The following is a 69,653-nucleotide window of genomic DNA, read 5'->3' as shown; positions in this document are numbered from 1 at the left end:
TGAAAAACGGAAAAAAACAATAGAAAAAAATCGAAAATTGATTTATAAAAAAAGAAAGATGGTAAACAAAACAACGAAAAGCCGACCAATGTAGAAACCAAACCACAATTGAGCTTAAGATACATTTAAAAAAATAATATATTTATATATAGCTCTCAACTTAAGCTAGGATTTCCCACATCATATGTACATTTATTTCCAGATAATCTCGCTCAACAGATAATCCGATGGAAATTATCTTAATATTATCAAAATAACTAAAAGTGGCAGCAAAATTGTTATACAAACTACGAAAATAAATAAATTAATTAAGGATATTTAAAAAGATTTTATTAACGAATAAAAGGGAATTAGTTACCTAGATTGAATGAGAGACCTTATAGCAAAAAATTTACTTCCCATATATTATATATGATATGATTTTAAATTTTTTTTGATTAAATTTCAATTTTTAAATTTTCATTATTTTTTATTTTAAATATTTTTTTATTAAATTTCGATTTTTAATAATTTTTATTAAATTTAAATGTTTTTGATTAAATTTCGATTTTTAACAATTTTTTTATTAATTTACGATTTTTAATATTTTATTTAGTTTATGATTTTTAATAATTTTTTTAATTAATTCACGATTTTTAATAATTTTTATTAAATTTAATTTTAAAAAATATAAGGAGGAGTAAAGAGTAATTAGCCACTTTGAAATTGAATGAGAGAGGTTTAACTCAAAATTTTACTTTGCTTATAATATATATGACAATTTGAAGTTACCAAAAAAGAAACCAATATATATATATATATAGAAATTTATACAATTAAAAGGGAAACATGTTTTGTGTCCAAACAGGTTTTACTTAGTTTTCTACTATTCTGTTTTTGAATAACTCTTATTTATGTTACCAAATAAATATTTTGATTTGATTTATCTGCTTTATTTATTTTTAAAAACAGAATAAAATATTAAATAAGATATTAATTTATGTTATTTTGAAATATTAAAAGTTAAATGATATTATCATAATGATAAAAATGATAATTGATATATTATTATATATTTTTTATAATCAATAAGTTTAAAATTTTAAATATTTAAAATTAAAAAAAAATATAATATACGATATGAACGTACGAGATAATTATATATTTATATTCATAATCTTTTTCAGATTAATAAAATGGACAAGTTAAAATTATATTTTTATAATCGTAGTTAAATTATTAGAAAAAAACAATTTCTTAAAAAAATTATTTAAAAATAAAAATAAACGTGTGTCATTTATTAGAAAATATTATTTCTATAAAAATACAATTACATTATAAAATTAAATTAAATTAAAAAATAAAATATCTCGTGCGGACGCACAAAGTAAAATCTAGTTTACTATTTTATAAACCATAGAAAAACATAGAAAATAAAATAAGATCTATAAAAATATATAATATAAATTTAAAAATAAAATTATTAACAATCATAAAATTCTTTAAACACAATAGCGAAATTAAAAAAATTAAATTATTTATTCTACATGACTACACTAATATAACAATAATCACTCTATGCACTAACCTAATGTGAGTAATATGAAATGAAAAAAAAAATACTTGTAACCTATGAACTAAAAAAATAAGCAAAATATTGTTTGGCTGTGAATTTGTAATCTATTGTTTATTTTTTTATGATAAACAGAAATACATATTTTATAATAAACTGTGATTTTTATTCATTTTTTTATGTATAATTTTTTCTATAATCTAAATATAATTTTTTTTTCTTTACTTTTTAGGATTAGAAACTAAATATAGAATTATTTAAAAAAAATTATTAAAATATAATTAATATATAACTAAATATATATTGATCGTTTTATTTGACGTGTGCCACAATCAAATGAGTTACTAATTTCAAATTATTCACCTTTATATAATAAGATATAATAATAATATAGGGAGAGTTTCAGATTTAACCTCAAAATTAAAGTCAAACACCAAACTAACCTCTTTTTTTCTCTCTCCAACTTTTGTCATTTTGTCACAATTATATCCTTCTCACTCAAGATATTAACGAAAATGTCATTATAAACTCATTATTTTGATTTTTTTAAAATATTGGCTAAAGTCTCCTTGGACCTCATAAAACATTTTTTATTACAATAATGCCATCTTCTTCAATACCTTCAACCACCATGAACAACCCAAAAAATAGAATAATTGCTTCTCAACTAATTTTAAAGCTGTAATAAGTTAATACAAGAGCTCATACACTCATAACCTTCCATATTCTTTCATAATTTCTTCTATAAAACTTCTGGGCTGAGTTACAATGTAAAAAGTTATGCATTTTTGGTGATTTCAGCTTAATCAAGACATGGGTTGTTTTTTTGGGGTCAAATTCAGAGTTTTGGGTGCATGAGAGACCTAAAGACAAACTCAAAACCGATATAGGTAATGATACACTTCACTTTTGGTAATATCTATATCTGTATCGCGAAAGTAGACTTCATTTTGAAGTCTACTAGTCAACATAAGGTTATTTTTGCAATTGACTTTTTAAAAGTATACTTCATTAAACTTCACGAGAAGTCTACTCGATATCTTTTGAAAACAAAAAAAAAACCTAGTAGACTTCGTTTGAAGGCTTAAGAAGTCTACGAAACAAAAGATGTTATTTATGTAGTTGACCGTATTTTGACTTTTTAATATAGACTTCTTTCTAAAGTCTACAATTTACGTCTGCAAAAGAAGTCTACTTTTAAGTTACTTTTGTAGTTTGACCAAAAACGTTTAGGTCATTTTAGTGTTTGACTAAAGTTTTTAAAAAAATAAAAAATACAGAAAACTCCAAAAAACTGCATTAGACTTCAGAAATAAGTCTAAAAAGGGTAGACTTCTTGCGGAAGTCTACTTCTGTTTTTCAGTCAAACTTAGAAGGAATCTTTTTTTTAGTAGACTTCCCTGTGAAATCTACTAAAGACAGTCAATTGCAAAAATAACCTAAATTTTTCTGTAAACTTTTATTGAAAAAGTAGACTTCAAAAGTAGACTGTCAGAGAAATCTACTCTTACTTGAAGTCTACTATAGAAGTCTACTTTGTTAGTCAATGGCTCGGTCAAATGCTAAAGTAACATTTTTGGTCGGAAGTCTACTTTTGAAGTCTACTGAAGGAAAAGTCAACGGTTTGGTCAATTGCAAAAATAACCTGTTTTTAAGTAGACTTCTTTTGCAGACTTCGATAGGAAAAAGTAGACTTCTCCTCCAGTCTACGTTCGAAGTCAGCTGTCGAAGTCTACTTATTACATTTTTTTAAAACGCGTTTTAGGAAAATTTATAAAGTATTTTTTTAATTTTTTTTTATTAGAAATGCTTGTTAGTAAGTGATTAAACTATCCAGTGAATTTCATTTCATTTCATTCAATATTTATTGCGGAATCAGAATTTTTGATTTTTAAGCTACTTAGCTTATCAAAGTAGACTTCGTGGTTTAGTCTACGTTTGAAATCTGTATTAGAAGTCTACTATTTGTATTTATTTAAAAAATGCTTTTTTGCACATTTATAAAATATTTTTTTCAATTTTTTTTGGTTTTGAAAAACTTGCTAGCAGGTGATTGAACTATTCAATGATTTTCATTTCATTTAAGTCGATATTTATTGCGGAACTGGATTTTTTTATTTTTAAGCTAGTTAGCTTATCAAAGTAGACTTCATTTGCAGTCTGCTATTAAAGTCTAATTGGGAAGTCTACTTTTTGTATTTATTTTAAAAACGCTTTTCAAAAATATATATAATGTTTTTTTTTTAATTTTTAGTATTGGACATGCGTGTTAGCAAGTAGTTGAACTATTTAATAATTTTCATTTGATTTAAGTCCATATTTATTGTGAAATTGAATATTTTGATTTATAAGCTAGTTAGCTTGTAAAAGTAGAGTTCTCCAGCACTCTAAAGATGAAGTCTAAAAATTGTAGAGTTAGGCATTTGTAAATTTTCTTGTAGTAACACCAACCCATTCTTCTGTTTTTTTTCTTTGGATTTGGCATACTTTGTGATCCATTCTTCTGTTTTTTTATTCTTTGGATTTGGCATACTTTGTGATTACATTCAAAATTGGTGCAACATTCATTCAATCACTTCAAAAAATATGATTCTCTTTTGTTTGTCCTTCAGAGTTTGTAAAGTGTTGAAACGATAAGTGTTTTGTTAGTTTTCCTTGCACAAGAGACTAAGAAACACAATGGCTTGTTTACTTTTAAATTTGCATCTAACTCATTTTTCATGCTTCAAAAAATAAGACAACAAATGTATTTTTTTTTCTGTTTCTCATCCTGAAATGTTCAAAACTCAAGATGAACGAAAAAAGAGAAGAAGAAAAAAGCTACAATAAACAGGAAAAAAGAGCTGACAAAACTTCTCAGAACCTTCCATCTTCTTCAGAACCTCTTTAACCTATAGAATATCCGGAGAAGTGATGCCAGAGTCGATCGTATGACCTTTGAGGAGCTCATACTTCTCAGGAGTAAGCTTGTTTAGAAAAGCAGAGAGTTAATAGTTGTTAACGAAATCAGTCAAGAATATACAGCAAAACTTCTTGGCAAATTCACAAAACATATGCAAAACGATATAGGGAAGAAAAATATAGATAGGATTGACAATATAGACAAAACATATGCAAAACGAAGTGGACCCAGAACAAGAATATTCAAAAACGGAAAAAAAAAAATATTTACAAAGGAAGCAAAACAGAATTAACATACAGAGACACTCAATTTGCCAAGAATATTTGAAAAGGTTTAGATGAAAGAAACTCACACTCAATTGTCAACATTGACCTTGAAGACTATCAACGCCTATCAATTGGTCATTTTAATACTTCAACTGGTAAATGAAGACTAATACATCAGAGAAAAAAAATAAATGTAAGAGTCTAAGAATCTAATGGAAATTTATCATTTCATAACAATATTTAGATTTGATATAAGGCTAGTCCATAAGCAAAATGAAGATGAAGTCGCTACTTAGCAAGTAAGACTGTATATTCTTCCTAGAAAACAAGAGACTAAGCAACTGCAAAAAAAGATTAAGAAAAATTTCAACAAGTCAGACTTACATCCTTCGAATTTGTGACTCTTGGGGAAGACCTCCTTAAAGCCAAAGCAGCAGCATTGGCAGAGAAAATGGCCTGAAAGAGAAAAAAAACAATATTAGAGTTCTAGTGTTTACCAAATCAACGCCAAGCTGCATAAACATCAAGCTTATCAGTAAAGCAACTTTAAGGTATACATAAGACAACCAGAGTCAAATGAATTTCTTACAGCTATTCTATCAACCAAAAAAGAATCCAAACCTTTGACACCTCTTGTTGTTGTGATAGATCTTCTCCGGTTTCTTCTTCTTCTATGGTGGCGTCGAGCGGCGGAGAATTCTTCTATGGTGGCGTCGATGGTTGGTCGGGGAGAAGTCACCAGTTTTTGAAAGCCATAAGGATTAGGCCGTGCGACCGCCGTAGAAGCACTCAAATCGAGTCGCCGTAGGAGAAAAATGACAAAACGACCTCTGGCCATAAGCAGATCTAAAAAAAAAACAGATCTTGAGAGAGTTTTCGTCAACAGCAAAAAGAAGACGAGTGAGGAAGAGTTACCGTTTTCTGCCGTTGACCAACGAGAAATCCAGTAACAAGAGGAATTCGGCGAATGCGAGAATATCGCCTCTTACATGAGAGAAACACGAGAGAAACAGCTAGGATTTTCTATCAACAATGTTTGTTTCCAGCAAAATATCTTTTATATGTGGGATCACCTTTTTGGTTAGGTTTAAAAATTTTGGTTTACTTTCGGTTTAAATCTCAATTTAGATAATTTATTCGGTTTAGTAAACTTCTCATAAGAAGTCTACAATGATAAACCCTAAATCAAATATTTTCTTTTTATTAATTTGAAACCATAAATTTAAACATATGAATGTGAAACAATAATTTATATACATTGAAAATAATCATATCTAATTTATGAATGTAATTTTGATACCAAAATATTTTTTTATAAATTTTAAAATTAAATTTTCTGATTTAATTACATAGTAGACTTCTTCCAGAATTTAGTAGACTTCGTCAGGATTTAAACGGTAATTAAGACATCCGTTTTTTGTTAGGTCATACAGGATTAAATGGTCTTTTTACTACCCTTTTAGGTTATTTTTGCTAAATGTTATATCAGGAGTCTACTTTTGTATTCAAAATCAAGTTTTAGGTTATTTTTAGCTAAAACCCCAATAATATATAGAAAAACTTCATTTTCTTGTTGCAACATCTTTGTAAACAGATAGATTATCTCGTTTATGTAAGACTATCTCGCTGCACCTGCTTCTGATCTAAGAGTCATCTTTAGTACCGGTTCGAGATATAAACCAAGGAAGCAGCATGGGCTTCGGAGCTTAACAAAATTATTTAATTTTAGGGGTCAATTTGTTATGGTCCTTTTTTTTTTTAAATAAAATTTTATTAATCGACCCGAACTGAGAATTGGTAATGGTTTACAAAAATTGAAATCAAACAAAATTGAAAGAACCAGACAATGGTTTACGGTTCGCCAATAGTGGGAAGTCCCCGATCCCACCATATTCGCCGACACCGGAACTCCGGCCCATCGCCTGATCTCCAAACTCAACTCAAATCTTCGATCCGGTCATCAGAGGAACAAGAAACCGGCAGATAAAGGAGGATAGTTAAATCCAACCCCTTCACCGCTAGATCTGTCTTCTAACGCAGCAGCTGCATCACCGACCACCGCGACCCCTTAGACTCGCCGTGCAACCCTCCGAGCCGCCTCGTGATTTCCGCCGCAGAGCAGCTCGATGAGTGCTCTCCCTCCGTGATTTACATCGCCGTCCTCTAGCGGATCCAAATCCGGTGAGATCCAGCAACTCGCTGAACGAGTCTCGAAAGCCCACAACCACCACTCTGCCTCAACGAAACGGCTCATCCAGACCTCAGCACCGCCGGAGAAGAAGAAAGGAGCATTCAATTTCAGAAATCGCTTACCACCACTGCATTGAAGAGCTTCGACGAAACTTACACGGAGCTGACAGAGAACGATGGACCGGAGAAGCGACGGATTGGAGATATAAGAAGGAGGCGGCTAGGGTTTTTTTTTGGGAGAGAATATGCCGCTCAAAGGCCTTTTTTCTGTTTTCAAGCTGTTATAGTCCTTATTTACCTAGAAGATAGGGAGTGTGACAACTCAATCTCGTTGTTATGATTTGATATTTGTTTCTTCTCATAGTCGTAAGGTAGCGAACGTGTGTACCTTGTTGAAAAAGTTTTGCCTTAGGTCTTTAAATTAAACGATGTAAAATCTTGAAAACCCTATGAGTGGGTGAAGTTATCTCTATGTAATACTATCATGATTAGGCGTGCATTTAGTTTGGAATTGAGATACTGTTTCGGATTATTTTATCAAGAGCGGTTTATATATGTTTGGTCTTGAACCAGTTGGGTCAAATTGTTTTTATTTTGTCAAACCAGTTGGTTCAATTGTTTTCGTTTATTTGTACAAAGTTGTAAAAACGTTGATAAACCTAATAAAATGACACCTCAACAAATTTAATGTTAAAATTGAGGTAAAATACAAAACAATCATATCAATGTTTTTAATGTGATTACTAGGTGTTTAGCCCGCGATTTGCGCGAGCCGAAAAATTTCATTGAAACCTAAAATAAAATTTTATGTCATAAATCAAGAATTTGATACATACAAAATTAAAATAAAGCTAACCTATAAAAATAATCATTGTCTAACATTAAAAACTTTAAAATCAATACTAATAAGTGTGTGAAATCAATAAACACAAACTAAAATAAGATTAATATTACTTATTCATCTTTTTCTCTTTTTATCTTTTAATTTTTTTTTCTCCATCATTTTTTTTCTTCTTCACTTTCTATGTCTTTTTTTACTTTTTATTCTGCTGATTTTTTTTTTTCACGTTTTCTTTTTCTTCTCCACATTTTTTCATTTTTTCTCTCATACATCTTTTGATTTTCTTCTCTTCCACGTTTTATTTCCTTTCTTCTTCTTCTTCAATGTTTTATTATTCTCTTTCTTCTTCTTTTTTTTCTTTTTCTTTTTCATTGCCATCATCTTCTTCGTTATCATCGACTTTCTATTCTTCTGGTGTTTTTCGGCTTTTAACTCATCTTCATATTCTTCTACTTTCTCCAATTCCTCATCTTTTAAGGCTTTTATCCAATTTTTTCTCTTTCCTGTCTTCTTCTTCTTCTACTTTGTCTTCTATTTTATTTTATTTTTTCTCTTTCAACAGATTCTTATTCCTCTTTTTCCAATTATTCTTCCTCTCTCTAAATTCTTCATCATTTTTTAAAGATCTTTGTCTTATCTGTCTTTTACTCCTCTCATGGTTTATATTTTCTCTTTTTTAGTTTTTTCCTTATATTTTTAGGTCTTTTTTATCGTTATTTGTTTTCAAATTGTTCTTCTATATTTTCTTCATCTTTTTTTTTTTACTTCTTATTCATCTGATTGTCTTCGTTTTTTTCATCATATTTACCTTTTTCTACTTTGTCTTCTTCATCTTCTAGTTTTCTTCCATTTTATTATTTTTTTCTTTCACTTCCTCTACTATCTACTGGTTTTCTTTATTACTTATTCTTCTGATTATCTTTTTTCTTCTCCAATTGGTCATTTAATTTTTTTTGTTCATCGTCTTCGACCTATCCGAGTATTTTTTTTATCTTAATTGTTCACCGTATTATTTTTTGTTCACATTATCGTTGTTTTCTTATTCTTCTCCTTTTTCTTTATTTTTTAGCTTTTCTATCCTTTGTTTTTTCCTTCTTATCTTTCATTGTTTTTGACTATTTCTTCTTATGTATTGTATTAATCTTCTTTGACTTCTTGATTTTTTTTCATTCGGTTTTTTCTTCGTTCTTTTCTGTTGATTTTTTTTGTTTTATTTGTCTGCCCCTTCTTCTTTGTTTTATTTTATTATCTTTGTATTCTCTAACTTATTCTTCAACATTTTCTACTATTCTTCTTTTGGTTTTATTAGCCGTTTTTATCTTCTGCTTTTTACTTCTTCTTGGTCATTTTTGTCCTATCCAAACTTTTTTTTCTTTCTAATTTTTGTTTGTCCTTTTCGCATCTTTACTTTCTTCTTTTTTATTTTCTTTCATCTTCTTATACTTTATTTTCTTCATCTACCATTTTTGTTCTTCTTTTTCTTTCAGTTTTCTTCTTCAACTTTGAAATCTTCATCTCCTTATCATTTTTCTTTTTCACTATTTTGTGTTACCCATCTTGATCTTATCGTTCATGGTCAACTCTATGTTCTTCTATATGTTTCAGTTTATCTTTTTCTCTTCTTTTTCTACTTCGTTTTTCCCTTTTTCCCTTTTTCTGTTTTCTTTTTTGGTTTTTTCCTCTGCGTCCTACTAGAGTATTTGGCATCTCTTACATTATTCCAAAAATAAACAGAATTCAGAAAGCCATCTTTAAAACAAGCAAAAAAAAACAAAAGACTTAAAACCTGTTCATTAGACAATGAAGATGATTTATGAAATGTTGACATGGTTTTAATCACGTTAAGTAAGGAAGAATAACTGACAACACAAAACAACAACATGTAATCGAGGAACACTATTACTGGTACAGAAAAAATGGAAAAAACGGAAAAAACAATAGAAAAAACGAAAAAATTGATTTATAAAAAATAAAGACGGTAAAAAATACAATAAAAAGCCGACCAATGTAGAAACCAAACCACAATTGAGCTTAAGATACATTTAAAAAAGTAATATATTTATATAGAGCTCTCAACTTAAGCTAGGATTTTCCACATCACATGTACATTTTATTTTCAGATAATCTCGCTCAACAGGTAATCCGATTAACGAATAAAGAGGAATTAAAAATATTTTATTAACGAATAAAGGGAGATAGAATGAGAGACCTTATAGCGAAAAATTTACTTTGCATATATTATATATGATATGATTCTAAATATTTTTTTGATTAAATTCCAATTTTTAAATTTCGTTATTTTCTATTCTAAATATTTTTTGATTAAATTTCGATTTTTAATAATTTTTATTAAATTTAAATGTTTTTTGATTAAATTTCGATTTTTAACAGTTTTTTTAATTAATTTACGATTTTTAATATTTTTATTTAATTACGATTTTTTATATTTTTTAATTAATTTAAAATTTTTAATAATTTTGTTATTAAAATTAATTTAAAAAATATAAGAAAGGGTAAAGGGTAATTAGCCACCCTAAAATTGAATGAGAGAGCTTTAACTCAAAATTTTACTTTGCTTATAATATATATGATAATATTTTTATTTAATTACGATTTTAATATTTTTATTTAATTACGATTTTTAATATTTTTTAATTAATGTAAATTTTTTAATAATTTTATTATTAAAATTAATTTCAAAAATATAAGAAGTGGTAAAGGGTAATTAGCCACCCTAAAATTGAATGAGAGAGCTTTAACTCAAAATTTTACTTTGCTTATAATATATATGATTCCAAATTATGTTTCCATTTCACAACCTATGTATTCAAATTGCAGTATACAGAGTTTGGTATGTAAAGAAAATCATCTTGTAGTGTTAGCCAATGAAGAAGAAGCCTCAGAAGCAGACGAAACAAGGATAGATTCTTCACAAAACAAAGATCTAGTGATGTTATTTTTTTTTTTTTTCTCACACTCCCGAAAGGGATAGTGATGTTATTAAGTGTTAAGAAACTTACATTTGTAATTCTAAGTAGAAGCCAAAAAACTTGTGGTATAATCATTCGGAACTAAAAAGTTTTATTGGGTTCATTTTAGACGACACGTAAAAATAAAAACATTGAGGTCAAAATTAACCTGAAAACATCACAATCACAAACTAGAACATTTGAAAACCAAACGGATCTACAAGCAAGGCGGTGAGATATCACTGAGTTTTCCTTTGCGTAGATTGTATATATCATCAAATGTATAAAGAACGTCTATGCAACATGCGCTGTACTAAACGACTTGCATATGAACCGACGAGAAATATATAGGTGGACTTAAGAAAAATTATGAATCTTTGATGGCTTCTTCTTTGGTGAATCCATGTACGTTGATGTAATAGTTGAGTCCGTGTGCAGTGTGTACCCTTTACCCATATCCTCCTGATGATCATATACGAGTAGGTAACTAAAGAAATCACTGATTAAACCCATTAAGCCAAGCATTTCTAAATAAAAGTTGTACCTCAAAATTCATAATCTCATCTCATATATGTGTCTACATGGCTAGATCTCTAACGAACTTTGTTCTAGTCATTAGCATTTTAGCCATTCAAAATTTCTTTCTTGGTTTTACCAAAAAAAAAAAAAAACTTCTTTCTTGGCTCATCAAAATGTGTGCTCTGAGTCTGAGGCTCACCTTATTCTCTTCATTTGGTCCCTTGGGGTGGTATCACCACAAGAAAACAAGGGTATTTTTGTAGGTTTTATGATTTTTCAAACATATGTCGAAAACCATTTGCAAATTTTTGACGGATATCCAACAAGTATCTGTAAAAAATTTATCTTTCATTTTTTTTAGTTGTTTGACGGAAATTCATCAAAAAATTTTAATGGATCTGACACTCATTTCTCATTCTTTCAGACTCCATCGTAGATGCTCATGATTTGCCTCTTGGATTTGGCGTAAGCTATTGAAGGTTTGGGATGTAAACCTCTTGTATCCGTTACGCAATCGGTAATGAGGAAAAAAAGGCTCTACTTGGGCTTGATAACATGGGCTGCCTTTAGGCCGTTTTCGCGATATAGCCTGCTGAATCGGGAACGAGGATACAATGTGTGCCATATAATAAACTTAAAACTAATAATACGGTTACATTACACGAATGCACTGAAATTAAAATAGAATAAAAAGAGTGAAATTCGGCACATGAGACGGATCAGTGATCTAGTTTTCAGTATAAGACGAACAAATAAAGAGATCAGATTTGAAGTTAAAATAAAAAGAATTGATAGTTAAAAATTAAGTAATGTTTTTATTTTATAGAAACAAACAACAACAATAATGTTATAATAAACTTCAAAAGATCAGATCGAATCAAGTATTGCTTCATGTCCAAAACACAAAGTCATTAAACAATATAGTAACTTAACATTGAATGTACTCCTCTTTCCTTGTAACGGTTTTTTTTTTTTTATTACCAGACCTTATATATATATTCTCTAGTATATACAGTACTAATATCAAAGGAGTAGTATATTAAACTAAATTGAAAATACCTGGCAACACATAAAATGTAAAAGAAAATTAAAAAAAGATTGCTCGTTGACTTTATCAGAACGAGATTATATGAATATCAAAACGGCTCTTCTGTTCCTTGCATCAACTCCAAAACAAACAAAAATGACAGCCATTTTCAGTATCTTCAAGATCCTAAGTCGCATGGACTATGTTTTTATCATAATCACTGTATCATCTGTTATTTTCTGGTATCTCTTTCTTTACAAACGTCGGTCTCCACCATTACCCCCGGGACCTTGGGGTTTTCCCATAGTCGGAAACCTCCCATTTCTTCAACGTGAGCTTCACACCTACTTCCAAGGGCTGGCTAAAAAGCATGGTCCCATTTTCAAACTCCGGCTCGGCGCCAAGCTAGCAATCGTGGTCACCTCCCCTGAGGTGGCACAAGAGATTCTCAAAACCAATGACGTCATCTTCGCAAACCGCAATGTCCCTGCAGTGGCTCTGGTCAACTCCTACGGTGGCAACGATATCGCATGGTCACCTTATGGACCAAAGTGGCGGATGCTGAGGAAGCTATGCATTCATAAGATCTTTAGCAACGCCACGTTGGATTCATCCACTGACCTACGTCGCCGAGAAACCAGGCGAATAGTCGAGTATTTGGCTGGCCAGGCTCGGGCCGGGTCGTCGGTTAACTTGGGAGAACAGATATTCTTGATGATTTGGAATGTTGTGACGCAGATGCTGTGGGGCACGACGGTTAAAGGAGAAGATAGGGAGATTTTTGGAGCTGAGTTCTTGGAACCGTTTATGGAAATGAATGATCTCTTGCTGAAGCCCAATGTTTCCGACTTTTTTCCGGTGTTGAGCCGGTTCGATCTTCAAGGTTTGGTTAAGCGTATGGGAGTACCGGCTCAGAAGATGGATCAGATGTTTGACCGGATTATTAATCAACGGTTGGGGATGGATAGGAAGAGTGATGGGAACGGTGAGGATTTTTTGGATGTCTTGTTGAAAGTCAAAGATGAAGAAGATGAAAGTATGCCTTTGACCATGAATGATGTCAAGGCGTTGCTCACGGTACGTAAACAAATATCATAAGTGGAAAGTGTTAATCATGTACAAACTAGTTTTAACTCGGCAATAGCTAGTTTTAGTTTTAGCTTGGCTATCACCCGAACTATTTGATTCTTGTGCCATACTTAGTTTTCTTGATAATTAATCTTACTAAGTTATACAATTTCCACCTAAATTTTATTTTCCTTGTTAAATTTTAGTAAGTTCTCATTGCAAAGACGATTTGTTAATTTTTTTTTTGGCTTGTTTATATATAGAACATGGTGTTGGGTGGTACAGACACATCGTTGCATGTTATAGAATTCGCGATGGCTGAGATATTGAACAAGCCGGATATCATGAAGAGAGCTCAACAAGAGCTTGACGAAGTTGTAGGCAAAGGCAAAGTAGTGGAAGAATCTCACATTCCAAAACTTGCGTACGTTCTCGCCATTATGAAAGAAACACTAAGGCTTCATCCTATTGGTCCACTCCTTGCTCCTCATCGCCCATCAAAAACAACCGTGGTGGGTGGCTTTACCGTCCCTAAAGATTCAACGATTTTCGTCAATGTGTGGGCGATCCATAGGAACCCAAATGTATGGAAGAATCCGTTGGAGTTTGATCCCAACAGGTTTCTTGATAAGTCTTATGACTTCAACGGAAACGACTTCAGTTACTTCCCATTTGGATCTGGCCGTAGAATATGTGTGGGGATGGCCATGGGTGAGAGGGTTGTTCTTTACATTCTTGCTACGCTTTTGCATTCTTTTGATTGGAAACTTCCTCAAGGAGAAAGAGTGGAGGTGGAGGAGAAGTTTGGGATCGTGTTGAAGCTGAAGAATCCACTTGTTGCTATCCCCGTGCTAAGGTTGTCTGATCCAAATCTTTATCTGTGAGGATATAACACAGCAATATGTTTTGTATTGGACAATCTTTAAGGTAACGAACCACTTGTAGTGCTTTTGTTAGTAAGTAACCCAATGAGCTACCCAAGGAAAATGTTAGTGAGTAACCAATCTTTTAAAATTTTGAATGAGCTTCTATGATCTCTAGAAGGTTCGTGAGTATCGTAATGATTTATAATTTATCGTATCATTTAAATCATATCTTGTATTGAAAAAAAAAAATATTGTATTGTTGTCCATTGTTTTGCTCATCGAAGACCAACGGAAATTGAAAGAACCCATGTGCATGTACATTGTCATCATGAGAAACCCATTTGTAAATGAACCGTACGTTCTAAGTAAAAGTCTCTAATAAGAGAAGCCTATAAATAATACAACTGTATCAAGATGTTAGATACAATTTATTTGTTTTAAAAAACAAGCTAAATCAACATATTTTTATTTAACTGCAGTTATTGTATCAAAATAAGATATTAAATATGCTTAATTTGAAACACCTGACCTAAAACATTTTCATTTGTAAATTGTTAAATTCATATATATCTTAATATTTTCTTATTTAATAAAATACTCCTTATGTATTACGTACAAAAAGTGTCATTCTACCATTTTTCACATGAAGATATGTACAACTCTATTATATATTTTTATTAATATACTAATTACGTTTCTTTCTCTAAACTGAAACAATAAGGATACAGTTGAGATATAAATGAAAAATTCCCATTAAAAAATATAAAACGACATCTTCTGTAAAACAAAAAAAAAAGTCTCAAAACATATCTTTTGTGAAATGGATTACGTAGTATTAGCTTTTTAGTATATATAGGAGTGTAAACCATGTTTTTAAGAACAAATAATAGTGTAACCCATGTTGTGGTGGAGATTTCATGCTTTGTCCTTAGATATTGAGGGTGGGATGTCTGTCTTCAGAAAACGATTATTTCTGATAAGTAAAATAATCTACCGTCCATCAGTCTAATTTCTTTCAGACAGCAAGACATTAGGATATTTCATTTTCTCATTTTTGTGTAAAATAATTAAAGACACGAATTTTAAAGGGGATAACAACCAATAAGTTGACCAAAAAAAGCTAGAAATATAATTAGAAATAAAACAGTTATAATTAAAGCAGGCTAATATAGCTTATTATATGTGATAAGAGGAGTATTTGCTGTTACTTACAGATCACCTTTGCAGGTCCCATTTTCTAAATTTCGCCAACTGTATTTGCAATATCAGTGCCAGCTGGTAAAACATCTTTTACAATTACGTATCTACCCTTCTCGTTCTTTCAAACTATGTCTTCTCTTTGACCCTAAACCGGTTTTGAAGAAAACCGGAATTTCAAAATGACATAATACGAAATTCTGGTTTATATTCCATAAAAAATCACTCGATTAAACCTTGGAAGATGATCTGAAATCTATATAAAAAACAAAAGAAAATTATGTGTCGATTTGGATTTTATGTGACTGATTCCGGTTTTCTATTGCAAACCGAATTTGACCGCCAGCCAACAGAAATGGGTTCTGGCGCCAACGAGGAAAAGGTAGACAACGACCGAAAAAGAAGAGGGCAGTTACGTAATTTAGGATAAAAGCAAAGGGTGATTAGAAGATAATCCTTCTATAATACGAAGGGAGCTTCTTAAAAATCAGAACACAAAAACGAATCAGTTGGAGAATTAAGAAAAACAACAAAGAAGAGCTTCAAGGAATCATCAACTCAAGTAAGTTTCATCATGAACAAAAACATATGCAAATCAATATTATATAAACATGTTCATAGACGTGAAAATATGCGTTTTTTCTTACCCGTTATTACGTTTGTTTGACATTTTCTTGAGAATCTGTAGAACTAGGGAGCTAAATATTATACATAAACTTATAAATGTGTGAAAACAAAGATTGGTATATATTGTTATAAGTTATAACCTATATTCTGTATAGGTAGATGTATTTATGCGCAAAAACGTAATAATTCAAAGGTTTATATGAATTAGATGATCTTGTCTCCTTTTTATCGTTTAGGTTAAAAGTTAAGATCTTTTCTTTTCAGTCATGTTCATGTAAATGATATAGAGAAAACTTTCTAATAATTTTTTTTTGGTTGCAGGACTATTAATAAATCAAATAAAGAAAGAAAGATATGGGTTACTGGAAATCGAAGGTTGTTCCAACAATGAAGAAATTGTTCGAGAGGAGCCCAACAAAGAAGGTTGTTGAAGAGAAGAAAGAAGAGGTTAAACCGGAACCGGTTCCAGCACCGGTGGAGGAGAAGTCACGAGAGGTGGAAATTGTGGAGGAAGTCGTGAAAACCGAAGAACCGGCCAAAGAAAAAGAAACCAAACCGGAGGAAATTACTAGCGGCGAGAAAGAGATTGAAATAGTTGAAGAGAAGAAAGAAGAGGTTAAACCGGCACCGGTTCCGGCCCCGGCGGCTGCGGAGGAGAAGAAGCCAGCGGCGGAAGAGGAGAAGAAGGCGGCGGTGGAAGAGAAGAAGCCAGCCGTGGAAGAGAAGAAACCTGTGGAGGAGGTGAAAAAAGACGTTGTTGCAGCAGCGCCGGTGATTGAAACTCCGTCGACTAAGGTCACAGAAACTCCGGTGGTTGAAACTCCGGCGGCTGAGCCACAAAAGGCTTGAGTTTTCTTCATGGTGCATTTTTACGATTAAAAAAAAACAATGTTTGTAATGGTGTGGATAATTTATTTTGTCTGTTTAATTTTTTTATAATCCATGTGAATTTTCTTGCTTGAATTATATGTTTTTATGGATCATCCAATTCTTACTTTTCTTCCAATAATTACTAAGTGCTATTTTTTAATCATAAACTAAAACTCAAACTCTATTTTCAATTCTTGTATTGTTCGATTTTATGTTTTTCCGTAAATTCCAATTCACATTATGTGGATTATTAACTCTGAATCTCGGTTACGAGTTTAGTCTAATGACTCAGACTAACCAAGATTTAATGTTTATATAATAAGATAGATCTATAGAATTTAAACCTACATATTGTAAATTTAATAAACAATTTTTTAATCAAAAAACTAACTAGATTGAATTGATTATTTAAAATCTAAGTTCTCTACTAATGGCATCTTCGGATTAATTCGTTAGGTCGAGACATAAGATATTAGTGTAACATATTTATGCTAAATCGTTAATAACTACAAGAATACTCATACGTGCAAGCAAGAAACAAAATGAAATTAAAAGATTACGATATGTACAGCCAATTTTATTTTTAATCAAATGACGTGGTACGCAACTCTTCTTTATATTTGTATTAAATAAACACATGGCAACACACACATAACAACTAGACATGCTCCAACTTGAGAAAGAGTGTTGCAGATATCTTTCGATATTAGTTTTATATTTATTTAGTTAATAGCATATAACATAATCAGGCAATTAGGTTCTCATCTCGTCATATATACTACTTCGTACCTTCTAATGAATATACATACCAACATTGACGTGGAATACATGCTTAGTTTGATGGACAATACCAACATTGACGTTCAGATAAAGATGAAAATCCCATGAATTGTATGGAATGTGTGGAAGAATAGAAACGCCATTATCTATACAGGGAAGCAGAAGTCAGTTGCGGTGCTAACTCAACAAATTTCAGAGAATACACTAATGTGGAACTCCGGAGGACGTGTCCAGTACACTCTCACGTTCCGTGTCTAAAAAGGCTTCATCACAGGACATCACCAAATCTAATGTCAACGCATTTTGGCAGAGTCAGACATTACTTGTGGGCGATGCTTGGATAGCATTTTACGGAAAATTTTGAAGAGCATTTTACGCAATGGCTTCAATTGTATTTATCCATTGGATGCTCTGCTTGGCTCCATGATTTGATTCGTAGAGATTCTGGTGATAGCATCTAATATTTTTATCATTAGATTTTGATGCTATGTTTTTCATTCCTTATATGTTAGCCATATGGCTTTGTACTTTTGTCACTCGTTTGCCGTATACCCTTATCTAATAAAACCCAAACGATTGAAAAAAAAATGAATATACATACTATTTTTCATAACTCTGCGCCTCCTCTCAAGGATTTATCAGAAAAAAGAGGATTATTGACAAACATACAAAGATTGGTTACCACACATTGTTGACATTTCTGATATTGGTTGCTATTGCTGAAAGAAGATTTTCAAAATTAAAGTTGATAAAGAATTACATATCACAAGAATGACTGAACTAGTTTTATCATCAACTATGATATATTGTTGAAAATTTTGACTACATGCCATATCTGAGCAATTTTTTTTCTTTTTTTTTATACAAACTGTTTATGAATTTGGATGGTTTAACAAAGTTTTAAGTTATTTTTTTATTTTTTATTTATAATTTTAGATTAAAAAATATGAAAATCATATACTTCTAAATTTGTGTAGAACATTCAAATATATTGGATCAGCTCATCAGCACTTCGTTTTTTTCCTCTCCATGCCCAAAACCAAGCCACCTAGCCTCATTCTTTTCTCTAGCCGTGTTCCAAGGAATGTGTTGACGAAAATATCCCTAAGATTTGTAAAGATTCCTTGGATTGGCTAGTGCGCACAAAGAAAATGATCTCTAACGTTATGGTTGGCAGGTAATTATTTTTAATATATTTTTATAAATTTTATAAAGAATAATTAGAATGATCATCCCGCCATCAGTATTTGCAAAAATGATCAAGAGTAAAAAACGACACTGTTCAATTTTTTTTTAATACCCTTTAGCCCCTATTCATGTTCAAAATATCGCTAGGCGTTAGTCAGGCGGTGGACGACCGCCTAGCGCTTAATAAATTAAACGGGAATTAAACGGTGATTAATCGGGGATTATTTTTTTTTGTTTTATATGAATATTAGGTTATATATATTATCTGCAAACATAAGACAATGTTATAATGCGGCCCAGCGGCTTTAGTGCATTCATTTGCTAAGCAAGTATCGGGTTCGAACACGAGAGGATGCGTTTTGTAACCTTTTTGCTCGATTTTTAATTATAAATGACAATTACCATTTTGCCCTCATATTCAACCTCATGACAATGTTTTACAGAAACCCTAATTCCGCGCCGCCACTGTATTTTCTTCGTCATTTACATCATTTTTCATACTTTTTTGATGTTATATAGCAAATTATGATAGATCTGTCTAATAACTATCGATTTCTTATTTATATCAAAGGATAAAAATGATTTTTTTTATGATTCTGACCGATTAATCGCCGATTTCAACCAATTAATCGCCATAAATCGGACAGCCGCCTAATCCTTTCGACTTGGACAAAATCACCGCGGCTCAGCTCCGCCCACCGCCTAGGCGGTCGGTTAATCTAAAATTATGTCAGATATTGTGTCAGATATTCTCATAAAATATCGATAAGGTATTGCATTAATGGAAACACTGTTCAAATTCAATATTTTGTCGGGGTAAAATTCCAATCGGTGTTTTATCTTTCGGTCAACCGATACGGCGTTTCGGTTGCAAATTGTATTCGTCCTACCCCATTTTTTTCAGTTCCGGGGTTTGTACAAAAACGCAAAAGCAGGGCACTGATTCAGTAAAGAAGATGGAGCTATCATTACCGGACAGAATATTCGCCGCCGGCAAAGAACCTGTCGGTGAAAGGGTTAATTGCTACCACAAATCAAAGGCGATTAACAACATCCTTAGCGCATTGGACGAAGAGGAGAAGGATTATATGCGAAAATCTCCGTTTGGCAAACTAATCGCGACTGCGGAAAAACCTTCCCTTTCCGAGAGTTTCGGCCACGTCATCATCACGAGGTTGCTCAAGGTTAGTAAAAAGTACGAAATATGGATTCTTTTCGCCGGGCGCCCGATTAGAGTGTCTCTCCGAGAATTTGCGATTGTCACCGGATTGCCGTGCGGCAAGTACCCAAAAAAGCAGAAGAAGAAGAAGAGAAACCCCATTCGGGAGAAGCCATACTGGCCGGACTTATTTGGAAATCTGAAGACATGCAGCATCAAATTGGTCGTGAAGATGTTGAAGAAGAAGACAGTTGTTGACCGCGAGACGCGACTGAAGTATGCCTGTCTTGCTTTAACCGGCGCAGTTTTGTGCCCCACCAATCATAGATACAAAATTGTCGCCGAACACGTGGAATTGATTAGAAGCATCGAAGAGTTTTTCTCACACCCGTGGGGCAGAGTGGGTTTTGAGATGTTGATGTCTAGCATCAAATCTAAAGATGAAGTTGCACTGGCACAAAGCACGGTAGCGGTTAAAGGTTTCTTTCACGCGATACAGTTAGTGTTGGTGGAGGCATGTCCATCGTTAACCGAAGTAGTTCAATTGAATGAGTTTTCCTCGGAATCAGAATCTGAAGGAGACGAAGAGGAGGGAGAGTCTGATGACGTTGCCCCAGCCAACATGCCGGAGAACCCCTCAAATGAGCAATCGATTGCTGGCGATGCCGAGAAAAACGCTGGGAAGCCTTCGACACACACAGAGTCGGCGAATGTCGGACTAAGCCCAAGTCACGCAAGGGAGATCGACGAAGGATGCAAGGTAATATCTTGCCCGTTAACTTTAACATTTACAATGTAACAAACTTTTTATCATTTAACAACTGTATGATCGGGCTAACATTCGCGATAACGATGCAAATTTTTGTACGCAGGTCTCGGTTTTTAGCATTATCCCCGACGATTCAGATTCTGCAATGGAGGATGCGGACTTTAGCTGGTCCGACGAGGAAGACGATCCAAGGGTTGATAATATGGTAAACCTCATCGGGGAGAACTTTGAATTCCGCAAAAACATGTTTCAGGGTGGTTTGTCTCAGGCTGAGTTGGCGAAAATGCGCCTTGAGAGGAAGGAAATCAGGGAGAGGAAGGAGAGGGAGAAAGAGAAGGCCCAGGAAAATGCAATCAATCTTGGTGCCGCTGGTCTGTCGTCAACTGCTCCCCCCAACATAGCTGAACTTTTGTCTGCCACGGTAAAGGCAGAGCTAGCTCCAGTTGAGCTAAAGGTGGCAGCCGCTGTCGACAAGATATCGACCATTGAAACCAATTTGTCCACTCTTGGCACTGTGATGAAGACACCTATGGAACAGATGATTACATCAATGCAAGAACAAGTAATATCCAACATTATTGGTTTTCTAGGCAAGTCTGTTTCGGAATTCAACAGACACGACACTGAAAGAGATAGATCTACGGCTCATGGAAACGCGGAGAGGCAAGGCGATGCAGCACGAACAGGGGCAAGGACTACAAATCACCAGACACGGCAACATGTCCAAGCGGATGTAGTTATAAATGACGCAATTGGGTTTGCTAACAACATTAATACCGAACAACAGACGGATATGCAGCAGGAGGGCGAAGGAGTTGGAGGTCTGAGTTCAGAAGCTGGCGAAAGCAACGAGAGCCCGGAAGAGAGACAAGTACGTTATAAGATTAGGATCACAATTACTCTTTTTGATTTTCGTATACAATCGTAAATAACCGCATTATAGGAGCTGTAGCTGCCTACGATCTATATTAACTAAGATAACTACAGGTGTACCTGATAACATTAAGCGTAACAACGATGTGAGTTGTGACTTATTAATATGATTGATTTTGCTAGGTTGGGGCTGCTGAAGGTAATGGGGATGGGGATGACCCCGTTGACGAAATTGGTGATGAAGGAGATGGTCCGAGGCGAGGCAAGAGGGCTAGGGTGCAGACATCGTTCAACGACTTCCACGTGGATCCGAAGTGGGTTTCATGCACGATGGGGAGCAATCCCTTTTTATGCCACATTGAAGAACGACCAACTTATTTTACAAAGTTTGCACGCTTACACGAGGTTTTGCAGAACTATCGGTAAGGTCTCCCCATCTTGGTAACTATAATGTTAGATTGGTAGGTTCAACTAACATATGCCGATAGATATGTTAGAGTTGCTAATTAAATTGTTAACCAGAACTTTTCTGTTTTGCACTGTAATGTTACAACGAGTTTTGTGTGTGAAAGTTTGTCTCCATATGTAGGGTATTCAATCTTGGCAGTGGCACATCTGTTAACAACAAGGACGTTCTAGACATAGCTGGTAGGACAAAGCCCATGACGGCTAAGGTAATGCTTTCATTCCACCGTCGTTCGACTTTATCCACGATATTATAACGTCTAACGAAAGTAATATCAGATAACTAGGGGGTTAGATGTATAGTCACATAACTATGTTCATAAGTTTTCAGTTAATTGTCTAGATGTTTGGCTTATGTAAAATAAAATTGTAGAGCCAATAATTTATGTAGAACTAAGCGTTTTTGTTGTATCTAGATGATGGACGCGCTTCTCCTATACGCCCACGCTGTCTATGTCCGACATTTTTCAGAGTCTCATTTCAACAAGACGGCGTTTCTTGAAACCAAATTCACGACTGCACTGATGAAGACCTGGAGTAAGTTTTCACGTTTGGCTGTCAAAGACCGTCATAGGTTCAAATTTGGGGATGGTGTCATGGATCACCTTGAGGTGGACAGCGTAGAGATCTCTACGCCGGAGCGTTTGTATTTGCCGTTCAACTTTGACAGGGAGCACTGGGTTGGCATAGTTGTTGACACAACTGCTGGGAGTATGCACGTGCTGGATTGCAACCTCTCTTTGAGGACTGATAGCGCTATAAAGAAGGAGCTGGCCCCCATATCAATGATGTTATCGTACGTACTAAAGCAAAGTCCATCCAAACAACGTATTAGCGAATCTAAACCTTACGTTATCGTTCGACCTAAAGGGATCCCACAAAACAGCATCATGTGCGATTCTGGTGTCACAACTGCTCTGCTTATAATGTTACACTCGGTTGGAGGAATTGACCGATGCAAGATGCTCACTCCCGAGGAGATGGCCAAAGAGAGTCAGGTTTTAGCTGTTAAGTTTTTCGAGGAGTTTGATGCTCCAGCGTAAGCCAAGGGTTGCATGCCTTAACAGTTTGCTAAAAGTCTGTTTTTTATGTTTACTTGTTTATTTTCTTCTTTTCGTTTAAAGACTTTGTTGAATTTATCCCATGCTTATTCATTGGCCATGCAAAACATTTTTTAATTTACCTATGTTAACATATAAGAGTTTTAAGTGAGATATTCATGGAAGGAGTGTAAATTGAGGAGTTAAATAAGGTCCCACAATGTTGTGGAAATACTATTACGGAGATTGCGAGTAATTACGACCAACCCCCTGTAAGTAAATGTGTAAATATCTACCAAAATCCTGCGAGCTGCAATATGGACCACTCGTTGTTTTCCGCGCGAATAAAGCATTTAATGCAGAGATGTGTGATAGATCTCATTGACCTCTGCGCCATATCGCTATATGTCCGTATGTATAGGTTATACTGCTCAGTTGCTCCGCTATATAATGTATTAGCAGCTTGAGCCTATACCACGCCATTGTTAGACCTGCAAACAGAAAGTAGGAGAGAAAAAATTTAGGTCGTGCCAACAAAACTACAGAAGTCAAGTTCCGTGCGAGGAAACAAGGTAGGACCACTGTATCTAGCTTTGTTTGTGCGTTTATGTCGTTGTCTCTTTTGGTTATGTTCTTGACAGTGAACATGTAGTTTTAAATGCAGATCTCTTAAGTTTTCATCCCTCGGACCAAAATAAATGCTTTGTTGCTTTGATTTTAGAGTAAATTTCATGGTCGGATTATATATGGATATAGTACTAAAGCTTCGTCATGCTTCTATTTCAGGAAAAGGAAAATGGTTTATATGGTGAAATATTCTAAAGGAGTGTGGAACCGATCTCCGAATGGTGAGTGGGATTTCGAGACCGACACCAACGACAGAGGGTACGGACTAATGGTGATTGAACGGGAAACCTTCGAGTCACTAGACGGAATGATGAGAGCTCGGTTCAGTCTCCATCCACACACGATGATGGCAATGACTTATCAACTCCCAACAAGCTCATCTGTGCCACAAGGACGCAAGGCAGCCCCTTTCAACATCATCAACAACGGCGATGTCGACCTCTTCATGGCTTTGCGCGTCGAAGTGGAGACTCTCGCCATTTGTGTGACCATAGGAGAAGAGAATGTTCAGCGTTACCTTTCAATGCAAAGGTCTACTGATCAAGTTACCGGTCCGCCTGTTGGCTTTATCCGTACAAATCAGGCGTTATTGGGTAACCTTTCTGGTAACATCGATAAACGTTTTATTAGCGTTGAAATAAAAAGGTTAACTGACGATACTTTTGGTGGACTTGTTGATGTTAACAACTTTTGTGAAGGGCTCATCAAGGGACCGACCGTGCAAATTGCTGAAAGTGTCTTCCACGAGATCTTCACGGAGGACGAGCAGCATGTCATCCTGGATGCCCATAACGCACTCACTCAACTGTAGGCTTCTCGTCGACCGGCGGGAAAAGATGATGGCGGATCAACGAAGTCCTCCTCTGCCGAGTTCGACCTTCTCCTCCCGGAAACGGGGTTATCAAACTCTAACCAAGGGATAATACTCGTGGACCCCATCCCCACCGATGCTGATAAAGGGAAAAAAAATGGGCACGGAAGCTAACGACGGCCCTTTCCTCGGTTTGACTACGACTTGTGCCGGTGAAGGCAGCAACCAGCCGGCTCCGCCGGTGATGGTGGATGAGGAGGAACTATCCGATGATGAGGGCGACTACATTTGTGAGTAGATATTTGGTGAAAGTCACATCTCGTTATAGTTCGATATATGTCTTGTTAGGTGTAACGTTTGGTGATATTGTGTAACTTTAGTTGTGGACATGTGAACAACTTTGTTAGCTTATGCTTACATCTGTTATAACTTTGTTAGCTTGTGCTTACATCGCTATATGTCTCCGAATGGTGAGTGGTTTTTGGCTGTTAAGTTTTTCAGAAGACATTTGTTTTTATGTTTACTGTTTGATTTTCTTCTTTTCCTTTCAAGACTTTCTTCATTGGCCATGCAAACCATTTTCTAATTTACGTATGTTAACATATGTCGATTATTTGAAATGTAGGTCTATAGCAAAATTAAATGATAAGATAACATGTTTTTTAAACCGAAAATAAGAATGTTAGACCAATAGACTAAACCAACATCAGACAATTTATACGTTAGAGCAGGTAATGCCAATGTTAACTTGAAATTTCTGTGCCTACGTTTGGTTGATTTTAGGGCGATGGAATGTCAACAACTAGATAAAAAAGTGGACAGGCATAGTAAACAACAATACTTTATAGCTGGGGCAACAGAATCGATCATCTTACAAACATATTTTACAGAAACTTAGATAGGAGTTTGCTTGGGTTCATTAATACACGAAACATATTAAAAACAGAAAGTAATTGAAACCGACATAGTGTCGGTTTATGCAGCTCAACAAAAAGGAACCAACTGCATGAAATCCGTTGCCCCCATTCATCATCCCCATAGCTATATCGGCATCTTACAAGAGGCGCGGTTATGGTCGAAGCTACCACATCGACCACAGATGTTTAAACGCCTCGGTAATCCCCCCTGTAACGAAGTAATACGAATGTTAGTTTACTAACTCTGACAGCTACACGGGTAAACAGAACGATAAGGGAGTCGATTAAACAGAACGAATGTTAGTTTACCCCAAATTGTCCACGAGAGCGGATGCGCGTTTTGCGAGGCCTCCCAGGCGGGCGGCGGGTGTTAGGTGGCTTCAGGTTAAGAGATGAGAAGTCGTCGCCTACGGGAAGAGTTGGCACAGACATTGTTACGGGGTAGATGCTGCACTCGTAGGCCTTGTTCCAAAAAGCTGTGGTGTATTCAATTCCAACCAATGAGTCAACCCTTGTCTCAGATCTCAATGCTGCGACTATAGCATGGCAGCAAGGGATCAACATCTGGAATTCATGACAGCTACATGCCTGCGTCTCCAGGTTAACCAGGAAAGGAACACCCTCTTTGGTCCGGACCTCGAATTCATCTTGATTTATCCGACGGAACGAAAACCCTGTTGACAGTTCAAAGTTAGTAGCTAGGATCTCCTCTACCTTTGGGGTTAGCGTGTTACTTGTCTCCGAAGCGAGGGTACGACGAGTGTTAAACCAACCCATCAGAGTTGCCCTAATGTACTCGATCAATGGCACAATTGGGTAATCCCGTGCAGCTGCGAGCACATTGTTGAGGGATTCAGCTACATTGCTAGTCATGATGTTGTACCGGAGACCGTTGAAGTGAGCCCTCGTCCAATGTTCGAATCCAATAGCTGTCAAATAGTCAGCACAACCTGAGTCCACAGCTCGAATTTGGTCAAATAGTTCATAGAATTGGGAAGGTAGGTAAGCTCTCGCAGCTTGAGACACCAAATAGCTGAGATGCTTCTTCTTGAAGATCGACTGGACGTTACGCTGGAGATGCACAACACACGCACAGTGCTGTGCCATTGGATACACCTAATCACATTGATACAGCATTTTTAGCCTCAAGCCACTTATCACTAGTATTTAGGACGCTAACACTATGGGTACACATTTAAAAGGTTTATCAACGAGAAGCAATTATCTCATTATCAATAAACCCGTGCATCACAAGCAGGCACTTATATGTTTCGATAAGGAAAATATATATTAATGAGAACACATATTAACGCGAAGCAAACAACTTACCACCAAAATATTTATCCATTTACACGAACTATTAACGCGGTACTATAGATGTTAACGCACCATTAATATGAAACAAACAACTCAATATTAAAAGACCCATGCATGTTAAACAGGCAGTTAGATGTTTATCCAACTACAGAAACTATTATCGCAATACTATAATTGTTAACACACCAAAAAATAATATGCATATATAAAACTGCAGATTAAAGTGTAATACCTTTCGCAGGCCGGCAAAGATCGAGTTATGCCGGTCAGACACAAAAACGAGATCATGGCTGTCCGGCACCACTTCCTGCAACTTCCGGAAAAACCAACTCCATGCCTTGTCGTTATCTCCATCCACTATCCCAAAAGCCACTGGGTAAAGCTGATAGTTTCCGTCTTGACAACTCGCGGTGAGCAGGCAGCCTGTGTACTTTCTTTTAAGGTGGGCGCCGTCGATTATGAGGACTTTGCGCATATAGGGATAACCATTGAGGCATGCCCCCAAGGTGAAGAACAGATATTTGAACCTTTGGCCCACTCCCTCATCGTAATCCGTTTCTAGGGAAACAACTGTACCGGGTTTGACATAACCAAGCGCTGTAGGTAGATGGGTAGCACCTTGTAAGAATTGCCAGCAGTTCCCAACCCTGTGTCCCTTGCTAAATCTCTAGACCTCCACGCCTTCCAGTATGATATTGGGACGTCATGATCATCACGCATAAGCTCCCGTAGTTCATTAGGTCGGGGTCCGACACCACTGGCGTATTTGTTTTTGAACAAATCTCCAATCACACTTGTCTTAGCTTGCACATGAAAGCGGCCACGCTCGTCAATGGTACAGTTGTGGTCAAGCCGGGCACGTCTGATCTGGAACCACTCTATCCCTTCCATCCTTACAGCGTACACCCTCCATGGGCAGTTTTGCCCGACACATTCCAAGTCCATCCTGCTTGGTGTCGATTTTCGGGTAAAGTATTGGAACTTTTTGGCCATGGCGTATAATGACATATGGAGCTTGAACGCGTCTTGGTCTTTGAACACCATCCCCACGTAGAGGACGCCTGGTTTGTTAACACCATCCCTTATAATGTATAATACGTATGTTAACTAGGCACGTTGACTGTTGGAGATCTAACACATAAGTTAGTGAGTATATGAGTAAAGCGATACCGATATAGTCACACTCTTCGTCAGACATGTCATCGTCTTCCGAGTCATGTTGTTTAGGGTTGACACCACTAGGACCTCCATTGCAATGCATAGACAAACCCAAGAACGGACCCTCGTTGATATCTTGGCCGATTTTAGTTTTGCCTTTATCAGTCAGGCTATTGGCTGGCCTCTTCTCCTCACTTGTTGAGCCCAACGAAATCGCCGAGTTAGGAAGCCCTGGTTTGGTAAAATATTCGACAAGCGTTAGTCATGTATTTGACGATGCACATGAATAACATACCCGCTAATGATATGCGTAGATCTCTACCTTCACATGTTAGAGGTCGTATGGAGAGGTGTTGAACCCCCGATGTAACTCCGGACGGCTGTATAACGGTGTCAGGGTCGCCGTCTACATTTCCGATTGTTGTGATGTTCAAGCTTGTATCTGGGAGCATCAAACACAGAACCCCCGAGGAGTTGCTAGACGAGCTGTGTCCCCCACCCACGGGCACCCCGTAAGAGGACTCCATGCAGGTCATAGCCTCATGTATCTCCTCCAGGAAACGCCTCTCCTCGTCCGTGAAAATTTCTTTTGCGGCACCATCTGCTATACGGAATATAGCACCCTCGACAACCCCTTCCCAAAAATTTTTTAACATCGTCAAATCCACCGCAAGTCATATCAGTTATCTTTTCTTGTTTGACGTTAACAAAATGATTACCGGTACACGCAGGAAATGAGCGGGGCAAAGTTGGCTGAACACCTTCAAACCCCAGAGGTGGACCTCCAACCGTTAGGTTGTGTCGCTTCTGAAACTTATAACACTCGACATTATAAACCCCGAGAGTCACATAGATTGCAAGCGAATCAAAATCAACTTTAACGGCCATGAATAGCTCCACGTCCGCCGTGGTTGCGATGTCCTGTGGCGCAGCTTTTTTTCCCAAAGGACCCACCATAGCCTCCGGTAGTTTGTAGGTCAGCGCCATCATTTCATACCTTGGAATTTTGTAGCGCTCCCTCACCATTCCGTCCAGCGACTCGAACGTTTCGTTTTCTTGCACTATCATCCCGTACACAGTCTCCGCCGAATCTTCTTGAAAATCCCATTCCCCATTCGCGGTTTTCTTCCACACTCCTCGAACAAAGCTTACAACACAGCCCATTTTTCTGGCTGGTTACCGAGAAAACAAAACTGTTAGAGACCACAATAGGATGTAGAGACATTCATAACGAGTCATACACTAGTTTTTAGTACATAATCACTAACACATTTACTAGACTATCACTGGTAACATTAAAGTTGTACGAGGATTCAATAAGTGTTGTAATAAAAGCAATCTTTCCAGATATACAACCCAACAATAAATGTAGGACCTCCATTACATATGGTCTAAGAGTACGTGATCTTACCTTCTTTTGGATGAGAGTCAACTATTTCTTCAATGGAAACTCTGGATTTATCTGCTTTTTACTCGGTGCGTTTTTTTCTCTTGAAGTTTAACAGCGACGTTTCTCAATTGACAACGATAACTCCTTATATAGCAGGTTAACAAACCCTAGTGTCCTATACTTACACGCATACATCGCATATAAGCCCAATTGTCGAAGCAATCTTCAGCATATCCTTGCATTTAATGCTTCTTCGGCGGGAAAAAAATATATGGCCCTCGTTTACGCAGGAATATCGCCCCTAGTCTACCAAATATCTCTAGCCACCCGATCAATTGTACTTACCGTCAGAAGCCTCTGTTCATGTCTGGCATTGGCAAAATATCGGGGGGTAAAAATGTCATTGTCGATGACCAAGAACACAGTGTTAATATTTGTTTGTGGGCCCTTGGTCATTTACCTAATTTCGTTGCTCATTTGGTTTATTTGCCTAATTCACTCTTTTATAAAAGTTAGTTATATTTTATAAATTTCCTTTTTAGAGTCAATGATATAATCCATTTGAACCCTAATGAACCCCAAACAAAAAGTTTGAAATGTTGTTTAAGAGCATATAGGCCTAAGGGCATTGGCAATATGAATATTTGTTTTTCCAAACTACAAAATAAAGAAGGGGAAAATAAGCTTAAGTTTTATATGATGACCACTCTATTTGCTTGTACTTGCTGGGCTATTTTGGTGGTGCGAGCCGTACAAACTCTCTTAAACATAGGGGTTAGCATTCAGTTACTAGAGAAGCTGTCTATTCAACACGTAGTCAACAATGTTATATATGACTCAGAAATTGGATTTAGCAACATCAAAACCACTCTTAACTTTATAAAGTAAATGGAGTTTGCAAAGACACTCATTGGTCTCATCGTGGAGAAATAAAGAAAAGAAAATGTCTTCACAAAAAAGAGAAAAATTTCTTTGTGTTATTCATATTAATACATTTTGCTTAACTTTTAAATAATTTTTCTTAATTCAAAAAGAAATATTTTTTAAGGTGCACAATTTTTGAATGAAAAACTACTGTTTATTCGTTATACTACTTTACAAATTTTTTAATATCATTTGATCCAAACTTATTTAGAGTGTATATATGGGTTTAAGATCATCGTTTTGACTATAGACCAATTAAATCAAACTTCGTTCAAATGACCTGGTTAAAACATGATCATATCAAAATAACTGGATGCAGTATGTATTTTAATAATAACCAGCAGATTATTATTCCTCTATTCAAATACATAATCATATCCTTGATTAGAAACTTTTCTCTTGGATATTGAATTATGACAATAGTTTTGTGAGAAAGTGTAGCTTGTTATGATCAAACTTGATTCGAAAAGATTATCATGATCAATTTGGTTTCACACTTTTTTTCATAGATTAGTTGTATTTGTGATGAAGTATGCTTACTCGTTACCATATTATGGTTCATAAATGATTAGTATATCTTAATCCGGCTCTTGACTAGTTTGGTCCGATTGTGGTTGGATGTTGTATCACTTTGGAAGTAGTCTTTGTCACAATATGCACTCAACAATAATTGAAAATGAGCAAATCCATTTTTGCACTCAACAATAATTGGAAACAAGTAGCAACATTTGGACGTGGGTTTTAATGGGCCAACTAATGGGTTGAATATCAAATCAGTTATATCATACAAATTATTTTTTTGACGATACAAACTTTATACCATTACAGAAAAGTATTTATTTTATTTTGTCTTTGCAATATTTATCAATAGAATTATCGGGGTTTTTTTTAATTATACTGTTATCTTTTATTAATTGGATCTAAAACTAAACTATTATCTCATAAAAATACCACAATCTTTTATCATTTTATCTTACTTATTACTTTTATCGCCATTGTTTACAGCCCAAAAGATTTTTCTACTTCCATTATTATCCGCAAACGTTGCGTTTGCGGTTGGTAGTGGTTAATGACGTTTTATATTACTGTAAACCGCTCCATATCGTTTTATACTGCTGAAATCTAAAAGCTGTTTCCCGCCAGCGTTTGCGGTTGCGGACGGTATCGGTTAGATAAAAAATATACATTTATAAAAAATGAAAGATCACGTTAAACACAATTAATTACAAAATTAGTTTCTTATAACTCTTTTTTTGTTCTTCAGAAAGTTACATAGTCAAATGAGATGATATGTGCATTATTTCAACGGATCATTGTGGAAAAATAAATTAAAGATCTTTGAAGAAATTTTTGGGTGTACTCTAAAAAGAATGTATTCTAAAGAATATTACTGAGCAATTTGAAGTTAATTTTAAGTTGGAGTCACGCAAAAAATCGATTAGATCAATTAAAGAAATTTTACACCATGCATAAGACAAATCCAAAAGATCCACGTATTGGAGCAAATTTTTTCCAGTTTATTATACTAGTAGACACAATTTTAGGTTATGTTCCCAACAACAGAAATTAAACATGACATTATAAAATTTATTAGTTTTTTAAAATAATTATTTAGTATTTATTTATAATTTTTATTATTAATTATTTTGAATTAGTGATTTTGATATTTAGCATATTAATATAGTTTTTATTTATTTTTATAATTATATATAATGTTTATTTTGGTAATTTTATGTTGGGCTTTTAGTGAAAAAACCCCCTCAACTAAGTTTGAATCGGATAAAAACCCCCAACTATTTTTGTAACGTAAAAACCCCTCAACAAAGTTTTCGTAATGATTTAGCCCCTCCGTGAACAGCGCCGTCAAATCTTAACAAATCGTTCTTTTTTTTAGCAAAAACTACATGATTTTTACTATAAACAACAAGCTTTTCGAAAGCCAGATATAAGAATCCCAAATCAAACATAATCTCTTAAATTCCTAAATTCTTAAACCTAAATTGATGAACCCTAATTTTTGAAAGTGTGATTCTAAGTAGTTTTTATGGTTTGGAAGTCAATTGGGTGAGATTGGAAATGATTTGTTGTGTTGATTATGAGAGAAAAGCCCTTGAATTGAGAGAAATATTTTCGCAAATTGGAAGAAAGAGGAGAAAGAATCACAAATCTGAAGCTTGGAAGAATATGAGGCAGCTGTTTTAATTTGATGTGTAAAACCTTGTTCTTCTTCCTCTAACAAATGTATTTAGAAGAAGAATTTAAAAGTTTTTCAAATTGAATGAGGAACCCTAATTTTTAAATTGGGATTTTTAGTTTCAAATCGATTTGGGGTTTTCTTTTATTGAAGTCATTTCGTTTTTTTATAAAATACAAAGCATCATGTTTTCATTTAACTGTAATCCGTTAAGATTTGATGGTACTGTTCACGGAGGGGCTAAATTATTACGAAAACTTAGTTAAGAGATTTTTACATTACAAAAATAGTTGAGGGATTTCTATCCGATTCAAACTTAGTTGAGGGGTTTTTTCACTAAAAACCTTTTTATGTTTAACCACTAAAACATCCGCTGGTTTGCCAGTCAAAAGTATCTCGCAAAACGAACTTGCCCTAAAAAGTTTAACTACTCGTGTAAACCACTTAATAACACTCAAAACTGCAATCATTCACTTCCGCAAACTCTCGCACTTGCACTCACAACCATAATCGCTGCGTTTAAACCAACCAGAACTTTAATCTTTTCAATCGCGATCCAAAATAATTTCTCACTCACATATGATTGTAAATGAAGTAGATTTGCAATCGGGTTCAGTGGGTCGTTAGTGGGCCGAATTCGAAAACAGTCAATTGAGTAAATAATATTAATAAAATGAAAAATGTTGCGTCATAAACCGAATCCTATAGAAAGTCCAGTGACTAAAGAAGCAATATACAAAATTTAATTGACAAAAGAATAAAAATAAAAAAAGAAATCGCCACAATAACGCACCCACTATTTCTCCTTCCGTTCCCCTTCTTCTTCCTCACTGTAAACGCAGAGCCTCCATTTCTCTTCTCCTTCGTTTCTCTCTCTCTATCTCTCTCTCTCTCTACACATATTCTTCTTCATAGCCTTTTTGGGTTTTTCTTTCTATTTTTTTTGTTCTCTCTCTGGTGTTTGCTACGAGAATAAGAAGAAGAAGAAGACGGAGGAGAGATTTTCGTTCTTCGACGTTCTATCGGTGATAAAAATCAATGGAGGATAAGAACTGAACGAATCTGAAAACTACTCGCAGATCGGAATCAGAAAAACTTATCATTACTGAAATTCGAATCGGATTTCTCTTTTCACTTGGGTATATTTAATAATGATGAGGTTCCTCTCTTTCTTCTTCGATTGATTTTTTTTTGTGCTTATTCATCGTTTTCTCTATTTGTTTCTTCTCCTGATTTTTTTTCAGTTGATTTTGGTATTTTTTTTGGGTTTTCTGTTTTCTCACCTTCGTGTAGGTTTTGTAGGATCTGGGTTTGATTTGAAAACTCCAGATTCATGGTTTTTATGAACAGTAAACGAATTGAAAATTTTGATCTCCTTTCTTTGGTTTTGGTTACTTTTTGATCACAATAAGATCAAATTCTTCATCTAAAATTTCACTTCCAAAAAATCTAAAATCACAGACTCATGAAGAAGACGAAGAAGAAAACCTTGTATTTTCGAAAAACCTCCATAAGCATAGAAGCATTCTCCAAATTTCTCGATTTAATAAATCTTCTTCCATTTTCAAGCTTTTTGTTTTTTTGGTTTCTTACTGATCTGATTGTTTGATTTAAACCAATTTTTCACAGGTATCAGAGAGTAAGCCCAGATTATCTTCCTCTTACAAATACCAAAAAGCCCTACTTAAGACCTTCACCTTCCAGATCCATCGATAACGGAGGAACAGCCACAACCGCCGCGATTTCAACCGGAGTAGGAAGATTCAACGGGACGAGCACCACCATTAGCAGCTCGAATCTCGACGGAGTCCCCAAAGGATTCCGATTCAGATCCACTTCTATCACCACCGCAACACAACAACAACAAGAAGAAGATCTCTCTCACGATTCCACTACAAACCCTAGCGGCAGCGGAGGCGGAGGAGATGGATTGTTACAGTGGGGACAACGGAAACGATCACGTGCCTCCAGAACCGAGATCCGATCCGTCTCCGTCGCTGCTGCAGATGATTCATCTTCTTCCTCGGGACAAAATCTGATCCAATCTAATAGGATTCAGAGAAGATCGACGAATCTTATTATGCCGCCGCCGTCTCTGTCGTCGTCGCCTCTCTGCGGCGGCGGAGGACGGAGCACGAATCCGAGAAGCGGTTTCGTCATCGGCAAGGAATCATCTAGATTCGTCCCTACCAGGTTTTTACCCAATTTCTTTATTTCTCATTTTTGATATTCTCGATCTGGATTTTCCTTTTTACAGAGCTTTCAAAATTTCAAAATTCTTTTGGTTTTGTTTCTCTTTTGGTTTATTTCTACAAGCGTGTCTTTTTTCTTTTCATTATTTTAATTTTCTTGGCTACATCTATATAGTATTATTATTTATCTGGAGTCACTGATACAATTTTTTTTTTTTTTGCTATACTTGGATTTGATTATGTTAATTTACTTTTCTCGTTTGTTATTGAGATCATTTTTTTTGGTTCATATGTTGATTGCTTTTACTAAAGTTAGGTTTTGATCAATAAAAAACAATTTTGTGAATTGACTTTAATACCCTTGGAAAAACAAGCAGAGTTTTTATGTTCATTGTTTTTTCCAAAACTCTGTGTCTAGGTTTTTTATTTTGTTTTGCTTTGTGTGTAGCATTTTTACTGTTTTATTTATGGTAAATTATTATAAAGATTTTTGTATCATCATCTCTTTAATCTTAAGAGATCTCCAATTTCTCGTTTGCCTTTCTTTGACCTAGTCTTCCAAAATTTTTTTTGGCATCTCTCTTCGAAATGACAATTTTGATAGATCCTTTAGATTGATTGGGTAATTAGGAAATATACATCTCTGGGTTTTAATTTGGTCTGCGCTTTCTCTTTACATCTGATAATAAAGTGGGTATTTATTTTCTTTCTTAAATTTTTCACTTATTGTCAAAAGAAAAGGTTGATAGATCCTTAGCTTGAGTTGGCAAATAGAAACCTTTTTGTTTATTTTTTATATTTACATCTCTCTGGGTATTTTTTTTTTTTTAATCCGATTCAGAAACTCTTAATTTTTAATGGGTATTTCTCTTCCGTAAATTTCTTCACTTTTGTTTTGGTAACAAAAAATAAATAAAAATATCATTCATCAAGTTTGAAACTTTATAGCTTGTGGGTTTTGAACTTAAAAAAAATTCCTAATTTTGATCATGCCTAGGCATCTAGAAGATAGATCAGTCACCGGTTCACCGTCAAGAAACATCGGAGTTAGTGGTGGTCGTATGGTGTCCAGATCGGCCAACGGTGGTCTTAAACGATCTACTCCTTCTCCGGAGAAGACTGAAACTAGATCAAACGGCAAGGATCATCATCATCATCATCAGAGACAGAACGGGTTAGATAATCATCATCAAAGGATGAATCGATCAGAATCAACGGCTCAGATTCACTCAGAGATTGAGACGAATAATGGAGAGAAAACAACTACACAAGTGGAATTTAAAGAGTGGCCAAGAATCTACATTGCTTTGTCTAGAAAAGAGAAAGAAGAAGATTTCTTGGCTATGAAGGGAACAAAACTCCCTCATCGACCAAGAAAACGAGCCAAGAACATCGATAAAGGCCTTCAGGTTATTTTTCCATCTTCATTTTCTTTAATTCAACTCTGTGAAAAGCAAGAAAATGGTTTTGAAATCTTTGGTGGTTTTTGTTTCTTGGCAGTTTTGTTTTCCAGGGATGTATATGTCTGATTTGAACAAAAGTCGGTATGAAGTTAGAGAGAAGAAAAGTGCGAAGAAGGTAAAAAAAAGAAACTTTACCAAATTCTGGTTTTGCAAGTTTTTCAAGAACTTAGAAGCATAGAAGATCATAAGAAGATGGATCTAAAGTCTTATTGTTATCAATTGCATTCATATGGATCTTGGTATTGAGAAAATTTGGTGGCCTTAATAAAAACCGAAATGTGTATTTTGGTGAAAATAAATTTAGAAAACTAGACAAGACATGGGAACTACTCTGCGAGAATCATGAAAATTAGTTTACAAGTAATCAATAATTAACTTCTGGATTGGTTTTTGTTGATCAAATATTGTGGTGATTAATATTTGTGCAGCAGCAGAAGCGAAGAGGATTAAAAGGCATGGAAAACTTGGATTCTGATTCAGAGTAGGCACGTGTGGATCGCAATTGACGCACGTATGAAAGCGTGTTAATGGTCGAAGCCTTTCTCTTTTTCATTTTTTTGTTTATCTATATTATTATATGATTATATTTTTCTTTGCCGTGTTCCGAATTTTTTTTTTCTTGTCCTACTCTTCTCGTGTACAAAAATGAAAGGCAAAGGTGCGTCTTGGTAAGTCCTCTTTTCGAGTTTTCCGAAGAAAAAAAAAAAGAGAAAAAGGCAATAATTAAATTTTTGGGTTGCTTGCATCACCTTTCACATTTCCTAAAGCGAATATAAAGGAAATAAAAACTGAAAAAAAAATTATGGCAAATAAGTTATCAAGCGATTGTCAAAAAACAATTGTGGTAATTAATTTTAAAATAAAGCAAACAAAACAAATAGGTAAAAACAAAACAATAAGTTGTCTATATTATTTACAAACAAATCCATATTCTCGATTCGTTTACACCAGGAAAAACTAATCGAACTCTTTAAATGGCCGGTTAAAACATCTAAACCAGGTCACATCCTAAATTCGCAACCCGGTTCGAACCGGAGAGAAGATCGGCTAATCCGGATCTAACATCAAACAACCTGGCGCGTGAGAGAAACAATTAATTAATCGAAGTCATAGGGCGGCGCGTGAGATCACTACAAGGGCGGGAATATAGTCATAGTCGTCCGGGACGATATTTTTTCCGGCTTCCTAAAAGGTCTGATTTCTCCAAAAGTCTCCAAACTAAAAAAAACGCTTCGTGAATTTTGAATCAAAAGTAGAATATTGTTATGACTTAAGTCATAATTGATAGTGACGAAAGACCAAAACAGCATCTTTAGCTTTTTTAAGGTCCAAAAAAATTGTCTGACAAAAGGAAGTAACTGAAAAAAAAAAATCACTTAAAAAGTGTTTTGAATCTATTTAAGAGAAGATCTAAAAACTGATAGTAACAGCTCAATTCAGAACCTTTTAACTCAAAAAGTCAAAGTTTTGTCTGTCAATGTCAACATAAGGAACACTCAGATAATTGAGTTGAAGATTTCATATGTCAAATTTATAAATATTACCATTTTTTGTTGTTTTTCCTTTTATGCACCTAAGACTGAGCAAAAGGAGCAAACTTGCTTAGTTAATAAATCTCAAATCATTTGATATAACAAAATCATACAACTTTTCACTATTCACATTTGAGTTTCTGGTCAAATCTTTGAACTTTTAGCTCAGTTCCTTAAAACCTTTTACTGGTTGATTTCACATGTTATAGATGCACACTCGAAAACATCCATATGTTTCAAGGATTCTCGCAGAGTTTCCATTGCTTCACTGTTTCGCTTAAACGGACAGGAACGTTGTTAGACCAGTCACTAAGATCAGGCAAGCCTCCGGTCAAGGCAACAAAGTTGAGACCTTGTGAATCTGGAGTTCTCTTCCAGCTGACCTGCATTGAACCGAGGATAATCCACAAAATGTGATCAAATCTTTCACAAGCAAGTAACAATGGAAGATACAAAATGTGTTGCTTACTTGTCCAGGAAATGCTTGTGACAAAATCTTGATGGTAGAATTCAACATCCACACCGAATCACCTAACACCAACTGGATTTTCCCATTTGTTACAACGTCCTCTGCTTCGATTCCAGCACAATTCACCATAATGCGACCGTTAGGCATTAGCCTGCTAGCTACATCAAGCCATATTGGAACCTGCACAAAACTCAAATCTCGAAAAATGCTCACAAAGAGCTTATATGTGACTATATATAACCGTTTTAAAAAAAGTACCTCTTGCAGCTGATTTAAGACCTTTCCATCAGAGAACAAATCAACGATGATGGCTAAAGCATTTCTTGTTAACATAAGAATTCAGAACGAGAAAAGAAGATATGTGCAACATAGAGTAATCAATCTCTCACCAGCATATCTTTTTGAATCATCTTGAGAAGGAGAGAGAGCATCATCTACATGAACACAAAGTCTACCACCTTTTGATGTTGGTTCCTCTAGCTCAGATAGCCGGAGATAGTTTCTTGCTTTCTCAATCAACTACTGTCCATAAAAGAAATCACAGTTAACTCAAGATTCCTTATATAGGCAAACCGAGATGCCTCAAGAAAGATATAACATACAATTTCATCAATCTCCCAACCGTCAAGCTGCATAGAAGGCCATAACTCAAGCATCAATCTTGCAGATGTTCCACCACCCTAAAAACACAAGTAATCACATCATTAACAATCTCCACAAACCCATTTTTTCATGTACATCTCAGACAGTTTTGAGATGCTAATGAATAGGCAGAATCGCTTTGAGATTCGTCTAGTAGCTCTCACCAATCCATAGATTGCAATGGGACCATTAGGGATAATAGGTGGTAAAGTCGCAGACTCATCCTGCAACAAAGTGTTGATAGAATCCAACAAAAATACATTTAAAAAGAGACAAAAAAAACAAGGCTATATTTGATTTACACACAAAAACAATGATGGAAAATCTAACATACCCAATAGGATCCAGTCCAATTCTGGCCTCCTTTATTGATAACACTATGCACATTCTCTACATAATGGGAAGAAAAAAACATAGATTGTAAAATCAGAGGATTTGATAATACAAATATAAGACTTCTGGTTTAAAAAAAGCTCACTAGTTGAATCAAGGAGAAGATATCTGGAAGCAGCAGTATCCACTATAACAATCTCATTGTATCTGCTTCTTACAGCTGTCACAACCCAATAATCCTCTTCTTCTTCTTTGTCTTCTTCTCTGCTAGAATCTTGCTGAATCTTTTTATCGTCAAGATCACTTTGCTTGAGGCAAAATGAAATTAAGGATCTCGGTTTCTTCAGAGATGGGTTTATGAACAAGGGTTTTGAAAATTGAGATGTTTTATATGAAAGGAAGCAACTTTCATTGCGAGAATGTGAATGTAAACATGAGACTGCCATGGAACTCAAATCTGCCATTTTTGTTTGTTTTGTTTTCTTTCCAAAAATGCTCTCTTTTGCTTTCCAAGTCTTATCCTTCTTTCTGCTACCTCCAAATTAGTGTCGTTTACAATCTTGGCACAAAAGCAATAGTGACTTTTGGACTGATTTTAAAATCAGTCGGCAGTACTGGCTTCTATAACGGTTAGTGCCTTGCCGTTTTATACCGTACAAACGGCACGATGTGTACTATATATATCAGAGTTTTGAAACTTACATTCGTTTTATGGCAAGAGAAAATTGAACTCATCCCGCATAATTTGGTTCCTGAACAAATGCTTAATACAACGACACGATTTGAGACCTTATTGTTGGTCTAAAAGGCCACACGTAATCGACGAAATGGCTAAGAACACAAATAAGTTAGCTTTTTGGCCAAATTTCCATCAAAATCTTTCCCATATGCTTTTTAATGTTATATATTATGAACAAATTATGATAGGTTTCTTTCTTGATATGTCTTACGGGTTCTCGCAGAGTTTCCATAGCTTCACAGTTTCGCTTAAACGGACAGGAACTTTGCTAGACCAGTCACTAAGATCAGGCAAGCCTCCGGTCAAGGCAACAAAGTTGAGACCTTCTGAATCTGGAGTTCTCTTCCAGCTTACCTGTATCAAGGATAAATCCACAAAACACGGTTAAATCCTTTACGAGCAAGTAACAATGGAAGATGAAATGTGTTGCTTACTTGTCCAGGAAATGCTTCTGACAAGATCTTGATGGTAGAATTCAACATCCAAACCGAATCACCAAACACTAACTGAGGTTTTCCATTTGCTGCAACTTTCTCTTCTTCGATTCCGGCACAATTCACCATAATGCGACCGTTAGGCATCAGCCTGCTAGCTAGATCCAGCCAAATAGGGACCTAAAGGAAAATTGATATCAAAATACTAAAGACAAGTAGTGTCTATATACAACCATAACCGTTTAAAGTACCTCTTGCAGTTGGTCTAAGACTTTCCCATCAGCGAACAAGTCAACAATGATCCCTAGATCAACACAAGAACTCAAGAATTTTAGACAAGAACTAGAATAGGCAACATACATTATATGGAAATCTCACCAGCATATCTTCCTGAAACATCTTGAGAAGGAAAGAGAGCATCGTCTACATGAACACGAAGGCTACCGCCTTTTGATGTTGGTTTCTCTAGCTCAGATAACCCAAGATAGTATCTTGCTTTCTCAATTAACTACTGTCCAACAAGAGATTCAAGAAATCACAGTGAACTTAAAGAGACCATTTTGCAAAGAAAGTGGGATACATGATTGTGTTAAGATAAGCTTACATACAATTCCGTCAATCTCATAACCTTCAAGCTGCGTAGAAGGCCACAACTCAAGAATCAATCTTGCAGCTGTTCCACCACCCTAAAAACAAAAGTACCTATATCATTGAAGAATTCCACAACGGTATGAGATTCAATGATTGCGCATTAAGATCAATAGAATAGTTCTCACCAAGCCATAGATTGCAATGGGACCATTAGGGATAATAGGCGGCAAACTCGCAAACTCATCCTGCAAGAATCATCAAGAAAAGCACATTTCTAAAGCTGCTATTAAGCATTCACAATTAGCTCCCAAAAGAGAAACAGACAAAGCTATTTGCAGCTCATTTTACAAAAGATTGATGGAAAAATCTAACTTTACCCAGTAGGATCCAGTCCAATTCTGGCCTCCCTTATTGATAACACTATGCACATTCTCTACACAATGTGAAAACAGGTGACAGTTAGAGCCAGAGGAATTTGATAATACAAATTTTAAGACTTTAAATTTTTAAAAATCTCACTAGTTGAATCAAGGAGAAGATATCTGGAAGCAGCAGTATCCACTATAACAATCTCATTGTATCTGCTTCTCACGGCTGTCACAACCCAATAATCTTCTTCTTCTTCTTCATTGTCTTCCTCTATGACAGATTCTTGTTGAATTTGCCTCTCATTACGATCACTTTGCTTGAGGCAAAACGAAATTGAGAATCTGGGTTTGTTCAGAGATGAGTTTATGAACAGGGGTTTTGAAATTTGGGAGGTTTTATATGAAAGGAAACAGCTTTCTTTGTGAGAAAGTGAATGTAGACAAGAGATGGCCATGGAACTCAAAGCTCCCATTTTTACTTAAGTTTTCAGTGATCTCTTTGCGTCTAAACTCTAAAGTCTTATCCTTTTTCCTTCCTACCTTCAGTTATATGTCATTTACAGTCTCAGCTCAAAAGCAAAAGTGGTTTTTGGATTCTCTCGAACCATTTCGACATCACAAGCTAGGCTTTGACATCGGTTCCGGTAAAGAGTTTTGCCGTTTATTGACTCACAAACGGCACGATTTGTGGCTATAGATAGTTCAAAATTTTGTGTCTTCAACAATGACACGATTTGTTAAAGGGACCTTCGTGTTGGTCTAGAGACCACGTAAGCGAGGAAATGGCCACGAACACAAAGTAGTTTGGTCTTTTTTTGCCAATTTCGATCTAATCTTCTTCACCATACGCTTTTTAGTTATAACTATGAACACCATAAATCAATCAATAACGCTTATAATGAAGCAATATAATGGATTTAAATAATATAGCAACATACTTTTTTTTATGCGTTCCAGTTTTAAACTTCAACATAAACAGAACATATCAATTATTATCTTGTTAGTGGACATACAAAATCAATTACTATTGATCCTGAAACTTTGTAAACAAAATCATTTTGTTTCCAAGAAAAATCAATTACTATTGATCCCAAATATTTGTACAGTATTTATGTAATTAACATGTCGTTAATATTTTAAAACTAATTTATAATCGGATTAGCTCGATTCATGACAGAAAATATGAAAAGAACATTTTTTTTTGTCTATCTGAATTTTATTATTTATCAAACATAATCCAAATTCTAAATTTTATTATTAACCAAACATATTTCAAATGCAAAGCCAGAAAAGATAAAAACCTTTTAGAAACTAAGCTGATTAGTTCATAAAACTCTTGGAGACTAAAATCTTTTGTAAAAGAGACAACCAACTTGAATTACATAACACATAAAATCAAACAGTAAACATAAAACCAAACAGTAAACATAAAACAAAACAGTAAACGAAATACAAACTAAAAAGCTAACATTTTTCACAATCCTTGGAAGTTCAGAAGAGATGATCAAATATGAAAAGAATGTTGGTTTGCCACACAAATTAAATTTATAATAGTTGAATTCTAAGTTTTTAAGAATAATGAAGCATTTTTTTGTTTGAATAAATTTTTACAGTTTATTAAAAAGAAATTAGTAAAAAACTCACCATTGTAGTCGATGAGTTAACAAATTCACAATGTATAGTATGAAATATATTTTACCTAGTAAATAAATTAAAATAATATGTTCTTTTTTTTTTGGAACCTCACAAAATCACATGTTCTTTTTTTTTTGGAACCTCACAAAATCACATGTTCTTCAATTTCATTTTTGAGAAATAAAAAAATGAAAAAAAAATAGCAGACTGAATTCGGATAGGCTAATAAGAACCCTTCATTCTTTGCCTCCTTGCCTTCTTCCACTACAGATAAAACACTTGACACTACAATCTCCACTCTTCTCCTCAAAAATTTCCCCCAAATCCACACAAAACCCTAATTCTCCCTCTGCTTCAATTTCCCATCTCCCATGGCGATTTCGTCTCCCGCCGCTACTTCCTCTTCTTCGAGACTCCTCTATTCCTACGCTTCTCCATCTTCTTCCTCCCCTGCTCCCGCCATTTCCACCTCCTGTAAACCAAAATCCCTTACCCTCTCCTCCTCCTTCCTCCCTTCAATCACATCCCTCTCCGTCACCACCTCCTCTCCCACTCACCGTCTCCGTCGCGCGTTCACCGTACGCGCCGCCAGAGGAAAATTCGAGCGGAAGAAGCCTCACGTCAACATCGGCACAATCGGCCACGTCGACCATGGGAAAACCACTTTAACCGCCGCTCTAACCATGGCCTTAGCTTCAATCGGAAGCAGCGTCGCGAAGAAGTACGACGAGATCGACGCGGCTCCGGAGGAGAGAGCTCGCGGGATCACAATCAACACCGCGACGGTCGAGTACGAGACGGAGAATCGCCATTACGCTCACGTCGATTGTCCTGGACACGCCGATTACGTTAAGAACATGATCACCGGAGCTGCTCAGATGGACGGAGCTATCCTCGTCGTTTCCGGCGCCGATGGTCCTATGCCTCAGACGAAAGAGCATATTCTTCTGGCGAAGCAGGTCGGTGTTCCCGATATGGTCGTCTTCTTGAACAAAGAGGATCAAGTCGATGACGCAGAGCTTCTAGAGCTCGTTGAGCTCGAGGTTCGTGAGCTTCTCTCTTCCTACGAATTCAACGGTGATGATATCCCGATTATCTCTGGCTCTGCTTTGTTAGCTGTTGAAACTCTCACTGCGAATCCGAATGTGAAGAGAGGTGAGAACAAATGGGTTGATAAAATCTACGATCTGATGGATTCCGTTGATAGTTACATTCCGATTCCGACGAGGCAGACGGATTTGCCGTTCTTGCTAGCTGTTGAAGACGTGTTCTCGATCACGGGCCGTGGCACTGTAGCCACCGGCCGTGTCGAGAGAGGTACAGTGAAAGTAGGAGAGACAGTAGACTTGGTTGGATTGAGAGAGACGAGGAACTACACAGTTACAGGAGTTGAAATGTTTCAGAAGATTCTTGATGAAGCAATGGCTGGAGATAACGTTGGATTGTTGCTTAGAGGTATACAAAAGGCTGATATTCAAAGAGGTATGGTTTTAGCTAAGCCTGGATCGATCACTCCTCATACAAAGTTTGAAGCGATTGTGTATGTGTTGAAGAAAGAAGAAGGTGGAAGACACTCGCCGTTTTTCGCTGGTTATAGACCTCAGTTTTACATGAGGACGACGGATGTTACTGGTAAAGTGACTAAGATTATGAATGATAAAGATGAGGAATCGAAGATGGTTATGCCTGGTGATAGGGTTAAGATCGTTGTGGAGCTTATTGTGCCTGTTGCTTGTGAACAAGGGATGAGGTTTGCTATTAGAGAAGGAGGCAAGACTGTTGGTGCAGGAGTGATTCAGGCCATTATCGAATGAGAGGAATTAAAGCTTGTTCTTGTTTCTTTTGTGTATTTTTTTTTTTTTGAAGGGTCTGCAATTAGTTTTCTGTTTCATATTTTTCGCCATTCTTATGAGAACTCAGAATCAAAAATGTCATATATTTATCCGGTTTCAATCTGAATTTAAGCTCTCACAGTTTATATCCTTCTTATGTTTGGGGTTAAAAGACAGGTCGCAAGATTTCATTCTACCAAAGTAAATTAATTTAGAAGTGCATATAATACATACTTTTGAAAATTGTACAATGACACTTACATAAATATATATACTAACACATAGAAATCATTATATGTATACTGAATGAGGAATAGGCTCCCATAGAGAGTTCTCTTCCAGCCAATGACACTCACATACATATATATACTAACAAACATAAATCATTATATGTATATTGAATGAGGACTAGGCTCCCAAAGAGAGTTCTCTTCCAGCAAATAAATCATTTGTGAATCTGGAGTTCACTTCCAGCTAAACCTGCATCGAAGATAATCCGCAAAGAGTTAAATCTTTTTTTTTTTTTACATTTTTCCCATTCAAAACGAGCAAGTAACAAGAGGATGGAAGATGAAATATTTTTACTAACTTGTCCAGGAAATGCTTCTGACAAGATCTTGATGGTAGAATTCAACATCCACACCGAATCATCTAACACCAACTGGGGTTTCCCGTTTGCTGCGACTTTCTCTTCTTCGATTTCAGCACAGTTCACCATAATGTGGCCGTTAGGCATCAGTCTGCTAGCTAGATCCAGCCAAATAGGGACCTAAAGGAATATCAAAATACTAAAGACATGAAGTGTCTATATGCAACGAATAATAGTAACAAACAATAACCCTTTATAGCAGCTGATCCAAGACTTTTCCATCAGCGAACAAGTCAACAATGGTCCCTAAATTAACATAAGAATCCAAGAATTTAGACAAGAACTAGAAGAGGCAACATACATTATCTGGAAATTTCACCAGCATATCTTCCCGAAACATCCTGAGAGCATCATCGAAGACTACCGCCTTTTGATGTTGGTTTCTCTAGCTCAGATATGGCTCAAGATAGTCTTTTGCTTTCTCAATCAGGTACTGTCCAACAAGAGTATCAAGAAACCACAGTGAACTCAAGAAACCATTTTGCAAAGAAAGCCGCATTCCTGATTGTGTTATGGTAAGCTTTCATACAATTCCGTCAATCACCCAAGCTTCAAGCTGTACAGAAAGCAACAACTCAAGAACCAATCTTGCCAGCTGTTCAACTACCCTGAAAACAAAAGTAACCATATCATTGAAGATTTCCACAACGGTAAGAGATTCAATGATTGCGCATTCAGCTCGACAGAATAGTGCTCACCAAGCCGTAGATTGCAATGGGGCCATTAGGGATAATAGGCGGCAAACTCGCAAACTCATCCTGCAAAAAGAAAAATGTTGATAGGATTCAACAACAGCACATTAAAATCTTATTGTGCATCTACATTTATCTCCCAAATGAGAAACAAACTAGAAAATTATTTTACCATTGGCTGTGTAAACACATTTAGCAGTAGCACCATTGGTCTTGTTCTTCTTCTTCAACCTTTTGCACCAAAGATGAATCACCAAAGGGTTTCATTTCACTAGAAATCAAACAAAGCTCGTCGTAGATCTCTTCCCATCTAGGATGAGCCTTATCTCCAACGAGAAAAACGTGAAGTTCATCTTTGAGCTCAACCCAACTGCATCCAGGCTCCTTCTTAAGCTTAAAGCCTTTCATACTTCTCCTCATATCCGAAACTTTTCCCCACATTTCTGCATCTGCGTATACATTCGATAGAAGAGTACAAGCTGAAGAATCTTGTGGATCAAATCTCAACAGAGCCGCAGTTGCTTCTTCTGCAATCTCTACATTGTTTCTATGTATCGCGCAGACTCCTAACAACGTTCTCCATATAACATCGTCTCCTTCGAATGGCATCTCTCGTATAAGCTTTAACGCTTCCTTGACTTTTCCACATTTTCCTAAGATATCCACCATGTTCGAGTAATGCGGCAGCTGAGGATCCAAGCCGTAGTCTCTCTTCATCATGTCGAAGTATTCAAGTCCTTTGTCCATTAGACCCATGTGAGCACAGGCTCGGAGTATCGATACGAAAGTCACGTGATTTGGTTTCATGTTTTCGTGTATCATTCTCTCAAACAGCTTCATAGCTTCCTCTCCTTTTCCGTGATGCGCATACCCACAAATCATGGCGTTCCAGGTCACGAAATCTCTTCTCGAGGACTTCTCAAACATCAATCTTGAATCCTTGAGATCTCCACATTTAGAGTACATGTCAACGAGGGTGCTGCAGATATACACATCAGATTGCAATTCTTTCTTGATGACCTGAGCGTGAATCTGTTTGCCTAATCCACCGGAAGCTAGATTCGCACAGGTATCAAGAACCGTTGCATAAGTAAACTTGTCAGGAGTTATGCCCATCTCTATCATCTGTGTAAAAAGCATCTGAGCATCCTCGCTCTGTTCCTTCATTACATACCCAGCAATGATTGAGTTCCATGAAACACACATTTCTTGCAGTCTCTTCTTGTCAAGCTCTTCCATTGTTCCCGGAAACAACCGACTATGTACCTTCTCCGCCTCTTCTATCATTCCACACTTTGAATACATATCGATCAAAGAGCACCCAACAGAGGAATTTGAAGCCATTCCTGATTTGACAACGGCGGAGTGGATCTCCATACCGTAACCCAAAGAACCACCAGCACAAGCTTTCAATACGCTTCCAAAGGTAAACTCATCAGGTTGTATCCTAGAACGGAGCATTAAGAGGAAAAGAGAAAGCGTTTCACATTCTTTTCCGTTCTGCTCATGTGCTGCTATGATCGCATTCCAAGACACAGCATCTCTTCTTTTCATCTCATCGAACACACGAAAGGCTTCAGCCAGAGCTTGGCATTTCCCATACATGTCAATAGCAGCATTTGCAACGCAAACATCTTGTGATAAGTTGCTTTTTACTGCCAAACTGTAAAGCTGAAGCCCCTGTGAAAGACCTTTCACCAAGGCACAAGCCCTGAACACTCCTGATAAACTTATCTCGTCAAAACCAAGACCCGATGACATGAGCCGGTGAAACAACAGTAGAGCTTTGAAACCATGTTCTTCCTGCGAATAACCAGTGATCATTGCGTTATAAGACTGTCGATTAAGATTTTCTGACTTGTCAAACAAAATCTGAGCATCTTGCATATTATCACACTTTGCATACATATCCAGTGTCGCCGTTCTCACTATACCATCTGCCGCAAAATCTGACTTCAAGGCATGAGCATGTAATTGACCACCTAATCTCAATTCAGATAATGCAGCGCATGACCTTAAGATGCTAGCGTAAATCGACTGGCTCACTCCACCACCTACCTTTTGCATCTCCTTGAAAAACATCAAAGCAAGGGACAACAAATTATTCTGAACACAACCCGCGATAATAGCACTCCAAGAGACGGAGTTCTTCTCTGGAATACCACGAAACACTCTAAGCGACTCATCAAATCTCTTGCATTTCGCATACATATCCAACAACGCACTTGCAGCAACCACATCATTATCATAACCCACTCGTATAATAATCCCATGAATCTGCATTCCTAAACTGTGTTCCTCTAAAAAGGAACAAACTTTCAGCATGACGGCAAAAGTTCTACCGTCAAACTCAACACCTGCTCTCCCCATGTCAAGGAAGACCTCAACAGATTTCAAACTCTGACCGTTTTGCAGATACGCGGAAAGCATTGAGTTCCATGACACAACGTCTCTCTCGGGCATCATATCGAAGAAAGAACTCGCTTTAACCATGTCTTTACTTTTCGCGTACCCATTTATCATTGTGTTCCAAGAAACAACATCTCTCAGAGGCATTCTGTCGAATAACATACAAGCAGACACCAAATCTCTAGAGTTTGTGTACATTTGAAGCAGACAATTCAAGACGTACGTAGTGGGTCGAAACCCAGACAATATCATATGAGCATAAGCTTGCTTTCCTAGCTCTAGTGCTCCTTGCTTCGCACATTCCTTGAAAACAAACGAAAAGTTCGTCGTGCTAGTTGATGAGTTCACGTGATTCACAAAATCAGTAAAGTAAGAAGCGATTGGAACTCTTCGGTGTGAGATTACTATGCAATGGAGAGAATGAACGCTTCTGGCAAACGAAAGAAGCTTCATTACTCTGCAAAAAGGATTGATTTTTCAGAAGCAACGCGAAGATTCATAAAATTCGATTTCAGGCGTCAATAACACTAAGACAAAATTTCAGAAGAAGATGGGAAAGACGGAAACGGCTTACCTCCGGCGGTGGGGGTGGTGCAAACGGCGATGGGCTTCGCCGGCTCAGTGTTGGAGAGAGACGGAGACCCGAGAGGGTTTAGGGGGGAGTGAACTTTTCACTTTTTGGGCCTCGAAAATGCATTCCTTTGTATGCACTAAGCCCAATACAATCTCTACAAACAAAAGTTCACCGGGTTGGAGGCAAATGGGAATTTAGGACAGGAGTTTTTGTAGGAACGGGGTCGGGACGAGATTTTGGGAACTAAATAAATGTTATATTTAAAATTTAGGAGGAGACAGAAACAGAACAAAAATTCCAAAAACCTAAATTTTTTTTTCATATAAAATCAAAACATCATTTTGTCCAGCCGATCGAAGAGGCGATTCTCATGAGAGTTTTTTTCTCTTCTCTCTTTTCTTTCTTTCATATCTTTCGAGAGGAAGTTTTTTCTCTCTAATGATCAGAGTTTTTCTGTAAATTGTTAGTTTCCGATTTTGATCGGATAATAAAGCTCTAACTTTGTCTATATTAGTTAGCTTTTTCTCCTCTTCGTTTGGTCTTTTATAGGTTTTGAGGCGGTGGCGAACAGATCCGGTGGTGAGTGTCTAGGATCATCCTCTCTCGGCTAAGAGATTGATCTCTCTTTGAGCCCCCTTTCAAGAGCCATGCATGGCGTTGGGTGGCATGTCTAGGATAAAGGATCAAAAACGATCTGATTTAATCGGAGATTTAAGCATCCAGCAAATTCTAATTTAGGATGAATTAAGCGATAAAAGAACAGCGGTTAGAGAAGGATGCAGATCCATTGGAGTTAACCTATATAGTTATACTCTTTGGATTATCGGTTTCTGGTGCTTTGATCGGCGAAATTGATGAAAAATTCAGGCAAATAAGTTATCAAGCGATTCTCAAAAACAACTGAGGTAATAAATTTAAAAATAAACCAACCAAAACAAATTGAAAAAAAAATAATAAATCATCTATATTTACAAACAAATCTATATTCTCCATTCGTTCGTTGCATATATGAATCCTCATCAGAAAAGAAATTAATCGGACTCTTTGAATAGCCGGTTAAAACTGCTAAACCAGGAATTAAAGGTCCCATCCTAAATTCTCAACCCGGTTCGAACCGGAGAGAAGATTAGCTAATCCGACTCAAACATCAAATCATACATTTATCTCCCAAATGAGAAACAAATAAGAAAATGCTAATTGATTGATGGAAAAATCTAAACATACCCAATAGTAACCAGTCCAATTCTGGCCTCCCTTATTTGATAAAAAAAGCTTTATAAATTGTGAATTTCCCTAGGATATAGTACACAATTTAGAAGCATTTATTACATATTTGATCAAACTTTTTAAAAAGCTTATTTTTCGTGATGGCAGGAAATGTAAATGACACTCACATATTATGTAACTAACACACATAATTCAATATATATATATATATATATATATATATATATATTAATGAGGAATAGGCGAATCTGAATCTTGGTTGCGTCCACCAGCTTGTCCACTAATTGATTTTCCTATATCAATGTGATCCATCAATTTTCTTCCTGCAATATTTGTATTATAAACTGAAGTTATATGCAATTCAATTAACCACAAAAAAAAAAAGAACAAGACGTTATTACGTTTTAAGAAGAGTTTACTTGTAGTTTTTTTTTTTTTTTGCAACTGATAAGTGATAATTGATATAACCGTTTTTTATAGATTATAAAGTGTGTGAAAAAAACTCATATTTCTAACATCAAACGTCACACAACATGAGAGAGATAGATCATCCACCTATTGTTTTGATAAATTTTGCACAAAGATTAGGTACGTATATTGGAGATGAAAAACCTATTTGAAACATTTGAATAAATTAAAACTTTTTATTAGTATTATGTTCGAAGTTTGACCGTGGAATTTCCTAAAACGCAGACTTCTGAACCATTAGACACCTAGGATCGAACTACGTACTTGAGAATTAAAAACTATGCTTTAACCAAAAAGAATTAAAAACTATGATTAATTATTGGTTTCGTAGAAAATACACAATTATATAGGTTCGAACCACTGGAAAGAGTTGATGATTGAAACTAAACTATGCAACCATTTGCCCTATGTACTCATCAATCTCTACGTACAAATTTGTAATTCGATGTTCATATAAAAATACTAAGTCAGCAGAACATTATTACAGACGAATATGCAAATTTGAAATTTTTACTATAAGAGGAGACAGATAATATTATATGAAATTAATTTAAGAGGAAACATATATATAATATTATAGTGTTACCAATATGATCACCATCTTGTCTCTTTGGTGGATATCCTGGCCTTGTTGGTATGTGTTGATAATAATCTAACATTCTCCTCCCTTCACATTATTAACATTCTACTTCAATTATACACTCCACAACAACATAAAATAAAATTCTGGATGAAGTTTTTGATAGTCGAAAACGATGACTATTGTCTATTTTTACTTCTTATTTTGGCTAAAACCCCATTGGTCTTAATTATACTCTTATTCAAAGAGAGAGAATGACAAAACGAACACTGTAAGTTGATTTGAGTATATAAGTAGTAGCCTAAAACCATTTACAGCTTGAAGTTAAATTTAGGAGTCCAATTTTTTTAACAAGTCTATGAATTGTTATTAGAATGGACCTTTGATTGTTTCTCTGTGTGTCTTAATTATAAAATAAAAATAGGTATCAATATATATATATATATATATATATATTTTTTTTTTTTAACAGATCAATTAATCATATTGTAAGTTTTATATTTTGTGAACACACGAATACGAGATAAATATTTACATTTTTGAACTTATACAATACCTAGATTCATGTGAGTAGATTATGTATGTGTTTATTGAAACACTAACCAGTAATTGAATGAGAAGGTAGTGCTGATTCGGTAAGGCAAGGGAAGACGCAAAGGAGCAGAAGCACAAAGAGTACTTGAGTTATCTGTGAAGAACCCATCTCTCTATCTCGTTCTCTTTCTCTTTGGCTGATTGATTTATTTATATATCTGGATGGCGAGGTCAAACTAAAAATTAAATAAAAAAAACAGATCTACAGAAAAATCCAAAAACAAAACAAAAAAATGAATTTTCTACTCCACTATACTTTAATTATTGTTCCTCTTGTATCTCCGTGACCGTTTCTTGTCGCCAATCGCCATCATTGAATGAAATATAGATAGATAGGATTGAATGACTCACACAGGAAAAATAAATATTTTTGAAACCTGATATTAATCGACTTTGAATTATTAAGACAAGTGGAGACATTTCATGTTTAAAGCTACACCAAACGATCTGCGTAATGTCTCATATTCTAAAGCAATTGCTGATGCCTGTGAGTAAATCTTTTAAAGCAAATTATCTAATTACATATCCAAAAAAATTCCTATAACTTTGATAAATTGATGAGAGTAAAACACATGTGTTTAGTTTAAAGTTATTATTGATTAAACTTCATATAACTAATCGTATAAGTTATATTTTCTTAGAGATAAGCTAGACATCAGTTTAGAAGTCAAGCGAAAACTGTAGATCTAATTAAAACTGCGAAACCAGAATTTTACAAAACAACATGCTCACCTAGTCACCTTTCATCTGCTATAACTTTTGATTCCAAACTTCAAACCGAATAATTCTTCTTGTTTATGAAAGTAGACTAGAACAGTTTCGCATGTGACATTGGATTTTTGGTCCATCAAAACATTGCTAAACATTCTAGAAAAATAGAAAACACTTACCTCCATGAAAGATGGCGAATTCTGAAAGCAAAAACCCTTAAATTAATTTTCCTTTATAGGGTTTTGGTTTTATCAATATGGCCATTAGAAAATATCATTCCGATAGAATAATATAATAAAATCAACAAGCAAAGGCGGTAGAAACATTGGAATCTCAGATCAACGTGGCGAGGATTACGTGCCTTGACCACAAGATATTGGTCACGATTGTTGGACGACCTCAAAGGTTTCATGTCGAGACAAGTCGTGACACATGATTTGCATCTTTCTATGAATCTTGTTGGTTTTGATCAAGAGCTACCGAAGAATTACTTTTTGTTATACAAGGTTTTGCTCAAACCACTCGATACATGAGCTTATTACAAAAAAGTGAAACATATATCGTACATTAAATTCGAGTCTTTTAAAATCCATACTGGAAAACACAAACTAAAATATAACATTCATATCTGTATAGTTTTTGTTTTTTTTTTCCAACGCCTCATGGCTACCAATTACTGGAAAATGCAAAAATTTGGGAGATGAAAGCGCTCGATCAATGTGGCCACCACCTTGTTCACTATTTGAAGGTCCATTAAATATTTCTCCACCTGGCTTATAATAAGTCATCAATAACCCTACCCAAAAAGAAAAAAAAATTTACATCAAATTCAAAGCTAACGATGTATAATAGGTGAATATTAAAGAAATTGATAGTTATATCTCTTAATTGAGGATATGAATATTATGAATACCTTTCCCACCTGGTTCACTTTTTGATGGTGGCGTTTCTATGTAAGTCTTCGGACTATACGTAATCATTCGCCTGCCTTCGTTAACCAACAATTTTTTTTCTTGTAAATAGATTATAATGCAAACATAACAAACCTAACGATATGCCTTTCTTTATATTTAAGGCTATAGAAGGGTGTCTAATCTATACTATTAAAAGAGAATGATGTTTTGTGTCTAAACAGATTTTTTACTTGGTTTTTTACTATTCTGTTTTTGGATAACTATTCTGTTGCCAAACAATTATGATTTTAATTTATATTTACCAAATAAGTTAATTTAGTATAATATTAATAAAATAATATATTTTAATTTCAATTTTAATATAAATCCGAAAATTTAGTTTTTATTTTAGATTTGTAATAAATTTCCTTATATATAGATTATATTATCAAAAATTATAAAATAAATTATTATTATATCTTTACAAAAATAATAACCCAAATAATAATTTAGATTTAATTTAAATATTTAAATTTAAATAATATTTTCAATGACAGAAATGAAAATAATACATTATTATATTTTTTATTAAATAAATTTTAAATTTAAATATTTAAAATATACAAATAATATGAACGGACATGTTAAATATTTTAATAATCTTAATTTTTTAAATTAATATAAATGATTATGTTATAATAATATTTTTTAATTGTGATATATTTCAAATTAATATGAACAGACGGGTTAGAGTAATGTTTTTCTAATCGCGGTCATATATATATAATACTAGAAAAGATAAATCAATAGAAACAAATTATGTTTAAACAGAATTTTTTATTAATTATTAGAAAATTTATATATAAACAAAAACAAATATTATATTACATAAATAAATAAAAAAAGTTTCCATGCGGACTTGATAACTAGTTCACCTATATATAGTTATGTGTTTGTGTACTGTGACACTAACCGGTGACTGAAAGTGGTTTAGGATGAGAAGGAAGAGCAGATTCGGTACGGTAAATGAGGGTGCAAAGGAGAAGAACCACAATGAGAACTGGACCTATTTTTGTAAAAATGTTCTTTCCCATCTCTCTCCGCCTCTCTCTGACACAAGTCTTTGAGTTTGGGTTTCTTTTATCTCCGTTTTGACTCAAAGCTTTGAGTAATATAGGCCACAAATGTTTATAATTAAAAAACAATATGTGTGATAGCAAATGTGCATGGTTATTGTAAGTGGCGGATCTAAAACTTATTTTTACTGGTTTATACTATCAAATTCTAACAATATACCTTAAATACATCAAATATATATATAATCAGAAATATTTTTCAATTATATGCTTTCTTCTTTTTATAATTACTCGGTTATAAGAAATTTAGTCCAATGAAAAGCTTGTATTCAATAGAATTAAATTAAACAAAATATCAAAAACATGGAAATAAATACATAATGATTTAATAGTAAATAGAAAATTAAGGTAAAAGGCTCAAATTTGGGAAAAGTAAGGAAAGAAAAATCTGAAGAAGATGGATATTTTATGTGGTATTTTTAATTGAGGACTGAGACATATCAAATAATTTACTCAATCTAACCAATATTTAATCAGACATTTTCTTATACGATTTAATAAATTAACTGGGGGAAAGTGACCCCTACCTTGCACATAGATCCGCCCCTTATTGTAAAACAAGCGAAATAACTAGAAGGAACGAATGAATGGTGATGTAAAATATACTAATTATATAATACTATATATTATAAAAAAATTGTATAATAATAAGTAATTTTTATATGAGGACGATGGATGGTAAAGTGACTAAGATTATGAACGATAAGGAATGTGAACAAGGGATGAGGTTTGCTATTAGAGAAGGTTGGTGCGGGAGTGATACATTCTATCATCGAATGAGGATCTTCATTAGCGGGTTAAAGCGTTTTGAGCTTTTTTTTGAAAGAATTAAAAATATAAGACAAAAAAGTTAAACTATTGTCCCCTTAATACTTATATAAAAAATTTTCTCTTTTTAAGATTTCTATAAATATTTTAACCTCTTTTACCCCTTTAATTTAAATTTAACAATAAAAATATAAAATTTAGAATACAAAATTTATATATATTTCCTCTGTTCAGAATTATTTGATGTTTTAGAAGGTTTTTTTTGTTCAGAATTATTTGATGTTCTCACTTTTCAATGCAAAATTTAATGAATTTTTATAGTTTTTGACCTTTTATATTCTGCAGATTGTCTTATTATTGGCTGAATGATATTTAAATGAATTATAAATAATATTTTTAGTATAGAAAAAATAAAAATTAAATGAATCCTTAAACTGTGTGCAAAAATCTTAAACATTAAATAATTCTCAACAGAGGGAGTATTAAATTAAATTATTAAAAAGTAAAAAAAATATTTACACTTACCCTTATCCTTTGTAGAAGCTGCCTCCTACCACCATCATCTTTTTCATCGTGATAAAAAAAAAAGTCACCAATTCTGTCCGCCGAAACTTCTTCTCTATCTCCGGTACGTATAAATAAACCGCCGTCCTTCTCTTCTCTTGTCTGCTTACTCCGTATTTGCAATTTCGTTTCAATAAATTGTGATGTTAGGGTTTGTTTAATCCCAAATCGATTTGGGTTTTCTGTGTGTAGGGATAGTGATTTTCGGGCTTAGAGAACTCCATCGCTGATGTCTCATCTGATAATCTGAAGGTAATGTGTTGATTGACAGGGTTCTATTGCTCATAAATTGCAGAATCTAAATTTCGAAATTGTTTAAAATTTGTTTTCTTCTTCTATTTGTTAGCTTCCCATGATTTGTTGTGAATCAGTTTCGACTTTTACATGAGAGATTTTGTAGTTGTGGAATCCTTGAACTGAATACTTTTTTCTTTTCTCTGCTGCAATAGCTTCTAAGGCGAGTTCTGTTTGGTTTGATTGTAGACTTATGTTTTAATGATAAGCTGTAGGTAATTGAATTGAGTTTTAAGAGTGGTCGAACTTTGAATCCATCTCGTTTTTGGATCAGTATTGGCTTGTGGTTATTAATTACAGCTAGAGGAATACTGTCACAAAAGATTTATACTCTGGTGATTGATAATACAAAAACGATAATTTGGACATTGTGCTTTGTTAAGGAGTAAGATGTGGGTCAATGTGTATACACTAGACAAAATGTGTTTCCAAAAGCATAACAATAAATGGAAGAGAACTGAAATTGGTGAGAGTAGCCAAAGAGTGTCATCATCATCATCATCATCATCATCTTCATCGTCTTCATCATCATCGTCATCTTCACTAAGTGAAAGCCGATTTATTTGTAACACTAACTGTTACTCCAGCCAGTTTCAAACATTGTAGGCTTGTAAGTTAAAGCAACTCTCTTGGACTATTTTTGTCCCCTGTTTTTGGTTATTGATACTTTGTGAAGTGCACGTAGTATAAGCTTATTGTCTCCTTTTGTGCAGTATCTTCCAAAGAGCTTCACTAGAAATAATGGAATGGAAAATGCAGAAGGAAGGTTTTACTGTTGGACAAGCATGGAGTAGAGTGGCCAGTGAATTTAGTGATGTCAAAAGGAGATAGAAGGATGCGCCTGGGTTCAGAGTTAAAAGAATTCTTAAAGGCTATTGACGTTAAGGCATACAAATCTTTTGTGTTGGAGTTGGTTTGGGAAGATACAACAACTCCTCCTATGCTCAAGTTCTGCTCCAAGGTCAAGACCTGACTCTAATTTGCATCCACATTGTTAACTAGTACGACCTGTTTTAGTGACCTCATAACCTATGTTGTATGATCCAGTGTCCAGTAATGAACTGTAGTTCGGTAAGAGTCAATATCTCTTTTGGAAAACAAAATATCTACTTTGATGATTCCGTCTTATGAATGGCAAACTATTTGGGAATTCACCAGTCAGGAAATAACATCTTAATTTCTATATATTATCAACCTTTTGTACCATATAAGTTTTTGTGGAATATTATCTGCATTGTTATTGTAAGCTACAATCTACTGTGATTGCCAAATGTTGTAACATTCCACATCATTGAGCGTCGATCATATCGGTGTCTTTATGTCTCATCAGAGGATTTTGTACAAACCGATGGAGTTGAATCTGTAGGGTCTGAACAAGAATCGACAGCCTGGTTTTTTACCTCTGGATCGCAGTTCCCATTTGCTGCATCCTCTTGATGATCTGTTACAGAGTCATCGATTGAAGGGTTTAAGCCGGAATCCAATGTATCAACCCTTTCTACCTCTTTCAAACATTCAGAGGTCATTACAGATGGTGATGATGACAATGACGAAGATGATGCTGATGACCGTGATTCTTGTTCACATTCAGGGTCTTCAATGGTCGTATGGCTGCTACTTCTGCTGTCAATAGCTCCTTCCATTGAACTCTCAACAATCTCTTTTTGGCAAGATTTCGCGTCCAATGTGTCTGTTATCTTCTCGTCTTGAACTTCTGATCTCAGACTCGCACACAATGATGATGACCGAGCTTGAATCCTGCATGGCATCAGAAACAAATAAATACATAACTCACGAGGTCCATGAAAGGATGGTTAATATTTTCATCCAGTACAATCAATTTAGTCAACTCTTAATGATGAAAACGTGAAAGTTTGTAGGTTGAAGGAGGAGAAAAAACGCTAAATTGAGGAGGAGAAGTAAAAAAATGGCGACAGAATTCTGTAAATTGAAAAAAAAGATTTAAAAATTAATTAAGAAATTAAATATTATGAAAAGGAAAGTAATATATTCTCTAGATCTGCTCATAGATTTTCGGAAATTCATTTAACTGAATTGTAGAATATGTATTCTATAATTGTAGAATAAAAGGTTTCCGTAGAAATGAAATTCTACTAAGTTTGTAGAACAAAGAGTTTCCGTAGAAACCCAATTCTACTAAGATGTGAATTATAGAAATATAATTCTACTAAACTGTAGAACAATGATAAATTTATAGAATATGGTTTCATATCTTTATAGAACATAGAAGAAATGTAGAAAACTAATTCTATATTTTTAGTAGAAAACTAATGAAATAGTAGAAAGCCTATTCTATAATTTATAGATTTATACAATGCATTTTCTACTAATTCGGAAAATATTTGTAAAATAAATGTTTAAAATTTTTGATAAAAATTATTATGTTACGGAAAGTCTTTGTAATTTTCTTTTTGATTTTTCCAAAATTTTTTAGACTATAAAACTATTTTTTTTAATTTTTGAAATCCTATAAAATGGTATTTATGTCCAAAAGTGGCCAAATTTGAAAAAATCTCAAGGGGACAATAATACAGTTTTTTTGTCCTATAAATATAATGGCCCCTTTTTTTTTGGGGGTTCCTCTCATGATTCAGAAACTCATGAAATTTGGTTTGCCAATTGCAACTAGTTTTCCTTTTCCTATTTTTTGCTTTTTTCTATTAGAACTCGGAATCAAAATGTCCTATATTCTCCGGTTTCAATTTGAATTCAAACCTCACGTTTATTCTTTGTGTAACATCCCGATTTCCGTATATATAAAAAAGATTATAAAAATTGATTTGGCTATCTATGTCAACAAAGTGCACTTATCTTTTCCGGTCAAGTGTGCTGAGAGAACTCCAGAATTAAGCGTGCTGATGCCTGTAATCTCAGGATGAATGACCTACCGGGAAGTGCTCCACGGTACTGTGTAAGTGAGGACAAAGCACGTGGAAAGATCATGTGGTTGATTGCAGGGACAGTAGACAAGTCTTACAAGCTTTCCGGACTAACGACCCCGACCGTCGGACAGTGGTGGGCCAACGGGCCTAGAAAGGGCGTTGAGACAACGGGCCTAGAGAGAGGATGTTGGGCCCACGTGCCTAGAGAGGGCGTTGAGCTCACTGGGAGAGGCGGTTGGGGGGCGTTAGGATTGATATCGCCGGTCTGCGTCTGGTTCCCAAAGGGAAGGCGAGATCGGGATGTTACATGTGGTATCAGAGCCGATACCCGACCACATGTGTGGAGTCATGTGGACTCACACCGTCTAGGGTGAACGATCCTGGTGCAAGCACTGTGTGAGTGGAGGGAGAATTCGGGGACGAATTCCTTGGAATTCGGGGAGAATTGTAACATCCCGATTTCCGTATATATGGAAAGGATTATAAGAATTGATTTGGCTACCTATGTCAACAAAGTGCACTTATCTTTTCCGGTCAAGTGTGCTGAGAAAACTCCAGAGTTAAGCGTGTTGATGCCTGAATAATCTCAGGATGGGTGACCTATCGGGAAGTGCTCCGCGGTACCGTGTAAGTGAGGAAAAAGCACGGGGAAAGATCATGTGGTTGATTGCAGGGACAGTAGACAAGTCTTACAAGCTTTCCGGACTAACGACTCCCGACTGTCGGACAGTGGTGGGCCAACGAGCCTAGAGAGGGCGTTGGGCCAACGGGCCTAGAGAGAGGACGTTGGGTCCACGTGCCTATAGAGGGCGTTGGGCTCACTGGGAGGGGCGGTTGGGGGACATTGGGCTAACGAGTCTAGAGAGAGGACGTTGGGCCCACGTGCCTAGAGAAAGCGTTGGGCTCACTGGGAGGGACGGTTGGGGGGCGTTAGGATTGATATCGCCGGTCTGCATCTGGTTCCGAAAGAAAAGGCAGGATCGGGATGTCACACTTTGTATGTTGGAGTTAAAACACAGGTTGCAAGATTTCATTCCCCAAAAATTACATAATTTAGAAGTGCATATAATTATAATTGATCAAAAGTTAGAGAAGCCTTATTTGGGATGGCAGAAATTGTAAATGACACATTGACTCACAAATTTATATATAGCTTACAGCACATATATCCATACTATTAGTTGGGAATAGGCGAATCCGAATCTTGGTTGCATCCGCCAGCTTGTCCACTAATTGATTTTCCTATATCAATGTGATCCATCAACCTTCTCCCTGCAATTTAAATTTTAAATTGAAGTTATATGCATTTCATTGACAAAAAAAACTATAACAGAAAAGACGTTATTTTACGTTTAACTTTCAGGCTTATTTATTCCAACTAATAATTAATATAAGTGTTAGATGAGATTGGCACACATAAAAAAAAATCTGTTAGATCTAACAGATGACGTTCCTCCTGGCCCTCACCCATAGCCCGATTATCATCCTAACAAAGTCAGGACAAATGTGGGGAAAACATTTTTCAGAAGGATGATCACACTACAAGAAAAAAAACTGATTCCGATGAATACAGGTTGTCTGAATCATCTGGTTGGAAAAAAAATCTGTCAGATTCCCAAAGATGGTGATTTTTGAGGAACTAATATTCCTGACGGATTAGTATATCGAAGAACTCTCGATCATTTTTATTTTTTTTCGGAGGACAAGTTTTTCTGACGGAATACCAATGAAAATGTTGCCGGACAATTCTCAAGAGATATCCGACAGCATATATATTTAGACAAATTATCATTTGATATTTTACGATCGATTTCTGACAATCCAGATATTAAAATAAAAAATAAATTCTTAAAATTTGAAATCCAGACAGATTTCTGACCAGACTTGTTTTTATATTTCCAATCGATTTCCGACCATATTTAAATTAAAATAAAAAACAATTTCAGTAATTTTCAAAATTATAATTAAAAAATATAAAAATTTAAATTTAATTGAAAATCAAATTTTATAAATAAAACTAAAATATTTTAAAAGAATAATTATCTAAATTACAAAAATAGAAATTAACTTTCGTATTCCAAATTTTCTGTTCCCGAACTTCGGGTTCCCATTCGTGGGAAATCAAGGAACGTTGCCTTCATCCAACTCACCATGGTTGTGACTTTCGATTTGGTCATAGTAAGCTCCTTTTGCGTAGCGTTTAGCTTCAGCTTCAAAGCTGCTGCTTTTGCCTTGAGCTATTTGTTTTGCTCGACAAGATCTTCGAGAAAAGCAGAACAAATCAAAGACTCCTCAGTATATAAAACTGTACCCAAACTATGTCGACGTCTTTTATTGACAGGAATTCCTGCACAAATAAAATAATAAGTTTTTAAATAGCAAAATTATAAAGGGAAAAACTAATTAAATGTAACTAACCAAAAAAAATTATCTTGCAAATCTGACGTTGATTTCCTCATGCCACAAAATAATAGGGGAAGAAGAGTCGCCTTGTGACTGTTGGCTGAGGTCGTCCTTTTTCTTCACCTTCTCGTAAATTTCACCAATGAGAGGATCCTGAATCACTCTGGTCCCTTTGTTCGTGTGTACATCTCCCATCAACTCAAAATGATTTGGACGCTTTCTTCTAGCTGGTTTGTCTATTAAAAAGAAAAATAATTAAATATTAATAATATAAATAAAATTGATCAGATTTCCAACGAATAGAAAAATATAAAAAATATTAACGGATATATTTTGTCGGAAATCGTTCAGAAATCTGATTAAGTTTTCAACCAATTTTTGACAACCTATTAAAAATAGATAAAAAATATTTTTAAAAATCGACCATTTATTATATTGGTCGGGAATCAGTCGAGTTTTCCGAGTATTGATATATGGTCGGAATTTGTGGGAATTTCGTCTGCGATACCGTCAAAAATTTCTAACCGATTGTTGGTCATCGAAAATTCTATCTGGAATTGTCTTGTTTTCTTGTAGTGTCACCTCGACTAAAGCTTGGAATCGCGAAAGTAAATCCCCATAACTCAAAATAAGTCGTGTAGGCACAACACCATCTGTGTGGAAACATCTCTCTTGACTCTCATTCCGATGGAAGATCTGCCAAGAGGGAATCATTCTAGTAACTTTTTAAAAAATTAGAGTCATTTTAGATAATTTCTCAATTAAAAATTTAAAATTTAAAGTTTCTATTTGTGTTTTAACGCTCTATTTATATTGGGGCCGACAGTTTTAGGGTGGCAAAACATATGTGATAGGTTATAAGACATAGCAGATACTCTTGCAAATTGAAAATCAGACATCAGCATCATGAACCACGGTCTTGTCCCTAAGAGCAGTCCCTACTACCATTTGATTTACTCAAACAAAGTTTACCTCACTTGTTTTCAAAATCGGAGATCGAGATCTCCACTCTGTTTTTGAAATATAATTTTATGTTTTTCTAAAAATTTCAGTTAACATACTTAATTAGATTGAATCACTAGCGGATCAAGTCCCTTAGGCAACCAAAAAATAAACAAACGGAAAATGTCCTTTTTTGTTAGACCAAGGGGACAAGTCTTGTGAGCGACTACCCTAATATAAAATGGATATAAAATTCAAGTCCTTATTAAACACTTCATTAACTTTGGCACGAAACATAATGGTGAATGGTTAGTGATTACTTCTCAGATCTAAAATTATTATTCTTTACGTTTCGAATTAAATTTTTATTGATACAATAATGTAACAACCATTAGTAGACCATTCAAACTCTATTAGAAAAAGAATAGTCGTTGCCATGTAAATCTTGTTTCGTTGATTTTAGTACTATATAAAATGGTGGATGGTTAGTGGTCTTAGATCCAAAGTTTATTTTAATATTATGCCACCAATATATAATTTAATAAATAATTGATCACTGGAAAAGTGATTATTGACTTTTTGTTTCAACGACTAATTAATTCAATATGACCATTCTCTTTTATATTCAGATATCATACAAAAGTTGGAATTGAGATTAGAGAAAGTTAAGCTCGAAATTTTACAGAAAAATAGCATACAGGTTGAAGATTATATCCAATCTATTTTTTGTTTCTTCTTTTTCTTTTCCTTCAAGCCATGGACCCTCTGAAAGTGGAAATACCCTTCCACGAGCATCCTTTGACCCTTGTGAAAATGGAGTCGGAGTGTAAATGGTGCAGACTCACATTTAAAGGTGTAATTGATGGCTACCAGTGCGATGAATGTATTTATGGTTTATTCCACAAGTCATGCGCCAAGAATGCAAACAATATCGTCCACCCTTCACAAAAATGTAGCAACACTCTTTATCTTACAATCCATTTTATGGGAGTAGAGAGATGTGCTTTATGTAGAGGGAAGATCCAGGGTGGCATGTTTTATGTATGTAACGACTGTGCTTTAGTTCCTAAAAGAAGATTTCGTTCTTCATCATTCCATTTCTATTGTGCGAAGTACCCACCACCGAAGGTTATTGATGTTCCTCAGCACCATCACCATAAACTCGAGCTAGAGATGACGCAGAGCTGCTTCACATGTGCTGCTTGCAGAAAGGATGGTGATGGATATCCCTACAAGTGTTATGAATGTGATTTGACATTCCATGTGGATTGCGAAAGGCATGGGGCAGAGATAAGGCACGCTTCCCACTCCTTGCACCCTCTAAAACTCTTCAAAGGTGAACCACCCGCTTATACTGATGGAAAATGTCGTTTGTGTGGAGAAAGGCTTGTCAATTCTGAAGTCTTTTATCATTGTTCCATTTGTAACTTTAGTCTGGATCTGCAATGTGTCCATCATCCACCGCCATTACATCTTCAAGACCTAAACACCCATGACCATAAACTCACCCTCATGCCAAAATCCATCTCTTTCACTTGCACCATTTGCGGGTTGAATGGAGATCGAAGCCCGTATGTCTGTCTTCCATGCGATTTCACTGCCCACAATGATTGCTCAGGATTCCCACTGGTTATCAACATCAATCGTCATGATCATCGCGTTTCTCGCACTTCTCTTCTTGGTGTCGTGAATGCAGTATGCGGAGTTTGTCAAAAGAAAATGGATTGGAGTTGTGGAGGTTATTCCTGTACGAGGTGCCCTGGTTCTGTGTATCATACCAAATGCTCTATAAGAAAAGATGTATCTGACGGAAAAGAAATGAAAGATGAACCAGAAGAAGATGAAGCTATTGAACCATTCAAGGTGATTGATGAAAATACCATACAACATAATCTCCATAAAGAACATAATCTAAGACTCGACAAGTCTGGTATCTTTATTGAGGAGAGAAGTTGTGAGGCATGCACTTATCCTATCTATCACCTTTCTTTCTACTACTGTGAAAGCTGTAGTTTCATTCTCCATGAAAGCTGCGCTAATCTGCCTATGCGAAAACGTCATGTGGTAAGCAATGAACAGTATACATTTAAAGCTAGACAAACTAGGTTTTTTGACTGTGATGCTTGTGGAATACTACATAATGGTTTTGGTTACTATGCTGGAAAGAGTGTATTAGATGTGCGATGTGCTTCAGTTATTGAGCCATTTGTGCATCAAAGTCATCCTCATCCCTTATTTTACACATCACCACGGGGGATTTGCAGTGCTTGCAACCAAGAGGCACATCATGTGCTCAGATGCGTGGAAGATGATTGTGGATACGTACTAGACTTCAAATGCGCTCTTTTACCATATGAGGTCAAGCATAGGGTCGATGAGCACTTTCTCTCTTTAAAGTACGGTGAAAACGCAAGTGGTAAATATTGGTGTGATATTTGCGAGAAAGAAACAGATCCAAAAACATGGTTTTACACCTCTAAGGATTGTGAGCTTACCCTGCATACGGATTGTGTGCTTGGCGGTTCTCCAGGTCTCCTGCCAGGATACACAGAGTGGGGCTCTTACCATGATGGGATTAGTACATATTATAAGGTTGTTCGTAACAATAGTATGTCTCGACCACTTTGCAATCAATGCAAGTCTCGTTGCATATCTCCTGTCATCTTGGAAGTATCGAGCAAAAGTTGCAACCCTGAAGAATATTATTGTGATGTTAGTTGTTTCGACCTGAAATATCCTGATTGATTTAGGTAATATTTGGTTATATAACTTCCTAATTTTGTTATATATCGAGGTGTTTTTTTTTTCTTCCATTTTTTCTTATTTATTTGATGAATGACCTTGACATTATGATGTATTTGAATGTACCCATGTTTGCTCTTGTATTATTTTACGCTTATGGTTTCGAATAAGCTCGAAATTAATAATGAAATTATGAGTTAATTTGCTATAAAAAGACAAAAAGATACATATGAATAATATTTATTTACAAAACTTTCATACTACGTCGTTTTAATCGTCAGCTACACTCACTAAAGCCATTGTGATTCACTTTCTCATTGAAAAATTAAAAATCATGTTTGATAAATTTTAGAGGAAACTTAGAAATATAAACAGGTTTTCTCAATTTTATTGAATAACCCATAGGCTTTTTTATACAAAGGTATAACTTGTATAACAAATTCTTTACATATTTCATAATAATTTCTTTGGTTTTTTAAAGCTCATTTCCAACTTTCTATTAGTATAATATTATCTGTTTTGAATTCAAGTGACAATGCTGACAGAATTGTGTTTAATTTTCTTTTCAAATGGCCTCTTACTAATTAGTATTGGACATTACTTATATATAGTAGATATTAAAATTTAATCCACACTACGTATGAGTTAAAAAAATTTCTGTATGTAAATTATTTGTTTTATATTCTCTCTATTAGTTGTTGTTTTTTTTTTTCAAGAAAATTAGAGAGAGAGAAAAACTTAAATGGATACCAAGATCAAGATGGTTTCGATTGATATAATGAAATGGGAATAAGAAAGTTACATTAAGTGGCAACTCCCAAAACTACATCTCTTTAAGTCATTATACACATATCACTATCTTACAAGAAATTCTTAGTTATACGAGCTCTCGGTTTCTATGTGACAATATATCAGGCTTGTGTTATGTGTTCTAATATCTCTTACCTATATACATACTTTTATTGGAAATACCGTAAAATGTTAAACATATCTTATATATAAAACTTGGCCAACTTTTTCTAGCTGTTTGCCACATCAGCATTGGAGAAAATACCACTTATCTATTTAAAATCTTAATTAAATAACAATTAATCACATTTAAAAAAAACATTAAAACACATTAATAAATATTAATATGTATATGAAAAAATTATTTAAATAAATAAAATTAAAATTTATTTTAAATATATTAAAACTTATAAATATTATATAATACAATAGTTTTTAAATGCACCATTCTATGTCCTTTTTCCAAGTGACTTAAACTACATTTTTAAACTGAAAATATAATTAAATTTTAATGTATGTGAAAAAAAAATATGAGACTGAATAAGTTAAGAAATTTAAAATAATCTTATATAAAACTCTAAGTAATAAAATTATAAGACTAAATACTTAATAAACGATTAAAAAGATAAAAAATATTTTAAAAATAATAGTAAAAAGAAGAGTGGATACATCAAAATGTCATACAAAGTTTTTTAAAAATTTTTTAAAAAATAGAATCAATAAAATATATATAACCAAAAAATTTCAAAATGGTAAATTTTTGTATGAGCTATTACGTTTTCATACATAAATTAAAATAGTAGATATTGAGTCCTTCATTACCGTAAAAGAAAAATCGGATTATTTGGCACAGGTGGAAGAGATTATAAATAATGTATCATCTAGAAGAAATCAAAGAAAATATAAATATTTTAAACAAAAAATATAATGATGGTAAAATGAAAACAAATTTTAAAAATGTATTATTTAAAATATAAATTAAAATAAGATCCGCGCGTATGCGCGGATTCTCTCATATTTCTCTCTTAAAGATCTGAGAGAAGTAGAAAAATCCCGCATATTGCTGTGATGGCGAAATATGAGGTTAAGAAACCAATATATGAGATTTCATTATTTTAAACATGGAAATATCAGATAACTAAAAAAAAAATATTCACATAACTTGAAAAAGTAAGCAGAAAAAAATAAATATGATATGTAATGAAAAATGGAACTTGGTGAAACTGATGAAAACTAGTCGGTGGGAGGATCATTCGCCGTCATCAGGTCCACGACCTCGTTTACTTTTCGATGGTTTAACTGGCCCCGGCACATTTTGATTAGAATAATAACCCATCATTCGCCTTCCTGTCATTTTTTTTTAAAGTAGTTAGTTAGAGTAAATTAGAAATTAGTAATATTTATTTAAATGTACACATGTACAAAAAAATACCTAGAAAGATATATGACATTAGTAATTTTAAGGGATAGAAAGACAAAAAATGTTATGTACTAAAATCTAGACTGATTTGCATATATGTAGTGATATACAATCTCGGAATTAGCCAACGTAGTCAAACCTCCATTGATTGAGTTATAATCAATTTCTCACTAATTTGATTTTTTTTTTTTTGTCAATGGGGTCCATTAGACGTTTGTCAACCCTTTGCGAAAAAAGTGGTGGCAAATTCTGATGAGAAAAAGCCATGTACTTATAACTTCTTAACTAAAAGTATTTCCGCCAATTTGATTTGATTTTGTCTCTTTTTGTTTATTTGTGCTAAAATCCAGTTTTAATCGTAGATCTTTGAGGTGGACCAGATTCGGATCCAAGATACAACTAGCAGAATCTGGATACATAGCTTTCGGATATCCAGACTTTATATATTTTCCACTCTTTAGATATTTTCCACTCTTATGTCTAACTCATCTACATTTCTAAGTAGAATAGCACATAGAAAAACAACTTTTAAACAATTTATATGTATTTTTATTATAAAAACAAATGATAAATGATATAAAATATTAACCCTACTTGTTTTTTTTTTTTGTTTAATTGACTCTACTTCTTTAACAAATTACTGATGAAAAAAATAATTTAGGATTCGAGATCCGATCTCAGATCCAATCTTATCAATTACAGTATAATATCTCTCTAATATTTGAATACATGACTTTTTACGTGAAACCTATCTATTTGATGTTCATCAATCTGAATTCGAGGTTTTTATTTAGTTGAATGTGCAAATATATTAAATATGTTTGGCATATGGAAATCAGGCCCGACTCAAGTATTCTCTATGAGCCTCGTTGACTTAAAAAATGGTGGAAAGCCTTTGTATATCTAAATAAATACAGACACCTTTCTTTGTCTCTGTGTTAATCAATGATAGACACACACAATACAAACTATTAATATATATAGAAAATATTATTTTAGATATTGCTGCATTGAAAAGAAAATAAAAACGTTAAAACATATTATATTATGAATATATATATATATATATATAATACATGATATAAAAACAAACAAAAAAGACATACATGATACATAATTGATGAAACTCTTTCCTTTGACTTGGGTATAGCTTCGACCTAGTGGTTGCAACCACCACCTTGGCTACTGCTTGATCCTTTTACACCCGTTCCACTCATCAATCTCCTCCGTATATTATAATATAAATTCAATTGAAAAACGAAAAAAGAAATCAACATATTTTATGTTTAGAAAAAAACTGATTGATAACTTTTTGTTTTTTTTTTTGAATGAATGTTAAATTTATTCGAACAAAAAAAAAACAGCGTTTCTACATCATCGTGCGAGCGTTTTTGCTACTTTGAAAAGAACTACAACATCACATAAAACTTATTCTAATGCAGAGTATGGACTGCAAACCAATATTGCAATCCTTCTTCCAACCTTTTGTCACCCATGGTTCGAATATTACTGAAGCAGTTTCGCATTTCTTTGTCAATAATCTGGTTCAGGCTTTGCTCTGTTACAGGAGCATTACCATGTCGTCTTGAATTCCTCTCTCTCCACACAACATAGAGCACTAAACTGAAGACATAGCGCAAGGTGAAGCTCTGCAGATATGTCTTATAAGGCTTTGATACAAGCTCTGTGACCACAGCCCAATCCGTTGAGAAATCCTGTTGCAGGATCCCTATAGAGGCTCGCTTCCATACTTCCTTCGAGAAAGGACATGTGAAAAAAAGATGTGCTCTAGTTTCCCATGGTTCTCGACAAAAAACGCAGGATGGAGAAATATTTGCATTCCAAGCTTGCATACGATCACCCGTAGACAACCGATTGTGCATAGCTAGCCATGTGATAAAGCTAAATTTAGGACAATGATGCCTAAACCAAACTCCTTGATGCCAATGTATTTTTGGCGATGCAATTCGCATCTGAGCTCTGGTTGCTGAAGTACTGAATATTGGCTTGAATTTGCCCTCTCGCTATTTCCATAGAAACACATCCTCATCATCCAATCTGTAACCCGTTTTGAAATTCTCGATCTCATCTTCCACCCTGTTAAGGATCAGGTTTCTGTGTCGACGTCTCCTATGCGTCAAAACTACCTCCTCGAGAGA

At 34.9% G+C, this 69,653-nt stretch overlaps 11 protein-coding genes across 13 annotated transcripts; 6 read left to right on the top strand and 5 right to left on the bottom strand.

Annotated features, from left to right (window-relative positions):
* Window positions 1-12,422: 12,422 nt before the first annotated feature.
* LOC18016154 (geraniol 8-hydroxylase) lies at window positions 12,423-14,218 on the top strand. The gene is made up of 2 exons (XM_006398021.1): window positions 12,423-13,343; window positions 13,598-14,218. The coding sequence occupies exons 1-2, from the start codon at window positions 12,423-12,425 to the stop codon at window positions 14,216-14,218; spliced, it is 1,542 nt and encodes a 513-aa protein (XP_006398084.1).
* Window positions 14,219-15,870: 1,652 nt separating this feature from the next.
* LOC112086407 (plasma membrane-associated cation-binding protein 2) lies at window positions 15,871-16,987 on the top strand. The gene is made up of 2 exons (XM_024155320.1): window positions 15,871-15,959; window positions 16,346-16,987. The coding sequence occupies exon 2, from the start codon at window positions 16,379-16,381 to the stop codon at window positions 16,871-16,873; it is 495 nt and encodes a 164-aa protein (XP_024011088.1). The 5' UTR covers window positions 15,871-15,959; window positions 16,346-16,378; the 3' UTR covers window positions 16,874-16,987.
* A 2,831-nt stretch (window positions 16,988-19,818) lies between these two features.
* On the top strand, window positions 19,819-23,171 carry LOC112086411. The gene is made up of 5 exons (XM_024155325.1): window positions 19,819-20,781; window positions 20,894-21,661; window positions 21,847-22,085; window positions 22,253-22,337; window positions 22,545-23,171. The coding sequence occupies exons 1-5, from the start codon at window positions 19,819-19,821 to the stop codon at window positions 23,169-23,171; spliced, it is 2,682 nt and encodes an 893-aa protein (XP_024011093.1).
* A 2,476-nt stretch (window positions 23,172-25,647) lies between these two features.
* LOC112086410 lies at window positions 25,648-27,315 on the bottom strand. The gene is made up of 3 exons (XM_024155324.1): window positions 27,073-27,315; window positions 25,833-26,639; window positions 25,648-25,731 (listed from the first exon to the last, which is right to left on the bottom strand). Exons 1-3 carry the CDS (start codon window positions 27,313-27,315, stop codon window positions 25,648-25,650), a joined length of 1,134 nt encoding a protein of 377 aa, XP_024011092.1.
* A 5,975-nt stretch (window positions 27,316-33,290) lies between these two features.
* Window positions 33,291-36,875, top strand: LOC18016153. Of its 3 annotated transcripts, none has more exons than XM_024155319.1 (5): window positions 33,291-33,665; window positions 34,136-34,699; window positions 35,696-36,107; window positions 36,199-36,276; window positions 36,596-36,875. In XM_024155319.1, the coding sequence occupies exons 1-5, from the start codon at window positions 33,658-33,660 to the stop codon at window positions 36,644-36,646; spliced, it is 1,113 nt and encodes a 370-aa protein (XP_024011087.1). In that variant the 5' UTR covers window positions 33,291-33,657; the 3' UTR covers window positions 36,647-36,875. The 3 variants fall into 3 exon arrangements, with proteins under 3 accessions (XP_024011087.1, XP_024011086.1, XP_006398083.1); XM_024155318.1 differs by having other exon boundaries at window positions 36,593-36,875; XM_006398020.2 differs by having other exon boundaries at window positions 33,293-33,665; window positions 36,590-36,875.
* Window positions 36,876-37,910: 1,035 nt separating this feature from the next.
* Window positions 37,911-39,645, bottom strand: LOC18016152. The gene is made up of 8 exons (XM_024155311.1): window positions 39,283-39,645; window positions 39,139-39,194; window positions 38,969-39,028; window positions 38,765-38,842; window positions 38,552-38,681; window positions 38,421-38,473; window positions 38,163-38,342; window positions 37,911-38,076 (listed from the first exon to the last, which is right to left on the bottom strand). Exons 1-8 carry the CDS (start codon window positions 39,599-39,601, stop codon window positions 37,930-37,932), a joined length of 1,023 nt encoding a protein of 340 aa, XP_024011079.1. The 5' UTR covers window positions 39,602-39,645; the 3' UTR covers window positions 37,911-37,929.
* Window positions 39,646-39,878: 233 nt separating this feature from the next.
* Window positions 39,879-41,812, bottom strand: LOC18016151. The gene is made up of 8 exons (XM_006398018.2): window positions 41,421-41,812; window positions 41,279-41,334; window positions 41,087-41,146; window positions 40,919-40,996; window positions 40,689-40,818; window positions 40,562-40,614; window positions 40,311-40,490; window positions 39,879-40,230 (listed from the first exon to the last, which is right to left on the bottom strand). The coding sequence occupies exons 1-8, from the start codon at window positions 41,740-41,742 to the stop codon at window positions 40,084-40,086; spliced, it is 1,026 nt and encodes a 341-aa protein (XP_006398081.1). The 5' UTR covers window positions 41,743-41,812; the 3' UTR covers window positions 39,879-40,083.
* Window positions 41,813-43,175: 1,363 nt separating this feature from the next.
* Window positions 43,176-44,882, top strand: LOC18016150 (elongation factor Tu, chloroplastic). Its single transcript, XM_006398017.2, has one exon. The coding sequence runs from the start codon at window positions 43,276-43,278 to the stop codon at window positions 44,716-44,718; it is 1,443 nt and encodes a 480-aa protein (XP_006398080.1). The 5' UTR covers window positions 43,176-43,275; the 3' UTR covers window positions 44,719-44,882.
* Window positions 44,883-45,043: 161 nt separating this feature from the next.
* On the bottom strand, window positions 45,044-49,138 carry LOC18016149 (pentatricopeptide repeat-containing protein At3g02330, mitochondrial). Its single transcript, XM_024155317.1, has 6 exons — window positions 49,061-49,138; window positions 46,250-48,943; window positions 46,084-46,143; window positions 45,687-45,993; window positions 45,326-45,505; window positions 45,044-45,216 (listed from the first exon to the last, which is right to left on the bottom strand). The coding sequence occupies exon 2, from the start codon at window positions 48,937-48,939 to the stop codon at window positions 46,270-46,272; it is 2,670 nt and encodes an 889-aa protein (XP_024011085.1). The 5' UTR covers window positions 48,940-48,943; window positions 49,061-49,138; the 3' UTR covers window positions 45,044-45,216; window positions 45,326-45,505; window positions 45,687-45,993; window positions 46,084-46,143; window positions 46,250-46,269.
* A 1,180-nt stretch (window positions 49,139-50,318) lies between these two features.
* On the bottom strand, window positions 50,319-52,080 carry LOC18016147. Its single transcript, XM_006398014.2, has 3 exons — window positions 51,939-52,080; window positions 51,342-51,422; window positions 50,319-50,610 (listed from the first exon to the last, which is right to left on the bottom strand). Exons 1-3 carry the CDS (start codon window positions 52,036-52,038, stop codon window positions 50,516-50,518), a joined length of 276 nt encoding a protein of 91 aa, XP_006398077.1. The 5' UTR covers window positions 52,039-52,080; the 3' UTR covers window positions 50,319-50,515.
* An 11,219-nt stretch (window positions 52,081-63,299) lies between these two features.
* On the top strand, window positions 63,300-65,288 carry LOC18016146. The gene has a single exon (XM_006398012.1). The coding sequence runs from the start codon at window positions 63,300-63,302 to the stop codon at window positions 65,286-65,288; it is 1,989 nt and encodes a 662-aa protein (XP_006398075.1).
* The last annotated feature ends 4,365 nt before the right edge of the window (window positions 65,289-69,653 follow it).

This window comes from Eutrema salsugineum, unplaced genomic scaffold (genome assembly GCF_000478725.1).
Source record: "Eutrema salsugineum unplaced genomic scaffold, Eutsalg1_0 scaffold_20, whole genome shotgun sequence".
In the NCBI taxonomy this organism is placed as follows: domain Eukaryota; kingdom Viridiplantae; phylum Streptophyta; class Magnoliopsida; order Brassicales; family Brassicaceae; genus Eutrema; species Eutrema salsugineum.
Note: the sequence above shows the minus strand (reverse complement) of the source record. Positions and strands in the feature narration are given on the sequence as shown.

Excerpts from the sequence above, each read along its gene's own strand:
- LOC112086407 (XM_024155320.1), top strand. The coding sequence starts at position 16,379 with ATGGGTTACTGGAAATCGAAGGTTGTTCCAACAATGAAGAAATTGTTC.
- LOC18016149 (XM_024155317.1), bottom strand. The coding sequence starts at position 48,939 with ATGAAGCTTCTTTCGTTTGCCAGAAGCGTTCATTCTCTCCATTGCATA.
- LOC18016151 (XM_006398018.2), bottom strand. The coding sequence starts at position 41,742 with ATGGGAGCTTTGAGTTCCATGGCCATCTCTTGTCTACATTCACTTTCT. Across the intron at positions 40,819-40,918 it reads GTTATGAGATTGACGGAATT|TTAATTGAGAAAGCAAGATA; the intron begins GTATGTAAGCTT and ends GTTGGACAGTAG. Across the intron at positions 40,615-40,688 it reads TGTTTCAGGAAGATATGCTG|GGATCATTGTTGACTTGTTC; the intron begins GTGAGATTTCCA and ends GTGTTGATCTAG.
- LOC112086411 (XM_024155325.1), top strand. The coding sequence starts at position 19,819 with ATGGAGCTATCATTACCGGACAGAATATTCGCCGCCGGCAAAGAACCT. Across the intron at positions 20,782-20,893 it reads AGATCGACGAAGGATGCAAG|GTCTCGGTTTTTAGCATTAT; the intron begins GTAATATCTTGC and ends TTTTGTACGCAG. Across the intron at positions 22,086-22,252 it reads GAGGTTTTGCAGAACTATCG|GGTATTCAATCTTGGCAGTG; the intron begins GTAAGGTCTCCC and ends CTCCATATGTAG.
- LOC18016153 (XM_006398020.2), top strand. Across the intron at positions 34,700-35,695 it reads TCTAGATTCGTCCCTACCAG|GCATCTAGAAGATAGATCAG; the intron begins GTTTTTACCCAA and ends GATCATGCCTAG. Across the intron at positions 36,108-36,198 it reads ACATCGATAAAGGCCTTCAG|TTTTGTTTTCCAGGGATGTA; the intron begins GTTATTTTTCCA and ends GTTTCTTGGCAG.
- LOC18016154 (XM_006398021.1), top strand. The coding sequence starts at position 12,423 with ATGACAGCCATTTTCAGTATCTTCAAGATCCTAAGTCGCATGGACTAT. Across the intron at positions 13,344-13,597 it reads ATGTCAAGGCGTTGCTCACG|AACATGGTGTTGGGTGGTAC; the intron begins GTACGTAAACAA and ends GTTTATATATAG.
- LOC18016152 (XM_024155311.1), bottom strand. The coding sequence starts at position 39,601 with ATGGCAGATTTGAGTTCCATGGCAGTCTCATGTTTACATTCACATTCT. Across the intron at positions 39,195-39,282 it reads TCTTCTCCTTGATTCAACTA|AGAATGTGCATAGTGTTATC; the intron begins GTGAGCTTTTTT and ends CCCATTATGTAG. Across the intron at positions 39,029-39,138 it reads ATTGGACTGGATCCTATTGG|GATGAGTCTGCGACTTTACC; the intron begins GTATGTTAGATT and ends ACTTTGTTGCAG.
- LOC18016147 (XM_006398014.2), bottom strand. The coding sequence starts at position 52,038 with ATGGGTTCTTCACAGATAACTCAAGTACTCTTTGTGCTTCTGCTCCTT. Across the intron at positions 51,423-51,938 it reads ACCTTCTCATTCAATTACTG|GGAGGAGAATGTTAGATTAT; the intron begins GTTAGTGTTTCA and ends AATAATGTGAAG. Across the intron at positions 50,611-51,341 it reads ACAAGATGGTGATCATATTG|GAAGAAAATTGATGGATCAC; the intron begins GTAACACTATAA and ends CAAATATTGCAG.
- LOC112086410 (XM_024155324.1), bottom strand. The coding sequence starts at position 27,315 with ATGCGCAAAGTCCTCATAATCGACGGCGCCCACCTTAAAAGAAAGTAC. Across the intron at positions 26,640-27,072 it reads TCTTTGCCGGCCTGCGAAAG|GTGTATCCAATGGCACAGCA; the intron begins GTATTACACTTT and ends CAATGTGATTAG. Across the intron at positions 25,732-25,832 it reads GCTCTCGTGGACAATTTGGG|GGGGGATTACCGAGGCGTTT; the intron begins GTAAACTAACAT and ends ACTTCGTTACAG.
- LOC18016150 (XM_006398017.2), top strand. The coding sequence starts at position 43,276 with ATGGCGATTTCGTCTCCCGCCGCTACTTCCTCTTCTTCGAGACTCCTC.
- LOC18016146 (XM_006398012.1), top strand. The coding sequence starts at position 63,300 with ATGGACCCTCTGAAAGTGGAAATACCCTTCCACGAGCATCCTTTGACC.